The sequence below is a fragment of the Momordica charantia genome (assembly GCF_013281855.1).
Source record: "Momordica charantia cultivar OHB3-1 chromosome 9 unlocalized genomic scaffold, Mcharantia_2.0 BLBB01000009.1, whole genome shotgun sequence".
Lineage (NCBI taxonomy): Eukaryota > Viridiplantae > Streptophyta > Magnoliopsida > Cucurbitales > Cucurbitaceae > Momordica > Momordica charantia.
In genome coordinates, this window is record NW_028275167.1 from 472,819 (window position 1) to 543,440 (window position 70,622).

Genomic DNA, 70,622 nt, shown 5'->3' on the forward strand with positions numbered 1-70,622 from the left:
AAGTTATATAACTTATATATCCAAAATGAAGTATATACATATATACTTAATATATCAGTTAGAAGTGGTTAACCTAAAATCTTATATCGAAAGAAGTTTTAGTGATTTATATATATCATTCATATATTTAGTACGACTTATATATTTTCATATTAGACGATATATTAGTTATATTAATCACTATAATTGATACACCTAATATTAAATATATATATATATATATATATTACTAATATACTTGATATAAAAATAAGAAATATCATGTTTACTTCAAATAAAATTTTCAACTCGAGGAAGATTTATCAATGACGATATACCTAACATGAAGTATATCAATTATCTATTTAGTGTGATTAATATACTTGATGTTAGATATATCAGTTATACAGTCATACATTTCTACTCACTCTATATTAATTATATAATTGATATATCTAATATCAAGTATATCGGTGATGTACTTCATATTTGATACATGTGACCTCTAGAGGTAATGATGGCAAAATTGAAATATAAAAAAATAATTAAAAAAATTTGAATTTAAAGATTTTGCCATATCTGCAAAACCAAAACAATTGTTGCTATATTTGCAAATATGGCAAATTTAAGCCTAAATAATTTAGGTCAATCTCAACTCATAGATCAACTCATGTGATTTTTTGTGAGTTAGAGGTTCGCTTATGAACTAAACAAAATTAAGGATAAAATATCAACTCAAAAAGGTTGCTTTAAATATGTTGAACTAAGAAAACACTTAAACTTTAAAAAATGGCAAACTTTATGTAAGAATATATAGGTTAGTTCTTTTGACATACTATAATAACTCTATATTAAAGTTATTTATTGAGTCAATGAATACATATATAATATATACTGAAGAAACAGCAAATAATTTACACATCTCAAAATAATGGTCAATTTGAAGTTATTGTAAATAATTTTAATATTTGTATAATTTAAATGTCAGATATCATTATTTCATGCAAGTCATTTACTACACAACAATTCGCAGTACAAACTCAAGTAATTATAATGTACAGAAATAATAATTAATAATAGTAATAGTAATAGTAATTAATAATTGAGAGGGAGAGAAACGTATATTTTGTTAAGAAAAATGTATTATATATGTTTGATGTGTAAGGTTGTGTTTTGGAGTAATAGTAGAATAGTTATTTTGAAAAAAGAAATTTAAATTTAATTGATTTTCAAAAATTAATATACAAGTGATACCTAAAAATCAATTTAAGATGATTTTAAACGATAAAATTTAGCTGGTGAGAATTATCAATTTTACACCATTCCTCTAGAATAAAAAAGATTAATTTTAGAAGGATTACACAAAATCCGAAAAATATAAAGATTACACACTAATGTAATATACATATGCTTAAATCAGATCTAATTGTGTGAAGCTTAACTAAGAGTTGGATTTTTCAGCGTAGTATTTTTCCTCTATTTAAGGAAGACTTAAGGTCACTAGAATATATTCTTCATATGAATTTCAAATGAGAGGAATTCAAATTTTTAGAGCGTAATTTCAAATTCTTAGATAAAGGTAATTCAAATTAGAGAAACTATAATTTTTTCCTACTTATGAGAGTGGCCTCATTCTCAAGGTAGAAGATAATGAAGTTAAAAGAAATGGCTGACTTTTGTATTTAAAGTATTTGATGTAAATTCGTTGTTTGGGTTATCTTAAAAAATGTGTTGTTTTGCGTCGCTGCGAGGGTTTAACTTTCTCACATCATAGGTCGGAGAAACGAAGAATTTCTAGTTTGACAAGAAAAAAAAGCCCAGAAATGCAGCTTAAATAGGGGAAGAAAGTTGACTGATCATTTCTGGTTTGGTCATTTCCCTGCCATGGCTTGTCGGCCATTTCTGGTTGACCATTCTTAGACGACCATTTTTGGTCCATTATTTCTAGTTGGCCATTCGTGTGGCTTAAACACATTTTCGATTCTGCCGCTTTTAAATCTTTAGTTGGCTTGATTAAGTCAATTGGGTTCGTTAATCAATTCGACTTTTTTTTTTTTGTCTACTTTCAATTTTTAATACCCTTAAAAGTTTTTTAATCGGTACGATGGGCTTTTAATGAAGTCTCTTGGGTTTATTAACGAGTTTGTTCGGATTGTTTACCTACTTTCAATTTTAATATCTTTGGATTTATTAACTTGGCTCAGCTTGTTTGCCTGCTTTCAATCTTACCCTCTTGAGTAATTTCTTGAATTAGCCTGGATAAATTAATTGCTACTTACCTAACCCCTGGAGGTTTTTAAACTGCAAAATGGAAAAAATTCATTCAAATCAAACAAAATATCATAGCTAGTAGAACAAAAGCTTACCTAGCTGAAAATAAAATAACATGCTTTAAATGAAATCTACCTAAAATAATAAGTGACATGCTTAAATTTTGAAAAACTAGTTTCTAACTTAGTTTTTTTGGTTGCAGGCTAATCACATGCATTGGTTTAATCTCTTTTGAGGCAGTGTAGTAACATTCCCTTAGAAACTCTTTGTTCTTCTTCCTCGGTATGATTTTCTGTTTCCTTTTGTGTGAATGAACAAAATATGGGCTACTTTCCGAATAGTTGTAAATGTTTCAGCTCATTGTGAATGTGAACCACAAGTGATTGCTTACAAACATTTGTGAGATGCAATGCACACAGAGCTTCATGTCATGGAATCCAACAAGACTTTATTCCATCGTTCTACTTCCAAAAGGACAACACTCCCTTAGATGCAAATGGATATACAAAGTAAAAAATAAGTCTAATCGTCACATCGTTACAAAGCTCACCTAGTTGCTTTGGGTTACGCTCAACAAGAAGGCCTAGATTTCATTGTGACCTTTTCCTTAGTCACTAAGCTCGTTACGAAAAAAGGTCTTACTTATTATTGCTATTTCTAAAGTCCAGCGTCTGGTGCAACTGAGATGTTAATATTTTCCTAGATGGTGACTTATTTGAGGAGGTATACATGGATTTACCTTTAGGTTATCTGTTTCTTGTGCAGGAAAGCGTTTAGTTCATTACCTACACCTATGGGTCTATGGTTGAAACAAGCTTCTTGCAAATAGTTTACAAAGTTTTCCCAATCTCTTTTATCCTTTGGATTGTCATTTTGTTGGAGACAATAATGTCATCGAAGGATTTGTGAGACTTCTGTCCATTTGGTCACATCTCTATAACTTGTCGACATTTTTATCAAAGCACTACATGTTGTCGGTCTAATTATATTATCGTCGAACATGAGTGAATTAGAGATTAAAAGAAAAAATCAACTCTATATTATCTTAATCACAATTTCAGATAATATATATTAACTAATCTCATATTAGATGTTGGTTCCAATTATTGTGTAGTTTAAATCAATTGGAACTTATAGGTTAAGAGAATAGATAAAACCAACCTAAAACTTCTAAGAAACAAGAAGGGTAATAAAATTAAGGAAAGAGAAAATTGACACCAAATTTATATTCGTTTATTTAATGTGAAATTTATACTAGTTCACCTAAGGTGGCTACGTCGGTTCTATGTTATTATTGTTGCAAGTTCCACTAAAATGTCGAGGGTATTCCAAGAGTTTACAATCACTCTACCATGATTTCTCTCAATTTTCTTTCACACAAAACTCGCACCAAAAACATGTTGGGTTTGTAAAGTGATTGCAAACAAAGTCTCACATTGGCTACAGAAGGAAATGATCATGGGTATATAATAGAAGACAATTATCTTCATTGGTATGAGGCATTTTGGGTGGAACCAAAAGCAAAATCGTGAGGGTTATGCCCAAAGCAGATAATATCATACCATTGTAGAGATACTCGAGGTAGCGCTATGCTCAAAGCGGATAATATCGGGTAGTTAGGATACCATGGTCCTGAACAAAACACTTCTCAACAAGAATTTCACACGACTCACACACAAAATCGAGAAAACTCACATTTTATTGACAAAAAATAAAAAAAGCCGAATGCTTGAAATGATGGTTAAGGAACATATAGGTTTTTTGGGCCCAAAACTTTTGGCCCAAAGATACCCAAAGATTTATTAAACAATTTTCATAATATCCTCTTCTATATCACCTTTTCAGTTAGTTTATATATATATATATATAATATATATATGAAATAAATACAAGGAAACAACACAAATAAACACAAGGAAACAGCACAAAGCATATGAAATAAACACAAGAGAAACCGGACAAATAAACACAAGGAAACAGCACAAAGCGAGCGGAGCTTATCGGTAAGTAGTATATATCCCCAACTATTGTGAAGACGTTACACAACAAAATAATTATCGTGGGGTCCTTGGGTTCTTCAAGGACCCACGATATGTAGCTCCTTTACGTGACAAAAACCATTTTACTTTTTTCATTAGTTAGAAAAGTACAGTTCAATATTTTTTATTTAAACTATATTTTATATTTTATAGAATATTTATTGTTTAAACTATCGATTTCCATTGTTTATTAGGATAAAAATAAGCTAGTTAGGTGTTGTTTACCATTATTTTACACTCAGAAATCGTGTTTTTAGCTTTCTTTAGTGTCCAGAATTGAGTTATCCTGCATTTTTATGGTTATTCTTCTTATTTTTCATGCTCTCCGTAAGAAATTAATCTTTAATCCATTTTCTTTCACCAAATTGAAGTTCATTTCGACCAGTATTTTAGATACATTTTGTTTTGGTTTGAAAATAACTATTGTCTATATATCATTGAAGTAGTGATTTAGTCTCTAAACTGTATATAATGGTTCAAATTCATATAATTTAACACTCAATCATAGAAAAAAATCGAGCATAGACACGAACTAAATGAGCCTTTCATCTTCATCTCTGTGTTCTTAAGTGTCATAGATAACAACTTAGAAAGAATTACCCGCTGAATATTGTGAAAAATGAAATCATAACAAATTTTCAAAGAAAATTGCATTTTCATTTGTGTCCAAAGGACAAGGCCACCAGTAAGGTAATGTATAATGAAAAGAAAAAGAAAACTGTGTGAATGGGAGAACAACAATAACGCGAAGAAACCTCCTAGATTCACAATAGTTGGGGATATATACTACTTACCGATAATTAGAAATGTTTCTAAGAAAAAAATAATTTAGAGAGAATAATTAGAAATGAGAATATCACCACAGGGATGTTTTGTTCGACTGATTTGAATTTAAATTTGACTTTTTGAAACTTATTGTTTTGAAATTTTACCGTATGAGTGATAACACACGATAAAGGTAAAAAAGTGCATCGGGATGGCGTTAGAGGTTCAAAGGTTGCTAAAAATAACATCTACAAAAGATGCAAAAACAAACAAACATCACTCATTCCCTTGGATGGGAGGTAAGAGGTAAAAAAAGTTAATACCTATAAAGATAGGTTTTGCCTTTTTGGTTTGGCATTTACTATCACCTAATTTGATGCGAAGACTATGGAATGAAAAGAAATACAAATTAAGAGAAAATTTGTGGAATAAATTGTTTAAAGGGTAACCCTTCTTGGTTGGTTATTTAGGATGACATGAATTATCTTGCTAAGCGTTTGGGAGATGATCGAATTATTCCTTGAGCCTAATCCATTATTTATGATGATTCATTCGATCTTATGGGAACGGGAGTGACGAAATATTTAAATTGGTACCTACGTTCAAGATATCAGAGTTGTAGTTTTTTCTCTCTCTATTTTAGGTGTGTTTGTAGAAAACTAGATGGAGTTGTTCTTGTTGCCAAAAGTCCATTAGATTGGATGTTCCCCTCCTTTACCTCTCTAACTTTCCTTCTTGGCTTTCACAGAAGGTGGAAGAAAATAACTCTGCTAATGTAGCCCAAGATGCCATTTTTTCATGATTTAACGAAGTTCTTGTTCCAAAAAAAATAAATAAATTTTCATAATATCCACATTTTCAATCTAGAATAAAATCTTCTATAATATGTGTACATATATATATATACTTTTTTATTTAATATAAAATTATAAACGTTTCTACTTTTTTTGTTATTTTAATATAAATACTAATTAAAATTTAATTTTAAGATCAAACCATTTGTGTGGGAGATGGAATTGTCTACCTTGGTATCTTATTCATTCAGCTATGATAAATTAAGTTATAAAGTTTTATTTTAAAAAAATAAAATTATTATGATAAATTAACAAATGTACAACCTAGATCTTCTTTTATAGGAGAAAGAACTATTACAAGAGGGAAAGAAAATTAAAGAATAAATATTGACAACTAATATTACATTATAGATATTAAAATTACTATATACAAAGTATGACCTGTATATTACCTTGAATAGTCATTCATTTGTCCAATACTTCTAATTGGTAACGAGAGTTCTCTCTTATCTATGGCTAGTAGCACACCCAGTAAGAGTGCAACCACGAAATCACATTATGGTGGCAGCTTGCTTTAATCTAAAGCTGCAACACATCCAACTAGAACACGAGCACGGATCACACGTTATAAAACTTAGTGTCAACCATAAGTGCACCTTCAATTTCCTCTCGTCGAACAAAGAAACCTTCTTCCTAATATCAATCTACCCAGCCGACCTGATAGGGCTATCCTTTCTTTATATCAGTCTACTCAACTTGATAAAGCATGTCTTTCTGGCTACCTCGAACAGTTTTTGTTCGATCAAGGAATTCAACTATAATTTCGTAATGACTATGAAGCTCATCAATCATTTTTTATTTGATCTTTGATGATTCCACTCACACAATTAGGTTTTTAGACGATGGCTCGGATACCATCTTAATTCTAAGAAAAAATAAATTATATTATGATATATTAAAAAAATGTGAAACCTAGGCGGAGAGAGACTTGCAACAATAAGGAAAGAAAATAAGAGAAATACCTACTACAAAATAATTAGGACTCAAAAATATTGACACTAATATTTATATAAATATTTAGTAAATATTAAAAATTCCAACATAAGTTATAGAGGGTAAATTGGGAAAATTTTAATGGATGCTAATTCACGTTGATATATTTGCAAATATGGCAATAAGATTATGATTTTGCAAATGTCCAAGTTGTTAGTAGTGCAAACAAATTCTTACATTAGCTATGAAAAGAAGAGATTCATGGTATACAGATGAGGGACAATTATCTCCGTTGATTTGGACATTTTGAATGAAACCAAATGTAAAGTCACGAGGAGGAAATCATAATATTGGATTCGAATACAGTACCACCCGTTCTGATACCATATTAGATCCGAGAATATATAACTGGCTCAACTTCTTATTAATAAAAGAGTCGTATATAGGCAAAATTACAATAGAAGCCATAACAACTAAACTACTCAAATAACTCATTAACTAACTAATACTGAATGATCTCTAATAGAGTCCCTTAGTTAGTAAGCAACTTACACTATCATTGAAAGATAGGGTATTACACATGCATCAATTTCGCTTTAAGAATATGTTTGTCAACTTTAACATGTTTTATTTTATCATGTGAAACTTTTTTAACGACAACTAAACCCTACGTATCTACACAATTGTATTATATTGTCTATTTTGGGTATTATTCCCTATGACTTTACTTTTGATTTTACCCAAAAGATCTCTTACTAATGAGATAAATGTCTACCCCTATTATATCATGGATTTACATCTTTCCTGGCTAATTTGAGACTTTGTTTACACTACTAAACAATTCTCCTATCGAACAAAGTATCATCTATATATTACCTCGAATAGTCATTCATTCATCTAGTACTCTCGACTGGTGAAGTGAGCTCTCACTTATCTATGGCTAGTAGCACACCTAGTAAGGGTGCAACCATGAAATCACATTATGGTGGCAGCTTGCTTTTATCTAAAGTTGCAACATATCAAGATAGAACATGAGCACGACCTTCTTCCTAATATTAGTCTACCCAACCGACTTTATAAGGCTATCCTTTTTTTATATCAATCTACCCGCATGTCTTTAATTTCTTGCTACCTCGAGTAGTTTTTGCCCGATCAAGGGATTCATCTACAATTTCATAATGACTATATATAAGGCTCATCAATCATTTTTTATTTGGTCTTTGATGATTTCACTCGCACACAACTAGGTTTTTAGACTATGACTTTGATACCATCTTAATTTTTTTAAAATAAATTATTATGGTATATTAAAAAAATGTGAAACCTAGGTAGAGAAAGACTTACAACAATAAGGAAATAAAAATAGGAAAAATACCTACTACAAAATAAATAATAAGGACTAAATATTTACGACTAATATTTACATAAATATTTAGAAAATATTAAAATTTCAACATAAGTTATAGAGTATAAATTGGGGAAATTTTAATGGATGCTAATTTACATGGCTATATTTGCAAATATAGCAATAAGATTATGATTTTGCAAATGTCCACGTTGTTAGTGGTGGTGGAAATAAAGTCTCATAGTTAGGAAAGGGAGAGATTTCTAGTATAGGTGAGAGACAATTCTCTCTAATGATATGTGACATTTTGAATGAAACCAAATGTAAAGTTACGATGATTATGTTAAAAGTAGACAATATCATAACGTAGATACGTGGATTTTTTTGTCCTGGGTACCGAAATCTTAGATTCCCACATAAAAAACGATAAATCCTAAAGGATAAGATTGAGCAACCTCTCTACAAAAGGAATTCAAACAGTGTCCAGAGAGGAGAGAGAAATATTAATTGGGGTCAATTATTTGAGGAAAATTAGGACAAAGATATGGGCAACCTCGCTACAAATGGAATCAATGTTAGGTTTTTTTTTTTTTTTTTTTTTTTGAGAAGAATCAATGTTAGGTTATACGAAGAAAGAGAGGATGGTAAATCATAATTATATATGGAACATAATTCATGGAAAGAATCAAAGATTGCAACCTCACCATCGGATCCGGGAATCTTTTTTTAGAATCAATGTCATGTGGTTTATGACGTAGATTCTTATAATCAGAACTCGTTGTCTGGACTTGAACAACACAATGACCAGTATAGTACTTGAACCTAAAACCTCATCATAACTGATACCAAATTTAGGCAGATACTACTAAGGAGAGTTGCTCCATGGCTTATTTTCAATCACCAAAAGAGAGAGAAGCCATGGCATCTACAAACCATTCTTCATTCCTCCTATGCATCCTCTCTATTGCTTTCCTTCTGATTGCAGGTAATCCTCCTTTCCTCTCTCCCACGATAGTGGAAAATACTCGGCTTCACTTTCCTTCACATGCATATACATATATCGAGGGCATGCTCGATTTTGTAACGTTTTTATTTTTCATTTCGTATTTATTATCTCCGTGTCATTTGAGAAATAACAAAAGCAAGATCGTTTTTTCAATTCTCAAACAATAAAAGTGTATTCATCTGCCATTCTTTGTTGTTTTTAAAATTATTTTCTTAAGTTTCATTTGGAAAAAATAAATATTCAAAGTCTTATGATATGACCATATCGAAAAAAAAAAGAAGAAGAAGAAATCAAAGCTTTGTATTTCCAAAACTTTTATTCTATTTTGATAATGTGTTGAAAAATTATAAACAAGATACTATATATCAAAGTCAAACATTACCTAACATATGGTGAAACTCCTATTTCCAATTTTTCCTTGTTTAAAATATTTATATCTGATGATACTATGAAAATATGCGACATCAATCCTTTAAACATATAGAAATGTTGATCGAAATGTGAAAATGTCCGAGTGAAATTGCAGGGCTAGGGCCAGGAGGTGCACTGAATGTACCAGTGGCGTGTTTGGGAACATGCTCAAGTTTTCCAAACTGCCATCAAAGTTGCATCTCTGCAGGTCATGTGAAGGGCGGCGCGTGTATGGGTGTCTCCTTCGACTCCTTTCTTGCTGCTGCAACATAACCTGATCTTCTTCTTTAATTTCAATTCCTCACACAGTGAACTGCTGATCATGTTTTGGATTTTATAATAATGTTGTTCAATGCCCATTTCTATGCCTTTGTGAATTGCCTGTTTGGAAAATCATATTACTACGTTTTCAAAATAATTTCGTGTACTAGCAAGGTATTAAATTTCAGCCAATATTTTTACTCTGTATATATGCGTGCGTTCGACATCGACGCAAATGAGACAACAAAATGTACATAATTTGATATTTTTATTGACATTTCCATAAATTGAGACCTCGACATTTTCATCGACATTGTCGTTTAAAATCTTGATACTAAGTAGGAAAATAGGAAGTGCGAGAAAAAACCAATAATGGAAATGGTGTTTTACGGGCATTTTTACGGTTTCGAACTTATTTTCACTTGATCAAAGATAGATATTAATTACCACTAGACAGGTTATTACCACTTTTTTTCTTATTTTTGATAACCGCTACTACTACATTAATTAGAAATTTATTACAAAACTTTATTAAAAAAATATTCAGGTAGGAAATTTTCACTCAATTAAATCTTTTTAATGATTTCACAGAAAAATATTATATATCATGTTAGACTAAAGATTGTCTTTTTAAACAACCTTATGTTAAAAGTCTAGTACTAGAATGTGATTGTTCCATCTGGTAACGATGAAAGCAAAATATTTAAAAAACAATCAAAATAGGAATATCTATTCAAAGGAAGAAAACTAAAATGGATGGATTTGGATTCTAATTCAAATAAGTCAGAGGTTCCTTGTATAGAGTTCCTATTTGGCCTTCCATTATCCGAATAGGGCCTTTTCAATTAGGCCCAAAAAAAGTAGTCTGCTGATTGATACTATGTGTTTTTTTCCTAGAGATAATGTCTTCGACAAGCTATTTTGCAAATTTATTTTTACAAATGGTCCAATATTTATAAATTTTACCGTCTTAGATTTCTGGATTTAAAACTTTTTTCAAATGTCAAATTTACCCTTATTTATAGTATTTATATTTATTATAATTTATCTTTTATTTAAATCTAAAAGATTAATATTCCAAATTTTATTTTGTAAACATTAAATTATTGTGGGACCTAAATCAATCATTCTCATAATTCCTTAATTTACTCTTTAATATATCCTACTAAAGAATGAAATTTATTACAAAATATTCCATTATTATTATAATCTTCAAATTTACTCCTTAATATATGAAATTTATTACAAATATTTTTTCATTTATTACTTTTTTTTCTTACCAAATTTTAATAATATAACCATTATAACATACACTTATATAGAAATATATATATATATAGACATATAAACTATATCTGACTACCTTTTCAGTTATATGGAAATTTAAACTATATCCGGCTATAAACTCAAGCAACATACACTTAACAATGGTGATATAAACTATAGTCATTATAACATACACTTATATGGAGATATAACCTATATCTGGCTATAAAGTATATACGACTATATCCATCTACAATTAACAAACAAAGCAAATAACCTACAAACCTTCCGGTCGGCGACTAGACAATGGTTGGGATAAGCGGAGGACTGGAATGATCGACGGGTGGCCGACGACAAAAAAGAAACCTCGGGATAAACAGACGGAAACAATGGACGGGCGGCCGGAAACGAAGCAGAAGCTAGACGGATTGTTCCAGCGACAAAGAAGAATGGAGACGGCGGCCGGAGACGAAGGAATGGACGAAAACAGAACGATAGAAGAAGAAGAAAAGTCGGAGGAATGAGGTTTTCGAATTTTTTCAACAATGGAGGATTTTGGGGAGTTGATATTTTTCAGTTTTGGAAAGTCTAATTAGGCAAAATTTGAGGGATTTAAAATGTAACCTCCCAAGTAGCCAATCTTGGATTTTTAAAATTAATTAACATTGAGGTGAGATACAAAAGGATATATTAGTAAATTGGGTGATAGGTATCATCCTAAATGAGATTGTTTTATGACAAAAGTATAAATTTTATACAATTCAATCCTTTCATGTAATTATAGTCTCTAAATAGCCTATCAATGTACTAATCCCTTTTTTCAAGACAGGCGAACATTCTTACTCACGACTTTTTAATAATTACATTAATTAGTTGAGCTAGGTTCAAGTTAATTACTGAATGATACTACGTTATTGATAAAACATATGACCTTTTCATATTTTTCTATGATGGTATGGTATTGTCTATTTCGAGCCTAAACTTTCTATTTCAAAAAAAAAAAAAAAAAAGAAATATCAAATTAATGGAAATTTTGTCCCTACTTATATTCGATTCCACATTTGTATGATATTGTCCACTTTGAACAAAAGCCGTCATGGCTTTACTTTTGATTACACCCGAAGGCCAAAAGATGAATTTGATCATCTTCTCTTTATCTAGCTAATGTGAGAATTTGATCGGATTCCCAATAGTCAGCACATTAATCTCTATTAGGTACGCACCCTTTTATTTGCATGACCTGACCAACTAAAATAAAGTGAATATTAAATATGAAATCAAATTTCCTTTTCATGCGAGATGTTCGCGGACTAGTATTTAGTGAATTCTTTTTAATAATTATAGGAGGTTGTTAAAATTCGAAAAGTTCTCTGGTCGAGATATATGTCTTAACTAGTTAAATTATGTTTAAGTTGGCTAGAATTATAGTTTTTTTTTATCTGGTTAGAGAATTTTTAATATTTATATATAAAAAAAACACAAAACAAAACAAAATTCATCTATATATATGATATAACAAACAAAAATAAAATATCAAATTAAAAGAAGAAAGTAAAAGGATAAAACAATCTAAAACTAATAAATAATATTGTCTACAAATTAAAAAATTCAATATTCATGCAACAAACACACAGAAGGAATTTAAGTTAAACAGGGTAGAATCCTTAAATCCTCTCCCCCGACGTGGCTTCAACTAGTCTGGGATCTCCTCAAAATAATTTTTTTAATTTCACATTTTTACACACTTTAGGGATACATTGAAAATCATAAAAATGAAATATGTTCCAACTTATGAAATTAAAAAAAAAAGTCTATATTATTTATTTGAAATAATAAATAAATGAGTTCATGCATGTCTTTTAGTCAACAAGTCAGATCCACAAGAATGTACATGACTCGTGTTTTCGGAAATGATATAATAAGTAAGGATTGATGTATTGTTCAAGAGTTGGTCGATTTCGTCGAAGAAGATTAAGCTAGGTGTAGGATTGAGAGATTCATCTGCCATCAAAGAAAAAGGAAAAAAGATGCAAGAATTACACCAAAACAAATGGCGTGTATAAAATAAAACCGCCAAATAGTCTGTAAAAGTAGGGAAAAAAATTAAAAATCATTTAGTAAACCCTCGAACACTCGGCAAAAGAAGGAAAAATAATTTTGAACTCTAAAAAAAATACATGCCAAGACCTAGACGTAGACATAGGGAGTAAATAGACTTTCGTCGTATAAATATGGTAGAAATAATTTCTGATTCTCCGTGTGATTGTATTAGTTTGCAATTTATGTTATTTTTATTTTAGATATAATTTTATATGTAGTAAATAAATATTTCCTTAGTGCTATTTTTATAATTTACTAAAAAACACTAGGGGAGGGAGGGACTTGCCCTACCTCCGCCAGTAATTTAAAAGTGGGGAATTATTTGACATTTTTTTAGAATTAAATATGAAATAAGTACAAATTCAAAATAATTAAGATGTAGTTTGACAATTTTATTTTTAGTTTTTAATTTTTTAAAAATAGTACTTATTTTTTAGGTTTTCATTTAGTACATCTTTCCACCCCTCTTTAAAATATAATTTAAATTTTTAGACCAATTTCAAATTTAAAAGACTCCTTAAAATAGAATTTATTGATATGACTAGAAATTATCAATTCTAGAAATATCAAAATTATTTCATAGATTAATCAAAACATAGTTCAACTGGCTAAAGCATCTATGACTAAAAAGTCAGTGAGTTTGAATTCTCATCCTACATATTATATTTTAAATAATTGATCAATTAAAGTTTTTTCTCCTCATTTTAATTTTTGTTTCATTTTAAATGTTCTAAGTTGTGTTAATTGTTTTTCAATGTACAGAAATTATCCAAAAATTGAATTTGGTATCGGCTAATTAACCTCCCCAACATCCATTGCTAGGCATAGTTTTAGATATATACTAATCGATACTAATGACCCGAGCTTATCAAAATTAAAAGCGAAAATTGAGGAACAAAATCGACAGACTTCATTAAATAAATATAACAAACAAATTGAGAGAATAAAATTTGTTAGGGATGAAATTACCGTATTAAGTTTACCTAAAGTGATAGACAAAGAATCAACCCTGGCCAAACCACCACCTAGGATCGTCAAGCCAACCTGACCTTAATCTTATCCAATCGAGATGGTCTATCTAAGCCTATCCAAAGAAACGCACTCTATAAATAAGACGAGAGGCATCATGCACGAGAGATATTTTACACAACCCCTATTTTTTTGCTAGATGCTCAACTAAAATTCACTTTCTAACCCATTTGCAAAACCTTTGCAAGCTCTCCTCTTTTCTTTTGTTTTTAGACTATGATAACATATCAATATTATTCTTTGAGATAGTATTTATTCATGGGATTTGTCTCCAAGAGATAGTTTGGGTAGCTCGGGGCCTCAAGGAATATCCTTGAGATCTTGGGCTGAGGGACAAAAAGGTCAAAGGGTCATCGACTTATAGGTTTCATATTGTTCATGGGATTTCATTTCAAAATTAATTGACAATGAGAAGAATATCCTACCTATATTATAAATTCTTATTAAGTCTTTTATCTTTTCACCGTGGGATCCTAAACCGTAAACCAACTCATTTTGAATTGATTAATTTTGGAGACACAACCAAGTTTCACTTACATTTGGATTAACTAGATCAAGTATATGCACTTTGAATCTGGACGTTTAGATTCATAGTAAGTGATTTAGCATGGTATGTGTTACGTGGATGATCCAACGACGTTGAAAGTTGAAAATAAAAAATAGACAAGTTTGTCTTGGGAATAAAGACGATAAGCCATGTAGGGAGTGGAGTGGTATGCCCACTGTTTTGTTATTTGTTATGTTGTCCTTATATATTATTGTAAGTGAATAAATTCGATCAATAATATATAGTATTTAATGAAACCACTCGATCCAATAACCAAAATAATATATAGCTGCATGGGAACAAAGCTAGCTAATAGATATAGGAAGAATATAAATTTGGCAATTAAGGCCATGCAGAGAAACTACCCCAAACTATAAACACACCATTTATCGTACGTTATCGTGATTAATTGATAGTTAATTGGGACGGTTAAGGAAAATCAAGGATGTCTTATTAACTAAGTCATGTTTGCTAAGGATTCCAGATAAGCGACATAATTGTTCGAAAATTAATGGTCCTCTATAATTTTTCCTTCCACAAAAAAATCCAAACACAACAAAAAATATGAAAATAAAGAAGAAAACTGTAAAGAAAAAGAAAACAACACAACAAAATAATACTGGTTCACCACTAAAGGTTACGTCCAGTCTTCCACTCAGATGTGGGTTAAGGATTGGATACAAAACTAGGTCCCAACAAAAGCTCCCTAACTTCTAAGTATTTTACACAATTAATACTTAGGTATAGGAATGAAAAACACAGTAGATCAAGTTACAATTACCCCAATAAAGACGATCTTGATCTCTTCCAATGTCTTTACCAATATCCGAGCCGCTGCCACAAAAACTATTGCCAAAAACCCCAATTCGACTACACCTAAAATTCTGACGACTACTCCCCCACAAAACATTAAATTTATATATATATATATATATATATATATATATATGAGTATGTGAAACCTAAAAATAAAGGTTTGGGCTTTTTGCCCATTATTTGTTTTCACTCCTTCATTTTATTTATTTATTTTATTTTGTATCCAAAATCCAACAATAATAAAAGTTTATAATATGCGTGCATGGACTACTTCCTCTCATTTTTCATTGGTCTTTTTGAGATGGAATCTCTCATAAATATTGTTATGGTATCAAAGTTCAGAAAGCTCAAACGAGCATCCGACTACAAAGAGCCTAACAAGGTTTATAAGATACATGAGCTACTTCTCTCATTGTCAATTAGTTTTGAGATAGATCCTTATGAATGTTGATAATTTTGACCTAACATGCATTATAATCAGGATATTAAATGTCGGTCGACATTTCTATAGTATTGCAAAAAAATTAACAAAATATTAAAAATATTACCAATATATAGACATAATATTAATATCAATCATTTTTAACTTATTTAGAAATGTTTGAATGCGTATTTGATAATTTAAATATTTTTTACGATTATTTTTATTTTTATAACTTTTCTAAAATATCCATCGGTATCGATATTTCTATTGCCATCTAGATTAAAAATTTTGATGGTAACACGCACAAAGTATCATTTACAATAATGTTAGATCTTGAGTTTGTCAGGCTAATCAGATAAGTAAAATTTATTTGTTGTTTTTCTTTTTCAAATTTAATAACTACGTGTCTTATTTACTGAATTGTGTTCGGATTACCACAGGACTTAACGATGGAGGGGAGATAAAAGAATATTTCGAAGCTACACAAAGGGTTTGGAGCAAAAACAACTAATTGAGTTTGTAACCAGACACGTGGCGACTGATAAAGCAATACATCAGAAATGATTTTTTGTTTGGATTTTAAAAAAGAAAAGAGAGTGAAGGATGGGCCACATCCACGTGCGAACGCAGGCATTGAAAAATATAATAAAAACAAAGTCAAAAATTTACATCCAGACGCAAGTTGAGCGAGTGAGAGATCCAATTTTTCTGAATTTGACCATAACCCGCAGTCGTTAGTGGTGACGGGAACTGCAACACGTGGCAGTTGGTCACGTGTCGGTGACGTAGCTGCCTCGCCAAGCCGGTGAGTTAATCAGCTACGTCACGGGGGAGACTGAAGCATGCTGATTGGCTGGACTTGCATGTCGCCGGGACACGTGGCGCAAAACTAACAACGGTGAAGCTCCACCCACGAATCACACAAACGGACGTGTGTTTCCGAATTTCTCACTCTAGAATTAACAGAAAAAAAGTGAAGAGAGAGAGAGAGAGAGAGAGAGAGTGTGTACCAGCTGTACGGCCTCTAGTTATGATGCAACTGTATCGTATGGCAAACTTTGTAACGTTACCATGGATGGATGGTCTCGAGCCCTATTCTTTTATATTTTTCTTAAAACAGCGTTCAATTACAAGTTGCAGTCGAATCAAAATACGAATTTTTTATTATTTGTTTTTTAAATTCTATATAAAACTCAGTCATATCATTCTCATTCACGTATTTTATTCTTTATTTCTGTAGCGTTGATGTTGGATTCTATCGAATTTTAAAGATTGGTTTTTTATGATCTTGGACAAACAAAAGTTCTTCAAAGGAACGAACTCTTCCAAGCTCAAATCAATAAGCATTCGAGTTCATTAAATTAACTTTAAGTCATAATAGCACATCTAAATTGGAGGAATGAGATCTTTTTTATAAGTGGTATGGGAGGACAAGTCTATTATGACCGTTCCGACATTTGACTATTATGTTCTTATAATTTGACTATTGTATTCTTATACTTTTGTATGATATTGTATTAATAATAATGTAATATTTTAATATAAAATAATAATGTCACATGAAAAATATAATAATTTAATCAAATCAACTTAATAAATTAAAATTTTCAATAAAATTATATGAAAAAAAACAAAAAGGGTAAACATTTCTTCGAATATATATTTCCAAATCTAAACAAAAATGATCAATATATTTATAACTAAAAAAATTTAAATGGTAAACCAACTTTCCCTCGTATTTTCTATTTATTCATGCTCCTGCTTCCTCATTTATTAAATAAAAAAAACTAATGAACATAAAAAAATTTATGCCTAAACACACTAACATGCAAAATGAACTTAAAAAACAATACTTCAACTAATAAAAATATATATAAAAATAAAGATAGTTCAAAAAAATGAATGAGTATCAAATTACCTATTTCTTTGCAAATCCATCCTATTGGGAACATAAATTTTTTTTACCTAAATTAGTGTTATAAAATTTAAATGAAAATAAAATAAAACTGACCGAGAAGCACCAAGTAAAATAGAAAATCATCAACTTGAATTTCGATTGAATGGTGATCCCAAAAGATATATGTAGAAGGTAAAAGGGAAAACAATCGTAGTATGCTTGAAAATTTGAGTAAAGAAAATTAAAAAAATTATATCGGTGTAAGGTGAGTGATATGAATAAATTAAAAAAAATATATAAGATCTATTTTTTTCATATAAAATAAAGTAAGTTTGAAACTTGTTGAAAAAATTTTGGACAGAAAAGGAGATTTCAAATGACTTTTAATTTGTCAGAGTAAACATAACCCAGCGGTAATTGGTGTGATGTAATTTTATTTTGATTAATAATTATTTGTTAATATTAATAAATTTTTAAAATGAAAAATATTCCTATAAATAGTAATAAAATAAATTAAAGTTTATCATGCCTTAGTTAAAAATAATTTCAACGTACTATTTAGTTAATGTATTTGTAATTAGCTACAAATAAAAAAATATATCCTAATTATAATTATTTGTAAGCTAATCATTGGTTCATTGGTCCAAAAAGACTAGAATAGAATAAGAAGGAATGAGTTCAAATTTCATTATGCCACCTATCTTAAGAAATAATTTCATTTAGAGTAACCGAAGAAATATGATTTGTAATTGTCTGGCACGTGCCAAACTTTTGGTTTAGTTATTGTTTATAGAATTTTCTATATTATTATTAAAATATATATATAAACTTTTTTCTATTTAAAGAGAATAATTTAAACTTTTATATTTTATAAATTTACTATATTTCTTTCAAAATAATTAAGTATTTCTAAGGTTAAAGTTCTTGATCAACTACTAAATGAAGTTGTTATGCAACAATTCATAATGTGAAATTCTTACTCTCATTAGGTGTCTTGACCACATGAGCTATGCTGATCTTTTTTCTCATTTTTGCTCTCTTTTATGTCTCGCTTTTTTTTTAATCTCATTCAAAATACTAGGAAAATTAGTTTTCTTTCTCCTTCTTCTGGTTAGATCTTCATCAATTAAGAAATTTTAAAATAAAATATATGGTTAAATTAAATTTAAATTTTAAGACTTTTGAAAAACATTAGATCTTCACTCCATCTCTAGATTTTTTATTTTTCAAAAGGACCCACTCTTAATAAAAATATATACACTTTAGTTGAAAAGAATCATAACAATATTATCCTAACTTCCTCCTAGCGAACAAATTTTATACTGAAACAAATAAAAATATAATATATCTTAAAAATATAATCCTAAAAATTTAGAAGGAAAAAAGAATAAAACTAGAGTTTGAATAAAGTTTTTTTTTTTTAAAATTTGGTGTTTTTTTCGACAAAGTGGTACTATTTCATTAAGAGGTATGTGAGAAACATACATACAAAAAGGAAGAGCCTAAAAAAGGCTGTCCAATTACAAGAAATAGTAACTATAGAGTAATTACAAAAAAGATTTGATTTAGAGGACCAAGATGAGGCATTTATATTGATGTCCTCCCAAAGCGAAGCCTTAGATCTAATAATCTCTGATAAAATGCGGTTGTTATGTTCCAATCATAGGTTCCACATAAGAGATCCAATGGCGTTACTCCAAAGGATATCGCGCTGGCTTTTGAGAGGCTTTGACAAAAGCTCGGTAATAAATTTGTCAATAGTTCTGGGGAAAGTAATTTGTATCTGGAAAATATTTAGGATGTGCAGCCAAAGAGCAGTTGTGAATGGACAATGAAGAAATAAGTGATCTAAGGATTCGTCATTTTGATAGCATAGAACACACCGATTTGGAAAGCTTACCCTTGATGGAAACCGAACTTGTATTTTATCTGCTGTATTGAGACCTCTGTGGAGAAGGCACCAAAGAAATAATTTGCATTTTTTCGGAATGAGGAGGCTCCAAAAGTTGTCAAAGAAAACTGATTGATTGATCAGTTTGTGATGGTCCTGATAGGAGGGATTTCACATCCTGTACAGAAAATGCTCTAATGGAAATAGCTCCCCAGATGATTTTATCAGGACCTTTAGAATGAAAGGGTTGTTGGAAAGAGGATGTAAAAATGGCCCAATTGTCCAGCTCCCTGTCAAGCATAGGACGGTAAGGGAGGAAATTCCAACAGCCAAATTGCCAAGCTTCAAAAACAGAGAGAGTTTTTTTTGTCAGAGAGAGCATAAAATCTGGGTTTAACTAGGTACAGGGGCCCGTTGCCGGTCCAATTATGATACCAGAAATACAAATCTCTGTCATTGCCAACTTCCCATGTAGTCGTTCTGTGGAAGATGTCCGTCATTTTAATAATGTGGGACCAAGGAGCTTTTGAGCTACTGAATTTGCAAGTGGTGGGAAGAATCTCTAGAGGATGTTGTACATATTTAGCAGAAATCAAAGAAACCCATAGACTGTTATTTTCATCGAAGAAGCGCCGCAACCACTTTGTAAGTAGAGCCTTGTTTGTGATGCTAATACTTTTAATGTCAAGACCCCCTTGTGATTTTGGGAGAGTGGCAATGTTCCATCTAACAAGATGAGATCCTCCTTCATCGCCGGTACCTTTCCAAAGGAAGTCCCTCATAAGCTTCTCAAGTGCTTTAGTAACTTGAGTGGGGCTTTGAAGATCGATAGGTAATAAGTTGGCAAACTGCTCATAACCGATTGAATGAGAGTTAGGCGACCACCTTTTGATATGATATGTAAGAATATTTCCAACTTTCAAGCTTCCCGTGAACTCGCTCGCTCAATGATCGGATCCCAAAAAGATGAAGCCTTTGGATTACCTCCCAGTGGCACCCCCTAGATAATTAATCGAAAAAATATTTTTTTTAATTTGGTCTTGAAAATAAAGTTTCCCAATTATGAACAAATTTGAATTCGACAATGGCATCAAAGATTGGAAGCATATATTAAAACTGTAAATTTTTCTATTTTTTAAAATGTATACTTTTATACTTCCGTAGAAGAATTTATTTATTATCACATTTCGTACCATTCCAAACTCAATTTTTTTCATATGAAATTTTTTTTAGTATAACAATTCAACTTTTTTCATATGAAATTATTTTTTTTAATATAACAATTTGGGGATATGTAGGATCAAACCTCCAATTATTGAGATATTATGCTCGTGTTGGTTGAAATTATTAATTTTGGGAAGTTCCGATGCTACGCATATGAGCATTCATTTGATCTGAAAGATAAAGATGAAAGGATGCATATATGTAACAACGAACTTCTTACAAAGCATTAGGATAAAATTTTTTTTTATTTTTTTACAAAACCTTGATTTCGGTTTGATTAATTAGTATAATTCATTAGACTGACTTATCAGTCCCATTTAGGACCTAGATTTTTGCTCTTTCTAGACCAATATTAATTCATAAATTACTTATAATTTATTTGATAATGACGTTTGCGTCCGGTAATTTTCCATTTTAATACTAGATCTCCGCAAATTTACTTGATTTCTTTCTTTTTTTTTAATTCCTATTTACAGCTTATGAAAACTTATCATAAAAATAAGATCATCTAAATTACTTCTTTTTGTAACTATGATATTTCTATCCTTTCACTCCATCGAAGAAAACTCATTATCTAAAATTTAAAAAGTTAAATTGTTAGTTAAAATGAAAGTTCTTTCCATTAGAATTTTTTCTTTTTTTAAATGAATTATTATTTACTTGTTGTTATTAATGGAGCCAAACATGCAGATGGAGAATCTTTTGGGAGTCTCCAAATGGAGCGATAGAGATAGAAACACCAAATGAAATTGAATTAAATTTTTTCTTTTTAATCATCATTATTATTATTACGAGAAAAGAGAAACTGTAAAAAAAGGAGATTGGAGGGCAAAATGGAATATTAAAAGTGAGTAACAAATAAGAAAATTTCTCTCTCTCTCATAAAATCAAAGCCTGAGGGCACCGTTTGGAGCCACCATTGAGGATCAAAATCTGTCTGTTTTCCTTTTCTTTTTTCTTCTTTTGTTTTTCATAAACAAAAAAAAGGTCTGAAGTCCACCGTTGGAATGCTCCATTGAAGAGGAAACGTATGGAATAGTGGCACAAAATCCGGAATCTGCTTCAGAAACTAGCGCCACCTTCTTTTGTTATTTTCTTCCTCTCTTTAAATTCAAAAAAAAAAAAAAAAAACCCGATTTGAACTTATCTCCAAAATTAAAAAATTCTAAAAGTTATTGAAACTTGCTGCTGGAACAAACAAGAACCACTGCTACAACTCGCACATGGGGAAGCTTCAAAATGTCCAGAATTGATTTATTACCATGTGGGTATCTTCTACTTCTTCAGTAATTTCCCTTTTTCTTAGTAATATTAATTAATCTTTTCTTTTTGTGTATTTATGGAATTGAGTTCGCCCCAGATGGTTTATGTTGCTTTCTTTTTGCTTCCTTAATCACAAACAATATCCACTTCCCTCTCTCTCTCTCTCTTCTTTCACAATTATCCATCTTCAGTTTTTCTTCTTCTTTTTTTTGTTTGAGAATATGGAAGGGGTTGTTGGGGGTTTTGATGGGCAAGATCTGCATGCAGGATTTGGAAATGGAAATATTGATAATAATGGTGGGAGATTGATGGAAGAAACCGCCGGCGGTGGCGGTTTGAGAATGGATGAGATCTGGCCCGTTGATCAGAATAATAATGGGGAGCTTCCACAGCCGCACGATCATAATCATCATCATCATCATCATCTTGATGATGCTTTGATGTTCTACAACGATTTCCCTCCGCTGCCGGATTTTCCATGCATGTCGTCTTCTTCCTCTTCATCCTCCAATCCGGCGCCGCCGGTGAAGCCCGCCGCCTGCTCCTCCTCCGCTTCCTCCTCTTCCTCCGCCACGTCCTGGGCCGTTCTGAGAGCCGATGCGGCCGTGGCGGCGGATGACTGTATCAACAACAATAACAACGACAATAACAACGCGGAGGCGGCGGCGATGTCGTCGACCGCCTCCATGGAGATCCCCCAGCCGGCGGGGAACGAATTCAACGGCGGGGGCGGGGGCGGGGGCGAGATGATGATGGAGACATTCGGGTACATGGATTTGCTTGATCAGGAGAGCAACGAGTTCTTTGACCCGGCGTGTATTTTTCAAAGCGATCCATTGGAAGAACATCATCAACAGCAGCCTTTGCAACTCGAGGATTTGCAACTGGACGGCTTTCAGGAGGCGGAGATGGAGAATTTGATGATGATGCACCAAGGAGGAGGGGATGCAAACAATAATAATGATAATAGCAACACCAACGGCGGCGGCGGCGGTGGCGGAGGCGGAGAATTGGTATTATTAGAAGACGAGGAGGAGCGGCGGCGGCGAGAGGACGTGGCCGTGCAGGAGGACATGGCGAAGGTGTTTCTGGAGTGGCTGAAGATCAACAGGGAGACGGTTTCTGCTGATGATTTGAGGAATGTGAGGATTAAGAAGGCCACCATTGAGAGCGCCGCCCAGCGCCTAGGCGGCGGCAAGGAGGGCATGAAGCAGCTCCTGAAGCTCATTCTAGAGTGGGTTCAAACCAATCATCTCCAGAAGAGGAAAATAAAAAACGCCGAAGCCGCGGCTGCCAACAATTATATGGGGGGTTCCTTTCAAAACCCTAATTCCAACCTCCAGTGGATGCAAGCTCCGCCGCCGCAGCAGTCTGTCTATCCTCCGACCGGGCTGGGGTACGTCCCGGGCGCGGGCGCGGGCGGAGTAAGCGATGCATTCGCTTACGCCGACCAGTATGGCCAGCTGGTCGACTCCTCAGCTAATCAGTATGGTCTACCGGCTCAGTTCAACTCGTTTCCGGACGGGAATTTTGCTCCGCCGCAACCGTCCCCCGGTTTCGTAGGCGCAGCCGGGTACCAGTACCCGGCCGGGTACGGGCAGTATGCCCAAGGTGGCGGGGAGAATGGTTTGGTTAGGTTGGATTCATCGGCGACGAGGGAAGCTCGGAAGAAGCGGATGGCGAGGCAGCGCCGCTTCTCATCCCACCGCCACCATCACCACCACCACGGCGGCCACCACAATCATCATAATGCTAATATGAACAATGCTTCGGATCACCTCCAGCATTGCGCCATGGCGGCTGCTCAGCACAATCCTGCAAACTGGGTGTATTGGCCATCTGCGGCTGGGGTCGGGGTCGGGGTCGGTGCCGGTGCGTCGTCTGTCGGCCCTCCTCCCGGCTTTATGGCGGAGTCGCCGCCGCCTCCTAATCATTCATCCATGCACAATCAGAACTATCAGCCGCGAATGTCGTCGGACCGGCGACAGGTTGGGGTTTGGATTTGATGATCAGTATATTAAACTGAAAATAATTGGATTGAATTTGTTTGTTTAGAAATTAAATTATGATTTTCATTTCCATTTCCATTGATTGTTTAATGTTTTTACGCTTTATTTGTGGTGTAGGGATGGAAACCTGAGAAGAATTTGAGGTTTCTTCTGCAGAAGGTTTTGAAGCAAAGTGATGTGGGCAATCTGGGCAGAATCGTCCTCCCAAAGGTGAAAAATCAAAAACATTATTTTATCTTTTTTTTTTCTTCATTCTGATATAAGTTATAAAATGCATTATAATTATTAAAAATTAAATGTAACGCAATGATTTTATTTTATTATTATTATTTTGTGGGTTTGATTTCAGAAGGAAGCAGAAACCCACCTCCCAGAATTGGATGCGAGAGATGGCATCTCTATTGCCATGGAAGACATTGGAACTTCTCGAGTTTGGAATATGCGATACAGGTATTGGAATTTGATAATAATAATTTCCTTTTGGGTTAAAAAAACATTTTTTTGTCAGTCTCTATATTTTCTGATTTGAAAGTTCATATGATTTTTAACCTAATTTTTTCTTACTATATTTTTATAAAAGAAAAGAAACCCTTCTGATATTTAATATTATGATTAATGGTTAATTATAGGTATTGGCCAAACAACAAAAGCAGAATGTATCTCCTTGAAAACACAGGTAATTAAGTACTAGCCCCATTTGATTAAATGATTAGATGATTTGTTATATTTTTTATGAGTATTTATTTATTAATAAATATTTTTGTACCTTAAGAAGAGGTTTTTATTCATTAACTTGTGTGTTTCGATGGGATTTTCAGGGGACTTTGTGAGAGCCAATGGACTTCAAGAAGGAGACTTCATTGTCATCTACTCAGACGTCAAGTGTGGGAAATATGTAAATATCAATTCCTTTCTTTCTTCGATATAAACGTTGGATAGTTAGTAACATGCCATGTAAGATTATCATCTATGTAACAGATGATACGAGGAGTGAAGGTTCGGCAACCAGTGCCGAAACCCGAGAGCAAAAGGCCAGCAAAATCGCAGAAAAGCGTCCAGCCGACTGCCACCGCGAATGCCAATGGCTCGTCCCGCCATCCCGAGGAGGAGGAAACGAAGAACTAGGAGAGAGAAAACCCATCTCTCTCTCTCTCTAAAGAGAATAAGAGGTGAATTGGAACAGATGGAGGGTGGGATCTAGTTAATCTGGGATGGTAGGGTTTTTAATTCCATCAGCTGCTTTGTTTTTTCTGGTAATGTTAAGATTTTTCAGAGGACGGGCATTGGGCATGCAGTGCATGAAGGAAGAGGCATAAAAAGGAAGAACACGTATATATACTTATATAGTATGAATAATAATATAAATATAACTATATAATAAAAATAAAAAATAATAATAATAATAATATATGATGTGAAATATGGAAGGAAGAGAGGTTTTTGCGTTGGGGAGTAATGAATTTAATGAGCGTTATGGGAAACGCTTTTTGCTCTCTTTATATGCTCAGCTCAGCAAATTACAGATCAGAAGATATGAGTGGTGAGGGACTATTACTTGGGATATGTATTTTGGTGTTGGTTTTTTTTTTCCCACTACTTTAGTACTGTTTATGTTGTTAATTAAGCTCCTTAATTTCCACTTTGTATCATAAGCAATATTATTATTATTATTATTATGTTGCCTTTCTATTCTATACTCTATGTCTTGTATATGAACGAGAAAAGCAAAAAGAAATGAGTTAAAATTTAGTGAGTTAAGCATCGAAAAAAGAAAGAAATAAAATGAAAAAAATTAGATAAAAATGGAAATAAAATGATCAAAATGGTTAGTTATTAAAAGAATAAACAAGTAAATTTTATTCTTATTGTAAGCATTATTTATTAAAAAGTAATGTTAGCAAAAGTTACTCTGAGATTTGAGACTCTTCCAAAGAGAAGGGTAAAATGTTGTATGCTCATATTTGGAAAAACCTTGATAAAACAATATATGAGAAAGAGATTTTAAGTACTGTTTTCTAAGGAGGATGCCAAAATTAAAGATTAATGTTATTAGTTCTTAGTTTTGGAGTGTAGGGATGGGAGGATTCATCTATGTTGGTGGATTTGAGATGCAATCAGCGAATTAATTATTTATTTTTTGGTCAATATGAATTTACAATATGTTTTAAAAAATCTAATCAACCCGTTTTCAAAATGAAAAAAAAAATATATATATATATATATATAATCAACTGATGGATTTGACCAATCAACCCAAGATCTGAATCTTATAACTTGTTGAGATTGGTTGATTGTTTAGAGAAAATTATAAAAATAGTTATATAAAAATATATATATACATACATATATAATACAGTATTTTTAGTACAAGAACACATGTAGTCAAAACGAGCATAGCTCAGTAGTAATTGTGTTCAAATCAATCAACGAAATTGTGTTCGAGAGTGAAAGTAGAATTAGTGATTTTGAAAAAAGAGATTTAAGTATAATTGATTTTAATCAGCATCTAAATGATACCTTAAAAATCAATCTAAAGTGATTTTAAGCTTTCCTAAAATTAATTTTTATTTGTCAAACATGATAGTAAGAGAAGTGATTTTGACAATGACAAAAGTGATTTTGACCAGCCAAAATCACTCCCAAACACGACCAAAATGATATTTATTTATTTTTGAAAATCACCCTAAATGATGTTGCAAGTACTATAAAAAAACAAGAAAATAAATTAAATGATAGTTAGTCCACTATTTTAATATCACAAATTTTCTCATATATATAGTAAGCGAGGCTAATTTGGTCCATATTTTAGTTCTCTTATGCTTTGAAAGCGTGTTCAAATTTATCTGTGAAACCATTGAGGTTAAAGTTAACTAACTTGAGCAAAGATTTTGTTCTGATCTTTAAGCTCTCTACCTGCTCACTCTCCCCCGTCCCCCTTGGCAACATCCTTCCTTCATTTGAGAAGTTAGCATTTGTTTTATTGTTTGATGTAAACTCTTTTGTTAGGGTAAAATGTACCCAAGTTTACTTGAAAGGGTGCTAAAGAAGCAATGTGAGCCAAACTACCCAAATCAAGTCGTTGCCCTCCGACCTAATTTGACTCGGTTGAACTAGTCCACTCGAGCCAACACAAGGAGACTCCCTCTATAAATAAGAGTACAAGGCTTTAGGTGGTACATGTTATTATCAATTGAACATTTTGCCTGACTTAAGTATTAGAGTGTGTTGGACTTAGCGCCACATTGGTGTGTAGGTGTTCGTTGGACCTACTTGGTGTTGCATCTTTAATCGGCCAATTCCTACATCAACATCATTTGATACCATCGTGGGAAACAAGATAACCAATGTTGAACCCATTCTTCACACTCACCAACATTGGACATGGGCAAGAGTGTAGAGAATCCCATCCGATCAATCCTTGAATAAGAAGGGTCAAATTATGAATAGCATCAAAGAGGGTGTGAACTCGGGGGCCCAAACACCTGGTGTCTTGAGGCGCTTCCTCTGATGAGATGAATCAACTTGTCTCAAAATGTGGTAAGGTCAGACAAGTTCACCGTGCTAGAAGAGAAGGTGAAAGAAATGAACCGAAGCTTGATTCTACTGGTGGAGATCATGAATTGTGAGATCTAGCAAGAAGGTAACTAAGGGCGACCTCTCAGCGAGATCTACCGCAATTGTAATATTCTAATATTAGTTGAATCAGTGACTTTTTTTTGTTCATTTTCTTTAAATACAACAAATATGAACATAAAAGATTGAACTTCTAATCTCAGGAAGAATAAGACGCCTTAATTTGAGGTATACTCACGTTGACAAGCAAAAAGAGTTGTATTAATTAATTTGGAGGATGAAATTAGATTGCAATCCAAATCTTTTTCCCATCTCTCACAATCAATAAATTATTAGTGTGAAACCTCAATGTCATAGCTAAGACCTTCTTTTTTTGAATAGTCCACAAATTGAGATCATTAAATCCCTTTATTATACCATGCATGTAACTGTCATAAGACTTCCATCACAGTATGATTTTTGTTATTTAATACAACCGTTTTATAAATAAAATAATATGCTATCAAAACATTTTTTTTTATTACCCATTGCGTAAGTATCTACAACCCAAATTTGATATTTTCTTTTAATTTTGGAAGGATGAACAGTATTTTATCCTAAATCCTCCGTGATATCATTTAGAATGTTCTTTAATTCTTTTTACAACTTACAAGCACTTCAAATTTCTATCTTCATCTTCATTTGAACAAGAAAGCCATCAGAAGAATTGTTTTGAACCATTTAAAAGTTCAAGTTAAAAATAAGACTTTTCAAACTATGAGAATATAATTGGAGATATTGACATAGACAGTCTAGTAAAGTTTTCACTCTACTCATATAACCTACGTATTGAAAATTCTTTTTTCTAACCTAAATCAATATTTTATGTAATTAACGACCATGACGCCTAGTAGAGATATATTGAATTGAGATTAAATTAATATGTATATAAACCATTAAATTCTCGTGCAGGAAAATTTCATGAAAATTCGGGCAAGTTCGGGGTGAGGTATCAACGAACTCACCCGAGTTTTGGCTGAGATTTTTTGTTTTAGAGTCAACTTTTTCATCATATTAAGGATGGTTTCGTACTTTCACTCTCACTGGCACGTCAGAAAAAGTTGATTTTGGTTATAAAAAATAATTTTGAATTGATAGGTCATTTGAGCAAATCATAGACATTTTTGGGTCAATGCAGTCAATATCCCATATAATTGAAACATATTTCAAAGTTTTAAGAGTACAATTGAACTTGCTTTTAGACAATTTTCGGAGAACTATCAAATACCATTGAATTGAAATTCACAACCAAGCCAAGCCACTTAATCCTCCCTCTCCATTGGTTGCTGATCATCTCTGTTTCTGCAATCTGCTCATTGCTCAGCCCAAAACCCAAAGCCAGTTTTTCAAACCTTCCCACCCATGAATTCCACATTTTACAACCCAAATGCCGGGACCCTCAATTTTTCAGCTCAACCGCCATCAATCTTCCCAAAAGCAGTAGCAGAATGCAAAAATGCCAGAGATTTGAAGCAACTCCACGCCATTTTGATCAAAACCGGTCAAATCCATGACCCCCTCACGGCCGCTGAAGTGATCAGATTCTGCGCACTTTCACCTCACCGCGATATTGGTTATGCCCGTGCGGTTCTCCGCCAGATTCCGGAGCCCAATTGCTTCTGTTGGAACACCATTTTGAGAGTTCTGGCTGAGTCCAACGACGAACATCTGCAATCGGAGGCGTTGCTGCTCTTTCGCGGAATGTTGTGTGATGGGCGTGTGAAACCCAACAGATTCACTTTCCCTTCCGTGTTGAAAGCCTGCGCTAGAACTTCGAGGCTTCGAGAGGGGAAGCAGGTTCATGGGATGATTCTGAAGTTTGGTTTTGACGGGGATGAGTTTGTGATTAGTAATCTCGTTCGGATGTATGTGATGTGTGCGCTCATGGAAGATGCGTATTCTCTGTTTTCTAAGAATGCAGTTAATTCTGATGGGCCTTATCAAATGGCTGTAGATAAGAGGAGAGAAGAAGGGAATGTGGTTTTGTGGAATATAATGATTGATGGGCATGTGAGACTTGGGGATTTAAAGAATGCGAAGTACTTGTTCGACGAAATGCCTCAAAGAAGTGTAGTGTCATGGAATGTCATGATATCGGGGTATGCACAAAATGGGCATTTCATGGAGGCCATAAACATGTTTCAACAAATGCAAATTGCCAATGTTTCTCCAAACTATGTGACTTTGGTGAGTGTCTTGCCAGCCATTTCACGAATTGGCGCACTAGAATTGGGGAAATGGGTCCACTTATACGCAAGAAAGAATGAGATTGAGATCGATGATGTGCTTGGTTCTGCTCTGGTGGACATGTATTCCAAATGTGGGAGCATTGAGAAGGCACTTCAGGTCTTTGAGAGGCTGCCTAAAAGGAATGCCATTACTTGGAGTGCCATAATCGGTGGATTTGCAATGCATGGTCGCGCAGAGGATGCAATCAAGTACTTTAACTCGATGGAAGAAGCTGGCGTGACTCCCAACGATGTTGCTTTTATTGGAATTTTAAGTGCCTGCAGCCATTCAGGGCTAGTGAATGAGGGTAGATCATTTTTCAACCACATGGTTAAGATGGTTGGGCTAGAACCAAGAATTGAACACTATGGATGCATGGTTGATTTACTCGGCCGTGCTGGGCATCTGGAAGAGGCTGAGGAACTTATCAAAAACATGCCAATCAAGCCAGATGATGTGATATGGAAAGCTTTGCTTGGTGCTTGTAAAATGCACAAGAATATAGAGATGGGTGAGCGTGTGGCTGAGACGTTAATGGAGTTGGCTCCTCATGACAGTGGATCCTATGTTGCTCTCTCAAATATTTATGCTTCTTTGGGAAATTGGGAGGCAGTTTCAGGGGTGAGGTTGATGATGAGAGGGATGGATATCAGAAAAGACCCTGGATGTAGTTGGATTGAGATCCATGGAATAATCCATGAGTTTCTTGTAGAAGATGATGCCCATCCTAGAGCTAAAGAAATCCAGGCCATGTTGGGAGAAATTTCCATGAAGTTAAGGTCGAAAGGCTACAGACCAAATACCTTAGAAGTGTTTCTCAACGTGGTTGAAGAAGAAAAGGCAAGAGCCTTGCAATATCACAGTGAGAAGATTGCAGTTGCGTTTGGATTAATCAGTATAGCCCCACAATATCCACTTAGGATTGTTAAGAATCTACGTATATGTGAAGATTGTCATGCTTCTATAAAGCTTATCTCCTTGATTTATAAGCGTCAAATCATTGTGCGGGACCGGAAGCGATTCCATCATTTTGACCATGGCTCATGTTCATGTATGGATTATTGGTAATTTTTCAGAGGCAAATGGCTGTTGCCTTTTGTACAGAACTGTAGAAGATTGGAGTATTCATAATGAAGACCCTAAGGAAAGTCAGTCCATTCTTGCTCGGTCATCTGCCTCGGTGAATTATTTATTTATATACTCAAGGCAGTCCGGAATTTGCTCCACAACTAAAAATATTTTGATCAAAACCATACACCGACTTGCATCAGTGATTACTTAAAACTTCTCTATAACTGGGTGTGCCCTCTAGCATTATTCTAATGGCTCACCTCCAACTAATCCTCGAAGAAAATGTCCAGTGTTTACATGATACTGCACTATCTCTGCAGGAAATTGAGTGGCTGAAGCCATATTTTCGAGGCTGAAAACCGAGGCAAAAAAAGTCCCCAAGGGGGTTAGGAGGGAAATTGCTGCTTAGTCAGTCCCTATCTGCGTTTGCCCACCCCAACGTGAGCTCTGCGAAACTAGGGGGATTTCTTTAAATATTCTAAGCCCTTACCACCAGGCTACCCTAGGAGTTTGGTGATTACTTTACAATCCACATATACTCAGAATCTAGATAGGGTTGAAATATCTTTCTAGGATGTCTCAAGAAGAATGGTTTCGTTACCTTCAATTTTTTTCCTGCAGTTAGTCCACTTCTTCCCAACTGTTGCAGTCTGATGTTTGCTAGAAAATATAACTTTGAAAAGTTAATCTGTTGTGATTTGCTTGTTCTTGCCTCATGTTGTTGATCGTAGCTGTATGAGTTCCTGCGCATGTTTTTCCTTTACACTTTTTTTATTTTTTTGAGTAGTACACTTTTCTTTGAGTACTGATAATGCTGCATCAGTTTCAATCTCATCAAATAGGTAATGAGGATGCTTCAACCATGCTGAACAAAATCCATCAAAAGCAAAATTGTGTTTGCTGATTTCTGAATTGAAGAGATACACAAAAAGCCTGTGGAACCACTTTTTAGCCCAAGGGAAAGCAACAAGCATGAGGTTTTGACATGATTGTTCAGGTTAGAAAACTTGTTTCTGAATTGAGACATGTTAATTATTGTATACCTTGTCTTCTTTATAATTTAGTACTGATTTTTGGTTGGCTGGACAGTTTTTGCTTGGTTTGAATTTTAAGCTGAGACACAAAAACAGGATAGCCTATTTGAAACGATCAAAGAATTATCCTTGCTTCTTTGCTCACTAAGATGATTCTTACATGAAAAAGGCATATCATAATTGAAACCCCTTTTGTTTATACTTTTTTGGGCCAGTCAAATTATGGATGCTACACAGAAAAGGTGATGGTCACTCACTTTGAATTCAAAATCCACTACTTGAACAGCCTCTTTCTTTCTTTTCTTCTCTTTTTTTTTAGATATTGTTTATTCAAATAACATTTTTAAAAATCAGGTACCTTTTTGTTTTTCTATGATATTTCAAAGAGTGTGGTACATTTTGTTAACAAAATTATCTAGTTAAGAGATGATTTTGAAGGAAAAAAAAAACACGAAATATCGTTTCATCTTCATCTTCTTGTTGTGAAGTAACTTGTTAATATTTGCCTCTATCAGCTTTTGTTTAGAAAGTACACCACATTTACAACTTTATTGTAAAGTTAAAGCAAGCAAGTGTGATGAGTGGTAAAAGATAATAATGAAAGTAAGATTGCTTTTGAAAGATCACATAACACATATAGTGCTTCTCCTTTTATCTCCCCATAACTTAAAAGATACATAATTCTTTGTTTTTAGGAAATGAATTATTCATTGCCAAACATTGGCGTGAGTTTGAATAGGAACAAGATTTGGTTGCACATCAAGGTAAACAATAAACTTCTAAAATCAATTTATTTATTATCCCTTTTTTTTCCCTTTTAATGCAGAGTCAAGAATACAAAATATATGTACTTCTAAAAAAACCATTTAATTTGTCATTTGTTATACTTTTTCTAAAATTAAAATTGTAATTTCCAATAGTGTGGTTGTTTGGGACATAGCATGGGTGGGGCCCACAGCCGAAAGAAGAATCACAACTGTGTGTAAACTCCATCAACCGAACTCTAATCTCTCACACACCCACCGTTGATCTTCATTACCAAAGATCATAGGACACGTGTCGATTGATAAGAGCTGGTTCAGAATAGGCCACACGCAGCTCCCCTGCAACTATCCGTTAAAAAGGACGAAACTTGGTGGGCTGTTCCATGGAAAATCTTTCTTTCCTCTTTCTCGACACCAACTTTGAAAACCCCAAAAAGAAAACGAACCGCAAAAATGAAAGAAAAGAAATATATTAATACAAATTTCAAGGGCGAGCGTGGAGAACAAAAGATGAAAAAATACAGAAAAACGCAGTAAATAATTCAAACAATACCCTATTCAGGTTTGTGATTCCAAGATGTTTTTAATCTGTCTGACGTTTGTCTTTGTACAGATCGGACGGTGGAGAATTTGGGAGGAAGCGTAATTGGACTATCAGTTCACTCATAGTCAACAGTCTGTCAGCTTTTCCAGGAAGAAAAAGAAGCTCTATTGACGATTCTATAAAACCATACCTTTACTAACTTTCCCATTTCTCTCCTGTTTCTCCACACTCAGTCATGGCGATTCTGAAGCTTTTTGCTCTCTGCATTTCCTTCTTCTTATTGATTACAGCCCCCCCAGTACAAGGTGATTCCTTATATTCTCCTTCTCTTCTTCTTCTTCTTCTTCTTCTTCTTCTTCTTCTTTTTCTACTGATGTTCAGCTGCTTTTGGGAAAAATCAGAGCTTCACTTGAAGGTGACACTCAAAACTTGCTTTTGTCTTCATGGAACTATTCGTTGCCTGTGTGTCAATGGAGGGGACTCAAATGGGTCTTCTCCACTGGAACTCCTCTGCTCTGCAGCGATTCTTCTTCTCCACAATGGTCTAATCTCACTCTGTTTAAAGACCCTTCTCTTCACGTTCTCTCTCTGCAGCTTCCTTCTGCTAATCTCACTGGTTCACTTCCAAAGGAGCTTGGTGAGTTCACTATGCTCCAAAGCCTCTACCTTAGCATAAACTCCTTGACTGGAACCATTCCCCTTGAACTTGGTTACAGCTCCTCTCTTTCTGACATTGATTTGAGTACCAATCTGTTGGCCGGAGCTCTTCCGCCGTCGATCTGGAATCTGTGTGAAAAACTTGCTTCTGTCAGACTTCACGGAAATTCATTATCTGGGTCTCTGCCGGAGCCTGCGTTGCCAAATTCGACCTGTAAGAATCTGGAGGCTTTGGATTTGGGCGACAACCAGATTTCAGGTACTTTCCCGGAGTTCATAACTAGATTTCAGGGTCTGAAAGTGCTTGATCTCGGGAAAAATATGTTGTCTGGACAAATCCCACAGAGTTTAGGCCAGTTAGAACTCGAGAAGTTAAACCTCTCAAACAATAACTTCAGTGGAATGTTGCCTGTTTTTGGTAACTCAAAGTTTGGCGTGGAGGCTTTCGAAGGCAACAGTCCCGGGCTTTGTGGGGTGCCTTTGAGAAGCTGTGCTGTGACTTCTCGGTTGAGTTCGGGCGCCATTGCAGGCCTTGTTATCGGCTTGATGACTGGGACGGTGGTTTTGGCTTCATTGCTGATTGGGTATATGCAAAACAAGAAGAAGAAGAGTACGAGTGAGAGTGAAGATGAGATTGAGGAAGGAGAAGATGAAGAAAATGGTGGCGGCATCGGTGGCACGGGTGGTGAGGGCAAGCTCGTTTTGTTTCAGGGTGGCGAGCATTTGACATTGGATGATGTCTTGAATGCTACAGGGCAGGTTATGGAGAAAACAAGCTATGGCACTATATATAAGGCAAAACTTGCCGACGGAGGTACCATTGCTCTAAGACTGCTGAGGGAAGGGAGCTGCAAAGACAGAAATTCTTGTTTGTCTGTGATTAAACAGTTGGGAAAGATTCGCCATGAGAACTTGATTCCATTGAGAGCTTTCTATCAGGGAAAGAGAGGAGAGAAGCTCCTCATTTATGACTATCTGCCTATCAGAACTTTATATCATTTTCTTCACGGTATGCACTGCACATTCTCTCATGTTTCTTTTGCTATATTCTCTTTTTCCCCTTTCCTCCTTTCAAATTAACCATTTGATTATTGAGATAGTTGCGTCTAAAGTCGTGTATTTGAAACGTGATAGCCACCTATTGGGACTACTAGTATCATAAGAAGTCCGCAACAAAAATGTAGTAGGATCACGAGTTATCTTGTAGGAGATTAGTAGCACTTATGCTCAGGTTATAAGAAAAGAAAAATGAGAAGTAATTCGAAGTATCAACTAAATATGGCTTTCACATGAAGAACTTACATCCATTACTTGATGAAAACATCTTACTCTTCTGCATTTTGTTGGAAGTGGCCACTTCAGTAAGGATCTTATATTCAAAGTCTTACCTTAATTCTGAACCATGGTTGTACTACATTTGAGAAATGTGGCCCATTGTAGCCGATAGAACATAAAAACTGCCTGAAAAGACTGTTGTGTATTGAATGGTTCTGTTCCACATACTCTTCCAAGACAACAACTTAAAATATCAAGCAAAATCTTCTGTCATTGTGTCCCATACAATTACAAGGCCCTCTGGTTGATTTCCAGGTCCTCGTCCAACTATAAATCAAGTTGTCCTAAGCATTAAAATGGCGATAAAATGGCGAACGGTCGAATTTCGTTTAGATGTGTGGCTATTTATGTTAAATATGTTTCTAGACTACCACTAAACGAAGATTTGTTTGCTTTCTGATCGAATGCAGAATCTAGAGCAGGAAAACCGGTGCTGAACTGGGCTCGGAGGCACAAGATTGCATTATGCATCGCCCGGGGACTAGCCCATCTGCACACAGGGTTTGAGGTTCCCATTACACATGGTAACGTGAGATCAAAAAACGTGCTTGTGGATGACTTCTTTGCAGCGAGGCTGACGGAGTTCGGGCTGGACAAGCTGATGATCCCATCGGTCGCAGACGAGATCGTGTCGGTAGCAAAGGCGGACGGGTACAAGGCGCCGGAGCTGCAGAGGATGAAGAAATGCAATTCGAGAACAGATGTGTATGCATTTGGAATCCTGTTGCTGGAGATACTGATAGGGAAGAAGCCAGGGAAGAGTGGGAGGAGTGGAGATCATGAGTTTGTGGATCTGCCATCAATGGTGAAAGTGGCAGTTTTGGAGGAGACAACAATGGAGGTTTTTGATGTGGAGGTTTTGAAAGGGATAAGAAGTCCAATGGAAGATGGAGTGGTTCAGGCATTGAAGCTGGCAATGGGATGCTGTGCTCCTGTGGCTTCAGTCAGACCCTCCATGGATGAAGTTGTGAAGCAGTTGGAAGAGAACAGACCAAGAAACAGATCTGCTCTCTACAGCCCAACAGAAACAAGAAGTGAAATAGGTACCCCATTTTGATCCCCTTTTTCTCTCTCTCTCTCTCTCATTTCATTATATTTTATTTTAACATGAACTTAATTGTAATACATGCTGATAGTGTTCATTCATATGCTAGTAAGAGGAAATTATATAAGTTCTTCTGGGTTATTTCTTCTTTCTTTCTTTTGCTGATTCAAAGGGTTAAAACACCGCCTAAAATCATGAATACTTCAATTTAGATAACGCGTCTATGCCAACACGTACCAGACACTTGTTAGCCCAATAGATGTGTGTCACAGAGTAGTTGTATTAAGTGAATATGAATCCAATATTTACGTGACACATTAATTATATTATTTAAAGATAGAGTATGTAGAGAGGTTATTTTAGATAGGTTCAAGTGTTTGGTGGCTCAATATTACCGACTAAGTTGATTAACGGCTTATCATACAAAAATTGAAAAATTGGGCCTATTAGAATATTTGTAAAGTATAACACAATTGTAAAAAGTTTAGAGAGAGACTTTTTTTTTTTTAAATTAAAAAAAAAACAATAAGTTGTTTTAGTATTATGAAGAAAATAATCCTGAGCATAGCTTATTAGCTTGATAATTAAGAAGCCATCGCAATTAATGTACTAAAGTCTTTTTCAAAGTTCGATCTCCATCATTAAAAAGAAAAAAACTTACTTAATTGTTACAAAATTTTTGGTTGATGGCTAGAACAATGTCACAGACAGCCATGAGTTGTGGTTAAAATGGAGAAACTTTCCAATAAAATATTTATTAATTACATGACTTAATATTAGTAGATTAGAACCAAATATTTTTCCGTTGAAAGGTCAACAAGCAAGCCACGTCAGCTTCCACATCGTCATCGTCATCTCATCACTGCATCTAAAAATTATTTTTCATTCTATTTTTAATAAAAAAAAGTTTAAATAATATTTTGATTCACTTCCATTAACTTTTATTTAGTTTCGGTATTTATATTTTTTAAAATTGAATATTTTAGTCTCTATTCGCAATTATAACGCAAACTTTTTAATACAAATTTATGATTATATTTTAAAGAATTTAGTAAGTGAAGTAAAGCGTCAGGTTAAATTTATAATCGAAATAAATAAGATATAAATGAAAATGAAGTTGAGACTAAACTTGTTTAGTACATGGATCAAAACAAACATTCAAATACTAAAATGAACCATAGTTGAAAGTATAGAAATCAAAACGAACATTTTGAAAATACGAAGGACAAAAAAATGAACTCAGAGAAATATCGAGACCAAAATAGTAATTAAACAGAAAAAGAAAAACTTATATTTCATTATTGCCAAAATTAGAGAATTCAAATGAAAGGTTGGTGGGAAATTAAAGATGAGATGCAGCTTTAGGTGGGAAAATGAGTTGCTATGCCCAATGCCATTAGTTTTCCCATATAATTGAAAGAAAACGCAAGGGACAAAGTGTTGAATGCATTAATTGTCCTCTCTTTATTGAGTATATACACAAAAGTATTTCATTTGGTGGAAGTGAGCTGCCTATATGTTAAAAAAGAAATTATTTTAAAAAATATATGTTAAATAAAATAATGGGGTTAGCGATTAGTTTTAAACTTTTTTTTTCTTTGGGCGGTGCCTATTTAGTCCTTATACTTTAGTCATCTTAAGTTTGACTTAATTGGTTAAAGCACCCAACTAAAAGATCGTGAGTTCAAATCTTCGTCCTCATATAATATTATACTAAAAAAAAGTTCATGTACTATAAAAAGTTACTAATAGGTTCCTAAAATATTTTCAAGATTGTGCAAGAAACACATATTGTTGCACTAAAAAAAAGTTCATCAACTTTAAAAAGTTGCCAAGAGGAAGGATTCTTGACAACTTGTTAACCAATATAAAAATATATATTATCCAATAATAATAATAATAAATAAATAAATAAATAAATTCCAACCCTCTTGGGACCGTACGTAAATCAATCTCTGAATAGAAGGGTAGTAATCTTGATGGTGAGAATTTGCATATATATATATATATATATATATATATATTTTGTAGATTGAACTTGAATCAATATGGCATATATAAATAAATTCTAACCCTCGAGGGCCTTACGTAAATTAGCCTCTGAATAGAAGGGTAGTAATCTCGAGGGTGAGAGTTTGCATATATATATATATATATTTAACTTGAATCAATATGACATTATAAAAAAAAAAGAGTAATACTAATTTTGATAGATGCCATATAGAAGTAAGTTTAGAAAAATTACTCGCAGATCTTAGTCTAAAAACAAAAAATTCTAATTACAATTATAATATTCAAGGCCAAGTTCATAGAGCATATTTACAAAAATATCCTTATTAGCTTCTAGAGTCTTGAATCATATTTTTCTATTTTATAAATTTGGACCAAAGTTAAAACAATTTAATCCAAATTAGTTTAATGAACATTAGTTCATTTATAAACCTATGAATATTTTAAATTTTTTTTATCATAGATTATTCTACGAGGTTTATATGTATCGTGTCTTCTTGTTTATCGTTAAGCCTGGCTCAAATAAATAACACACATATTACTATTCCTAAAGTTAACGATTTGATGCTCCACCGCATAGTCATAGAACTCAAAAGAAAAGAAAAAGAAAAATCTTTGTTATTCTCCTAACTTCTACAAACCTATGCCTTCCATGTATGAATTCTACATTCGTAAGATTTTACTCCCACAAACATATTCCTCTTGAAAAAATTGTTCTCCTTTGTGCAAGAAAATGTGTATATGTCTTTCTTAAACAACACAAAACCTTATTTAACAACAAAAGATTAATATGCATTTTACAAAATTCAAAAATCAAGGTAGAAAATTTTAATGAACAATGACGTCAACATTTATTCCACTACACAATCACAACTCTTAAAAACTACTATACAGAACAATCTGTGAAACAACACTTAACTGTCTAACCTCAACTTTTACAACAATTACACATAATGCTTGATCAAATTTTACAACAAATATTTCTGTCTCTCTCTATTCTTGTCATCTCATGTATAAATCCTCATTCTTTACAACAACATCAGCAAAAGAGTATGTGCAAAGCAATTTGAGAACCACCACCATAAAAGGTTCAGGAGCAACCAAAACATCTTCTTATTGACATAAGACTTGACTGTCGAGGTTCAGGCTCTGGCTCGAGTTTCTTCCGTGCAAGTTGCTTGAAGAACGCTCTCACAGCTCCTTCGACTCCGTCCTCGATCTCAAGAACCTTTGCAAGCTCAACAGCTCGCTCCTTCACCTGTAATGTCTCTTTCTTGAGTCTTTGATAGATTCTACCATCAACCAAATTATCACATGTTCTTTTGAAACAAAGTATTAAGATTTACGAAGTGTCCATGAAAAGGTAGCAAATAAACTTTAGATCTAAAAGGAATCAAATTCCACCTGTAAGCTAAAAGAACAAAATCCACTTCTTCTGTACCCTCCATTATTCAAAACCCAAACAATTTTCCCTCAAATTCCTTCCCGATTTAGAGCAGTTCAATTGTAATTTTTATCTCAATTGAGTATAATAAAGTTAAATGTAGTAAAATTGCATTGATCTTATTTTCACTACTCTTACGTTTTGATCTTAGTTTCAATTAAGGGGACTTGTCAAATTCTACGTGATTGAAATTCTTAAAATGAATAAATCACCAATGAACCCAAAAGCTTAAGCTAATAAGTTGGGTAAATTTAATTCATATATAGATATCTCAACTCCCCACTTGTGGGCTTGGAAATTTGCACAAATACCCAATAACTAGAAATGAATATAAATGGAGAGAAAATAACAACACAAGAGTCTGAACACAAGATCTCCTATTTTGATTCTATCTTGAACATGAATAAATCACCAATGAACCTAAAAGCTTAAGCTCGTGAGTTAAAGGTAAATTTAATTCATATATAGATATCTCAACAGAGATAAAATATCACGTTAGAGCTCATCTACCATATCCGTCATCTAAGCACGGATACGGACACGTTGGGGACATGTTAACTTAAATAAAATGAAATAAATAATATATGTGTATATAATGAGGTAGTAATATTTCCAAGTAAAAAAAAAAAAAAAAAAAAAATTCTCAAATCTAGTTAGAGGGCAATCGAGGGTGGAGTGAGGCAAAGCAAAGGTAGAGAGAGACAAAGAGCAATCAGGCAAGGAGAGGAGAAACTCTCCTTCGTTATTGTTTGGGTTTTTTTTTTTAAGTTGTAACTTTTTATTTATTTTTTTATTCGTAGTGGGTTTTTAAGTACTTAATGCGCTAGATTTTTGTTTTTCATTTGATTTTAGGTTTCTTTTGAACTCAAAAGAAAAAAGATTCTTTTAAGTGGGCGTATCCACTGCGTGTCCCCATGTGTCCGCTATTAAAAAAACAGACACGATATTTTGCATGTCAGAAACGTGTCCGAGCATGTCCGTGTCCAACACATGTCTGACACGAACACTTTGTCACTTCCTAGCCTGTGGTCCACAAATATCTTGTCATATTAAAAATTTATTACCTTTAAGAGACATTTGGCAAGTTTTGATCTAAAGATAGGCACCTTAATGCTTAATGAAACTTCTACATATATAGGAACCATAACGATGATAAAAAAGTAGGTTAAATTACAAATTAGTTGCTATGATTTTAGCTAAATTTCAACTTAGTTCCTGTGATTTTAAAAGTTTTAATTTAATTCTATAATTAGAGATTAGTCTCACTTTGATCCCTGTAATTCAGTCAAACCTCACCAATCGTCCTTAGATAGTTTTTTACCCACATGAAAATCCACCCATTTCTCCTGTTTTTCACTCGGTCTAAAACCGTAATGCATTCAGCTAATGCAAATAGAAAATATGCTACGTAAATAGAAAATGACATGAATTCAATAAAGTAATTGTAACAAGGACCGTTTGTGAAGTTTGATCAAATTATATGGACTAAATTGAAACTTTTAAATTTATAGGGGCCAAAATGAAACTAGGCCCAAACAATAGAGATGTATTGAAACTTTTAAAACTATGGAGACTAAATTAAAATTTTTAAAGGGACCAAATCGAAACTTAGTCCAAACCTTTGGGATTAATGGAGTTAATTATATATTTTAAATGATGAATTCTATCAATCAAATTATTCTATGTTGTCTTGGTTTAACTGATTAAAAAATTAAACTCAGTTAACAAAATCAGTATAAACTGGACTCCATGGATCAAATTGGGATTATTGCTTAACAGAGAACATGAGAGTAGCTAATTAAAGAGAATACTATAGAAACCAGAATCTCAATCTAACCTTGGGATCAAGCATGTAGTTTATGGCATTCAATAATCTTGGAAGTGAGAACTCATCTATCGGGATGGGCGGAGGACCGACTCCTCGAGCATGTACTCGCTCCCCCCAGAAAGGTTGGTCACCAAAGAAAGGAACAACTGTAGTTGGGCACTATAGAATTCAATGAAAGTCAGAACACCAAACCAAATTGAAGAAGAAACACAAAACGATATTGACAGAAGTTCATACTGCAGCTTTTAGACCAGCAGCTGTTGTTCCAGCACCTCCATGATGCACCTGAGGAAAAAGCAGCAATCAAGTGAGGCTATAATTTTAACAAAGTGCTTTTAGATAGTTAAAAACACTTCCTAATTCCGGTGGCTACAACTTAGAAGCACTTAGAAGTGTTTTTCGAAGAAGAAATTGATAGTTAGTTTAAAGTTAAACATTTCATTCTCAATCTTACAACATACATTTTTTTCCTAATTACACTCTTCACGTACTTTCTTGCACTATCTTCTCTTTACACAAAATTTTTCTCACTAATCTATCCCTAGACATATTTTCTCTCACTAATTTCTTGTTACACACATTTCTTACACCAATTTCTCTACACAATTTATGCTTCTCTCAACGTATATACTTCCCTTACTCTCAATAATCTCTCTTCTACACACTAATTCACATTAGTCTCTCCATACACATGCTCTCTCCCACTTCATCCTTTTGTAATTCTAATGGTTTTCACTTCAATAAGTTTTTTGATAATTTGAATTATTTCTAGTTTAATGATTTGTCAATTCTCGAAATATAAGTAAATATTGATTCCTCAAAAAATATTTCTAATCAGATAAAAAAACTTTTGAAGTATTAAAACCATACAAAATATACGTTTAATAAGAAGCACTTTTTAATGATAATAGAATTGCTTTCCACCCGCAAAAAATGAGAACGTGTGCACAATCATCTGTAAGAGCTCCCTTCCAAGTTCCAGTTTAACCTTCAGAGATTTGAGTAGTCTCAATCCTAAAAAATTCTCAAGACTTAGGAGTTGTCATAATCCAAGTTGCTGCTTCAGAATAGTACTGTTGTCATTTGGTTTCTCTAGCCCACTAATAAATAGTTGCTCTTTATGCTTATTTGACTGTTTGTCATTACACGTAAAATTAAAAACAAGATATAGGCTGTTTCATCAAAACCCAAAAGAAGGCCATTGTTTTAGTCCACAACAGAGGAAAGAGGATTCAAGAACTTGATGAGCTCAACTGCCACTCGACCAACAATGAAATGAAAGAAAGAAAGATTATGTGCTTAAAGAAGACAAGATCTAGCCTGCAAATTGTATTCAAAGCAACAAAGAAAAAACCATTAAGCCTCACCACAGCCTTGCACTTGAAAAACAGCCAATCATGAGGGCAATTGTCCAACAAATATATGAAGTCCTTTGGTTCTGCAGCTGGGAAGGTATAAACTCAGTCATGTAAGCCACATTGCTTATTAAGCACGGCACTCGAGTCAGGAACCTATCCATAAAGAATGTGCATTGAACTGAAACTAAACACTTACACTTCCCAAGGCCACCCCACCCTTCGTTAATGATACCCCGCTGTCCGGTTCTTTCCAATGCTTGCATGATAATCTGTGTCATCTTTTCTGGCTCTTGTACAGGCTGAAAAACAAATGGAGAAAGAGAGCTTATATTTTAATTAAACCATCAACCTGATTTTCCAACTCCATGCTAGATACTTTTTTAGTGAGGTATTTACATAAATACCATAAATGTGTTTTTAAATTGAGCAGAAAGTTCAAAATTTTACAAAATTGGCATAATTCAAATCAAATTCAAACCAAATGTAAATTGTAAAACACTAAGAAAAGTCAAACTTATAAAAAGTTTATATAAAGTTTTTGTTATGGAGTGAAAATAATCTTCCTTATTTCTACTTCCCCAAAGTTTAACTTGCCTATCATTATTTAAACAGTGTCCCCATTATCTTGGTGTCTTATATTTCATAGTTTCATGAGTGCTTTAACCTTTTAGAATTACTATTTTAGTAACTATCAAACACTATAATATTAATTTATGTATGTTAACTTTTATTTCTCGATCTAATTACTAATTATTGTTGTTGGTCCAATGCCACCAACAAGTAAAGGACAAAGTGCACATTTTTTCTTTTAATATTCATGAGTGTCCAGACTTGTTGCACCCCCTTCAACTAATCTATCGAAACAACTATGACTACATTTTAGACATTTTATTACTAAGAAAACTCGTAGGATTTTTAAATCCTAGATAGGTGACCACTATGGTTTGACCGATTCCCTTTAAACCTTTAAACCCCGATTGACCACTAGGCCAACTCAGGGTGTTTAGAACAAAGTGCACTATTTTACATTGGAAAACCTTTTTTAGTTTTGCATAATCAGACAATAAAAGTTTTAAATTAATAAGTTTTCAACTAGAGGGTTTGAACCTACCATGACACCTCTTGGGTACTTTTATATGCTTGGATGAACTTAGGCAATATCATGTATAACAATATAAACTTTTATGTACTTGAATAAACTTTTAAATTAGGCAAAATCACGTATAAAAATGTAAGCAGTTCATGTAATAGCATAACCACATCCAATCACATGACAATATCCATACTTGTGCACATTATATATGAAAATTATTAGGAAGAAGCAACAAACTTACAAGGCTGCCAAAACCAATATAAATAGGCTTGTCTCCAGCTTCAAGCCATTTCACAAGTGACTCAGGAGGTTCATAATTTGATGCAAGGTCAAGGAAGCAGTATCCAACAACATCAATCTTGGGCCCCCAATCTACAAATTAGGGGAAAAAAATTGAAAATCAACATCTAAAAAATAGCATTCTTAAGTAACAGACTTAGTTGCTCAAAATCTTTTTTTCTTCTCTCTTCTTTGAAGATACAAAATTTTACAAGGAAAGATGGTAGGGTAAAAAACAAGGAAGTGAGGTGAAATTAAAAGGATTACAATCAATAGCACGATAACCAACCCTCTGAAGATTTAGAAACAAATAAATTTTTGGAATTCCTTTTAACATAGGAACCCTTTTTGTCCATACTCTACACATCATCATGGTTCCTACTGTTCCTTTCCTTCCCAATGCTCCAAATGATGGTAAAAATCATGGTTGCACAACTGGTTAGCCATGGGGAGTAATAAACAGTAAGATAGTTAGCCCATTAGATAGTTGAAAGTTAGGAGCAAAGACAGTAACTCTATATGTAGCTGGAAGAAACTGTGGGCAGGGAAGTCATTTACATAGGAGAATTCCTAGCCTATTAAATGCTTGGAGAATAGTAACTCAATGCCACAATTGAACAAGAGTCAGTACACTCAGTTCCTTACTGAGATCTTCAAAGTTCACATCCAAAAAGAATTATCATCCTTCTATCTCTTTTCCGTTTTTTTTTAACGATTTCTCATTGATAGATAAAGAGATAGAAAAATGTTCAAGCAAGCTACATAAACTGCATCATGATTCTAAACAATGGAAAATATCAACTCGAAAACTTTGTAAAAGGTCAAAAACTCGAAGCATTTTGCCTAGCAACTTTAAACAAGATCTCTCTTCCCATATTCATGTCTCAACCAAACACACTTCCGATTTATGATGGACCAACCAAAAGCACTCCAACCCATACAACTTTTCAAGTACTGCGTAAACATCTCAAGGAGCAAAAGACATTAAAGTGAGCAATGAACAAATTTTTGGTTCCCATCTATCAATCCTTATGATCGAAGGATACCCTGAAAAATTGCACTTTTGGGAGGAGATACGGTAACAAACTTGGGAAATGATAAAGACTTTAACAAACCAATGGATCCTGATTGATGCTTTAGGGCTTAATTTCAACTAAAGAAATGCCAATATCCTCAAGGCTCAAAGTATTTAAACAGAGCCAATCCAACAAAGTTTTCCTTCATACCAATTCAATATTAGAAAATAATTTAAATGAAGTTCACGGCAGAAAGAAATTTGTCTTGATTCATTTTGTCAAGGGATAAAATTTACACTGAACTTGAGGAGGTGAGTATTTCTTGTCAAACAACAACGAAAAACAACTCAAATGAGAGCTAAAAAACTGAAGATCAGTGTAAACCAAGGGAGGAAACATGTAATTTACCCAAAAAAAAATCCAGAAATGAAAAATGAAAACCTGTTCCTAATTCTAAAACAGTATAAAGCAAAGAAAAAGCGCAGTATGCTGTTGAAATATAAAGTCACCACCTCTTGGTTTAGGAACAAGGTACGGACTCCACAAATAAGCATGAGGCACATCAGATTCAGAGAATCGTGAACCACTTAAATACGTTACTGGCCGTATCTTCAGCTTCTTCTTCCTAAAATCATTAATAATATCCCGCACTCCGAGCCAAATCAAGGAGTCAACAATTTGATACGAAAGCTGAAGATAGAAGAGAACCAATATTTAATTCTCAGATATTACTTTTTCTGTATCTTGAAACACATATCTATAACGACCAAACAAAACCCGATCCATACTGGCCGTTAAAATATAGAATGAGCAGGTAGAATATTCAATTCTCTATCCTTGAGATTGTTGATACTATTTCAACTTAATAATTTATTCTTAAAGATGGGGGTTTCTTGATGAAAATAATTCAAAAGCAACCAACAGACTCACCCTATATCCTGCCTGTTGCTTGATACGGGATAATGGATGGGGAAATTCATTAGTTGGCCTGGAGGAGAATAGAACATAGGCAGTTCAATCACGTGGTACATAAAGGAATGCATACAACCATAAACATTAGAACAAGTCAAGCAGGTCAATGGTTCAGCCACAGTCCATTACCGAGACAAGACTTACGTCCATGGCATTGTAAAAAATATATGAAGTGGTAGCTTAAGTCCCTCTGCCACATGAGTGTGCCCTATAATAAAAGTTTAATATGTAGAGTAATGGTTAGGAATAAGCAGCAGATAAAAATTTTCAAATACAACATACTAAGTTGGAATATAAAGCCACTGTCACACCCCAAGAGGTAGCCTAACGATAAATGATAAAGGCTAGGACATTTGGTGATACCCTCTGAGGTCCATGATTCAAGCTTAAAGTCACTATCACATCATACCCAAAAGGGTGCCCCATGATAAAAGCAAGGGATTTTTGGAGCTACCCTCAAAGGTCCATGATTCAAGTTCCTATGTCAAAAACAACTTTAAAATGCTATTATCCCCCGAAGCTACCTTAGGTGGACAACCCAGGGTGAACCATGAGCATAATGCAAGGAGTGAGGTCTTTGATATCCCACTTAAAGAAACAAAAACAAAAACCAAAGCATAACATAAAGTCACTATCTTGACACCTACAACTGCCCATGTCTGACTAAATGAGAAAAGACCATTTTAGTTTCAAAAAGTATTGAGGAAGAGTACATTAATTATTTAACAACCACAGTTCCCATACATCAAGTGTTTTCCAAATGGAAAAGCACTTTGATACAGGTAAACAAAAAAGTAATAGCACATCCAGGTTTTCAGAGCTATCATAAACAGTGCTTTAGGATCAGTTCCTAAAAACCCGCCCTTGCTACAACTTAGATATCGGATATATTGGAACCAATAAACTGATAGAATCATGGTCACAAAATCTAACCATATGCTGTGCGGTTGGCAATAATTGCATCTGCTTTGAAGGGAATACCATTATCCATATCAGGTTCTTTGCAAGCTGGAAGCAAAGAGTAAATAATATCCTTCATTTGACTTCTTTGAATGGGTATCTCAGAAGGCCCAGAAGGCAAGAAGCCTTTATTTCTTACCATATCTATTTCACAAGAAGGAAGCGTTTAGAAAAAAACTGCATAAACAGCAAAATCTTAAATCTAAATTTTAATACTATACTTTTGGTTTTAATTTTATAATTGGCAGGTCTTTTGGAGCCATTCATGGATTTCTAGTACCTTTCAGAATAAACACTTTATAAGAAAATTTTACAATTTTTAAAGCACAGGGACTAAATTGTTGCATATTGAAGTTCAAATGTGTTTTTTAACCCTCAATGGGTATTCTACGTTGTACTAAAAAAAATGAAAAAATGTCACAAGTCCATGTTAGGGCAATCCATGATTTACAGCTCAAAGTTCCATTTATACCATTTACATCAACGTTAAGGTCAACATAAATGTTAAGGATATTATATTATCAACTTAAACTTTTAAACTTTTTCGGTTTAGTGGTGATCTAACATGCCAACGTGGTATTGAAACAAGAAGTCATGTGCTCGAACTTTGACAATGTCATTTCCATCTTAATTAATATTGATAGTCACCTTGTTGAGCCTCGTGTTAATTTCTCAACCCACAAGTGAGGAGTGTTGAGAATATTAAAAATATATTAAATATACCATAACCTATCCACTTAATTTTTTTTAGTTTAGTGACGATTTAATATGGTATTACTGTCAGATATTATGCGTTCAAACTTTGGCATTATCATCTCCATCTAAAATAATATTGATAGTCATTTGTTGGACCTCGTACTCATTTCTAAGCCCATGGGTGAGGAGTGTTAAGAATATTGATAAAATATTAAATATAATGTAACCTACCAATTGCGTTTAGTGGTGATTTAACAATTTAAGTTTTAAAATCGAATAAATAAATTTAAAAAAAATCAAGAAATATTTAAATGAAATTGTTGAATTACTCAAATATCTTACCATTTTCAGATCGGCCAAACAATCACAAATCGAAACTACGATAGATTTGAGAAAGCAAATTATAAATAGAAATTCATGTGAGTTACACCAAATGAGTGGGCATACAACAAAGCAAATGGTGAGTCAAGTACGTACAAGCTGCAAGCAGTTTTGGATCTCCTCCTAAAGGATAAAATTCCAACCCGGCTGTCAAGACGAAGTCCTTGAAATTTGAATGAGTAGCCAATCTTACACGATGACCATAGTCCTGTATATATTGAAGTCAATGAGGAAACGATGATCATTTTAATTTAGCAGATACTGGAAAATTCTTATTATTATATTGTTTCATCATTTATAGTTCATACATCATAGTGTTCCTCTACAGCTTACCAGAGATCTAATGCTTCAAAATATACTGTCATTCTAATAGCTCAGACTTGAAACCTAACAGTTGTTGCCATAAAAAATTGGTGGTGGAACGTTTGAGAAAGCTATTGTGGATTTCATTTCCTAACTGTTTAATCGTATTCTAGTTCTAAGCAAGCAAAGGGACGTTTATTGCAAGGCAGAACTTTCACTATTGCATGCAAGGAGCAATTCCATTTCTCAAAGCAGAGATAACATCCTTCACTGCCACACGATGAGACATTAATTTGTAGAAGAAGGGTAAAAACATTTACACCAACCAAGAGCCTTTACAAAAATTGATTCTATGAAGGAATCATAAGAGAGGTGTTTGTTGTTGAAGAGTCTATTGTTCATTTTCATCCATATTGTCCATAGGAAGGCTTTGACGATATGAGCCCAGAGGATGCTCTTCTTTCTGAACGGGTGGCCATCAAGAAAGGCATGGAGGAGAAAGATCAGATTCTCGTGAATAGGGGTCTGCCAGCCAAAAGAGTGAAGAATCGTGGTCCAAAATCTGGTAGCAAGCTGCAGGAGATGAAAAGATGATTCTGGTTTTGTGCTTCCTTCATGCACATAAAACAGCAGCTTCGAGAGATGGCTAGATTGGGGAGTCCTTTTTGAAGGATATCCTGGGCATTGATGGAAGCATGACTAAGTTCCCAGCAAAAGAATTTGATTTTTTTTTGGTTTTTTTTTTCCAAATTATTTTGTAGAGGGTTTCCTCTTGATGATTTGGAGAAGACAAATCTATCACCAATGATTTGACAAAAAAGTTCTTTGAAGGATCACATCTCCAAAACCATTTGTCTTCTGTCAGTGTGGGCTAGGCTGGAAATTGAAGAGGAAAGGGCTCTCCATTCCTCAAAGTCTTGTTACAGAGGGAAGCCATTCCCTTTTTCGTTTGCGATACAATATATTAGTCATAGTTAGTGTTTAATTAGTTAGTTGGCCAAGTGGCAGGTCCTATAGAAAAGGTGCTGTGCTTTTGTAAACACCTTGTTCTTCTATTAAATAATTTGTTGCTATTATTAGAGCCAGCCTAGAGGATTCCAATTCCTCCAATTCCAATTCTAATCTTCTTCAATAGGAAATGAAGATGGAAGATATGCATAAATGAAAAAACTAGTACTCAGAATACCTACTATTAAGTATTAATAATATCAATCACAACAAAAGGCAATCTGAGACATCTAAAGAAAATGAAATGCATAGGAATTAAACATTGCAAAAAGTATGATTACCTGCAATCGTTTTCCAAATGGAATAAACGGCTGCACATCTCCACGGGTTCCAACAATAAGTATTACTATTTGCATAGGCCGTATATAGTGAAAATCGGCTAAATCAAGGGGTTCATCATCAGCATTACTGAAAATTTCTTCAGATTCAGCACTAATAGATTGAGATTCAATATGTCCTGGAACTTCAAACTCGACAGTTCCATCATCTTTCACGGTAGTTACTCTGTGCAGCAATTTCAACTGCAAAATTCATTTAAAAAGAAGGTACATCCTAGATTCAATATCATGAGGGGGGAAAAGTAACTTGCATCCGATTTCTAATCTAAAACAATTAGTCCACCATTTTTCAGACAGAACCACTCAAATAGTTTCAGTATTAGAATGTTCCAACAATATAAAAGTCAATTGCAATAAGAAAACATGCACCCTCAAATTTATTTCAGGGAAAAAAAGTTAGAATTAAAATAAAAAAGAGAGAGAGAGAGGACAGAGAAGTTGACAGAGACCGGAAAGATAAAATGGGAGACTAACTCTAGTTAGGTCTCCCTTTTGATTTATCAATAAAAAGTTCGTAAATTGTAAACAAAAATTATATTATAAGAAAACTCTAATTAAGTCTCTTTCGAGTGGTATGGTATTCCATCGTATTTCTTATCTATTTCCAAAGTTCCTAGTTCTGTGAGCAAGAATTTAGAAAAGATTACGAGAAACTTTTGGTGGGAATGGACTGAGGAGGGTGGAAGGTCACGTTAAACTAATTGAAACTTTGTGTCAAAGCCTTGCGAAGAGGGACTTTGGAGATTGCAAATTTGATCCTAAAAAATGTTGCTCTTAATCTAAAAGGTAATGACAGTTTCCCTTGAAGCATAGACCTCTGCGGCCCTCATTGACGGCAATAATGAGATTTACTCTAATGGTTGTAGTCTAATCATCTAATACACTCAGTTCAAATGCAACTTTAAGCCCAAATTGATGCCGAGACAAGCCTAAGAGTTGAATTTTGTGATAGGCAGCAGGCTGCGGGGCGCATGGGAGGTTGGTGTCACTAGCAAAGACATGATATAGAGCCAAGACCTAAGAAGATAAATGTGCTTCTATGTAAAATATATGTTGGGATACAAATGAAAATTCCACTGTAAGGACTAAATTAGTCTGTGCCAAGTTGAGGGAGCTTTGACTAGAGAAAATAGAAGAATGTTTGATCATGCCCGTAGGAATTTTTCCAGTCCAAGAAGACTAATTTTTAGGTGTTCTTTGTAAAAAGAGTTCAGTGGCTATTTTCCTTTTTGGATGCATACCAATTGAGGAGCCTTTTATGTAATATTCTTTGATTATAGTGAGGGAGCCTCATCTTCTTCTTTTTTGTACTTTTTTTATTTGTTCCCTTTATTTTCTCTTCTTTTTTTATTTTATTTTATTTTTTGACATCTCTTTATTATCTCTTATTAAAACATATCAACGGAATTGTATGCTCTCGAATACCTTCTGATCAATAGAAATTTCATTATCAAATATTTGAGCTGCATCTGCAGCAAGTATGCTTTCATGCCTCTGCTTCTCAGTTATTGATCTTTTAAGCTGGTGCTGACATGAGACCGGGTCCAAGGTGTCTGAATTTATCTCCACCGGGAGATTGAAAGCTTTCATAAAAGTCCGACCAGAAACACCTGAAAAGAACGAACCAGTAATTAATTGACCAAAAAGGAAGCAAGTTTGCAAAATTAAGTTCCAATTCTTATCGGGCCGTGGACATAAAAAGAAAAAAAAAACAGAATCAACAAATTTAACAGCATAACAACTAGATAATAAGAATTGTGGTCTAAACACTATGCCTAGCATTTCAACAAATCTAAAATAATTTCATATGACTTAGAACACAAGGACACAGTTGTACAACTTTAGAACAGATCCTGTTCATCAAGTAAGATAAGATAGGAATTGGTCCAGTAGTGATAGGAATGAATTCAAACTCTATAGCAACTTACTCCCACAAGTTTCTTCCCCAACGAAATGTTTGTAAGATAAGATTAGTCAACCAAACAATATAATTATCGATATGAATGAGGAGATTAATAAACAAACTCGAGGAAGATAGAGCCTAGACTACCCAAAAACACTGATTAAAAAGGAAAAACCGCAACTCAGCAGAAAAGCAAAGTCAAAACTCTTCGTATGGAAAAAACAATGGAAGTAATTTCCTTCAACTGCAAGTTTCTATTTTTATACAATCATGCAGGAGACCGATTTAGAAAGTGGGTGATATGATATATCCGAAAAACCTGGAGGGTTGGTTTTATGATCATCTTGGGAAGAAAACCCGCGAGCGATGTCCCTTCCGGTCGCCATTTTCTTGCGTGTCGCTGTCTCCGAAGTCCAAATGATGATGATTAAAGGTGGGATAGAAAGTTGTAGGCAATAAGAAATTTGGGATCATTTTGATTTTGGCGAATGGGAGACGCAATAGATATATTCGATTCCAACGCGGTTGCGGTTGCGGTTGGTTTATGGCGCAAGCACAAATTTACCAAACAGAGCCTCTTTGAAATTTGAACAAAATGGTTCTCAAAATCACAGCAAATTGACGATAATTTAATTTTTCCATTTTGTCGTTTTCAAATTTATTAAAAAACTTAACAGACACGTTTCATAACCATTTTGGTTTTTGGTGTTTTTTATTTTTTATTTTGGTTTTCTGTTTTTAAAAAACAAAAAATCAAAACCATTTTTAGTTTTTTGTTTTTAAAAAGTTAGAAAATTCAAAATATTTATTAGAGAGAGAAAATTTTATATAGAGTAGTGATGGTGTGGGTGCAAATGAGGATGCTCTCCCCAGCTCGTGAAAATTTTTAGTCTCCATCTCCACCTCGTTCTTGGGTCCGAGAGTAAAAATGGAATTATTTTTAATCATTTTATAATTTAAATATAAACAAGGGTAATAAATATATATTAATTATTTGAAAAATGGAATGGGGCACGTCGAACGTGCATTTTTTATTTTTGGGACCCAACTCTGCGGAAATCTTTGTCTTCCCCTGATGTAGAAACATGAAAATAGAGATGTAAATAAACTTTTGAAAGATAAATTTTAGTGAGATAAATAAAAATATTTAGAAAAAAATAGGTTGAGAAAAATTAAAGACAAAAACAGAAAAATTTGGAGAAAAAAATAAAGTCGAGAGGAAAAAATATGTTAAAGAAAGAAAAAGAAATTATAAAGAAAGAGAAAAATTATACTGGAAGAGATAAAAACAATATTCAAAATATAATTTTATATAAAAAAAACAAATTGAACGAGAAAATAAAATATAATTTTTAGAAAAAAATTAGATTACGAAGAGACAGAAAAGTTATAAAATATAAAATTTTCGAGATAAAAAGGTTAAGAAGAATATTAATTTTTTAGTGAGAGAAATGAAACTAGTCTGTTAGAAAAAAATACAGAAAATGTTGGAGAGAGACAAATAACAATAAATATTCAAAATATGAAAATTTTAAAGAAAAAAAATAGAGAGAAATTTAGAAATAATTTTAGTGAAAAATAAATTTTTTAGGGATAAATACCAGAAAAAAAAAATTTGAGTATTAAAAAAAGAAATGAGCTTTTGAAAACAAAAACCTGTTACTACTACTTTTTTTTTTAAGTTACATAGAATTTCAAAATGGTTTTTGAAAAACAAAAAATAGTTATCAAACAATTATGTTTTTAGTCTAAAAACAAAAAACGAAATGGTTATCCAATTGACCAAATTTTTTTTGTTTTCATATTTTTTTTAGAACCATTCCTAAATTTGTATTAAAATTTAGAAAACAATCCAATCAAATTTTCTTATTATCTTTTTTAATTTGTACCAAAATATAAATGTGTAAACTGAAAAATGATGTATAGATGGAGATATGCAATTTTAAAAAAAAAATTTATTAAAAAGAAGAAACAATAAACAATAAACGACCAGAACATTATCAAGCCAGCTGTCTGCTACTTGTTTCTTGTTCCTATTTTTTTAATATCAAGTTCGCATTCGATTAAGGTTAGTTTTAAATTAAATTTCAAAAAGATTTTTAATTAGAGCTAGATTTTGATTTTTGAATTAACTATTAAACTTTCGAATGAAATTTCCTAAAGTCGATAGGATTTTTTTAGCTCTATATAAAAGTTCACACCAATGGAGCGGGTGGAGAAATTTTTCTCACTTTCCCTCTCCTCTCCCTCCTCCAGCCGCCGACTTCTTCCTCTTCATCTCCTTCCCTCTCTAAGGTCGGTCTTTCTTTCCCTTCTTCTCTTTCTTGGCTCTCCGGCGACTGCAGAATCCGGCGGCGGCTCGACTAGGTAACCCACGAGCTGATAATTATTTTTGGATGTGAATTTTGAAGATCTCAGTAAGGAACTGATTCTGTTCAATTGTGGCATTGCGTTACTATTCTCCAAGCATTTACTAATCTCTTCCAGCTACATATAGACTTCCTACTAACTAATGGACTAACCATCTTACTGTGTATTGAATCCTATGGCTAACTAGCTGTGCAACTATGATTTTTACTATCATTTGGAGTATTGGGAAGGGAAGCAATAATATAAACTATGATGATGGGTAGAGTATGGACAAAAGGGGTTGCTATGTTAAAAGGAATTCCAAAAATTACTTTGTTTTTGTATCTTTCAGAGGGTTGGTTATCATGCTATTGATTGTAATCCTTTTAATTTCACCTCTCGTTTTTGTTTTTTTCCCTACCATTTTTCCTTGTAATTTTGTATCTTCAAAGAAGAAGAGAGAGTAAAAAGAAGATTTTGAGCAACTAAGTCTGTTAGTTAAGAATGCCATTTTTAGATGTTGATTTTCAATTCTTTTCCCCTAATTTGTAGATTGGGGGCCCAAGATTGATGTTGTTGGATATTTATTCCTTGACCTTGCATCAAATTACGAACCTCCTGAGTCACTTGTGAATGGCTTGAAGCTGGGGACAAGCCTATTTTATTGGTTTTGGTTGGCAGCCTTGTAAGTTTGTTGCCTCTTCCTAATAATTTTTGTATATAATGTGCACAAGTATGGATATTGTCATGTGATTGGATGTGGTTATGCTATTACATGAACTGCTTACATTTATATACATGATATTGCCTAAGTTAAAAGTTTATCCAAGTATATAAAATTTTATATTGTTATACATGATATTGCCTAAGTTTATCCAAGCATATAAAAGTACCCAAAAGGTGGCATGGTAGGTTCAAATCTTCAAGTAGAAGACTTACTAATTTAAACTTTTAAGTCTCATTATGAAAAATTGAAAAATGTGTTCCAATGTATAATAGTGCACTTTGTTCTAAACACCCTGAGTTGGCCTATTAGTCAATCGGGACAAGTGAAAAAGTAAAAGGGTTAAAGGGAATGGCTCAAACCTAGTGGTCACCTACCCTAAGATTTATAATCCCACGAGCTTTCTTGGCCACCAAATATAGTAGGGACAAACAGTTGGTTCGTGAGATTAGTTAGGAATGCACTCACCCTACACACTCATGAACATTAAAAGAAAAAAATATGTGTACGTTGTCCTTCCACTTGTTGGGGGCATTGAACCAACAAGGCAACAACAATAATTAGTAATTAGATCAATAACTAAAAGTAATCAACGTAAATAAATTAACAGTGTTTGATAGTCTACTAATTACTAAAGCACTCATGAAACTATGAAATATAAGATATCAAGATAATATTATTACATAATGGTATGCAAATTAAACTCCAGTGGAACTAGAAATAAGTAAGAGTAATTTCACTCCATAACATAAAATTAACACGACACTACTGTCAATAAACAGGATGTGTATACTGTAATTGAGATCCTTCTATTTTTGGTGCAGAGAGTGAATCTAAAACCCTAACAAGACGCTCAGAGGTTACGTGCCAGTTTTACATAATCTGTTCAGTTTTGTTCACTGCCACAAATATTCAAACGAAACTGAAACTTAAACCTTATCTCTAGCGAGAATGGTGCTAGTGGTCGCTTCGTCCTCTATTGATTCTGGAATTGGTTGCTGGGACCTCCACACGGGTGCGGAACAACTAAGATACAAGTCTTGTGCTTCTCCTTCTCATGGTCTTATATGTGTTGGTCAACAGTTTCTCGCATGCTCTCAGCTCCGTGATCCCGCTGCCACAGCAGGCTCCATTCTCTACTGGTCTTGGTTTAAGGTACTTGTTATTGCAAGTGTAATAAGATAAATTCTCTTTGCCAATCGTGTGCTTGATTAATTTTCCTCTGCAGCCTCAAGTAGAAGTTAAGAGCTTTCCGGCTGAAGCAATAATGCCATTAGCTGCCAACAATGAGGGTACCTATATAGTTGGTGGTGGTTTCTCTGGAGATATTTACTTGTGGGAGGTATAGTTTGATTTATTTTTAAAAAATTTAAAATATTATATACTTTGGTATTGAATTCTAAAATTCATCAACTATGTAAAACTCTACTAGTCTTCCCATTATTTGAGTTCCACATTCTTCTCTGTGTTTCTATTTGGCATGCTCATTGCTCTGCAGGTTTTGAGCGGTAGACTGCTTAAGAAATGGCATGGTCATTATAGGGCAGTTACTTGCGTAGTATTCTCTGAAGACGATTCCCTATTAATTTCCGGTTCTGAAGATGGCTGTGTTAGAGTTTGGTCCCTTCTAACGTAAAAAATTTCATCCTTCACTTTGTTTAGAGTTTATTGTCATTAATTGGAATTATTCTTACGACCGTGTGTATAACAGGGTATTTGATGATGGGTGGCAAAGGGAAGCAAAACATTTATATGAACATAGTTTCACTGGGCACAATCTACCTATTACTGATATTGTTGTAGGTTATGGAGGATCCAACTCTATTATAATCTCTTCCTCCGTTGACCGGACTTGTAAGGTTTGGCACTCTAAAGAATTTCTATGTTCATAAATATAATTTTATGAGGATATGGCTGTGTAATTGGCTATTGAAACCGTAGTTGAGGGTGTTTTAGGACGCAGTTAAGTTTCAATTCTAAATATTCAAGGAATGTTTTGAATTGTTTATCTTTTATCACTAACGAGTGATGACTACTTTCCTGCCCATATTTTTGTTATTTATAATTTCGTTTCGGTAAACCATATATGTTTAGTATTCTATGTTATATGTTAACTTGGATTTTCTAGGTGTGGAGCTTATCTAAGGGAAAATTGTTAAGAAATATCATATTTCCTTCAATCGTCGATGCAATTGCTCTGGATCCTGGCGAACATGTATTCTATGGTGGTGGTAGAGATGGGAAGATATACACTGCTGCGCTCAATGCTAAAAGCCCATCTAGTAGTGATTATGGATTGCACATTCTCGGCTCATTATCAAATCAGAGGTCTGTATCTGTGAAAAGCTTTTTATTGTGTAAACCATTATCTTGTCAAGTTTCATTATTATATCTCACACTTGTCGAGAAGGTTAAGCCGTCCTCAAAATTTTGAGCACTTTCCAATTTTTAGAATATTATTTGTGCTCTGTGCAATTCAAAATTCAATGGGTTTCCTTACTTTAGATAAAACCGAACATGTATAATATGTTTTCCAGTGTGTACAGCAGGATATTATTTGTATTTTTTGTTTTGTCCGGCCTCTAACTTGTTCTACTTGTGTATTTTGAGTAGCAAGTCTGTTACTTCTTTGGCTTACTGTGCAAGTGGAAATTTGTTGATATCTGGATCTGAGGATGGAGCAATTAAAGTTTGGGATACCAGGACCAACAATATCATTCGTGTTCTTAAACATTCAAAAGGTTCCAACTTCCAACTCATCCAAATGTTCATTTCATGCATAAATATCTATTTTGTGGCACTATAAATCAATCCTGTATTAGCTTTTGCTTGATATTGTGCAGGTCCTGTAAATAATATAATTATCGTACGACAACGGGTCATCCCTAAACCGCTGATAAATTCTAGTTCCCAAGGTTCATTGAGAAAGCATCGTTCACTAGTACCTCCTCCCCTTGCAAAATTCGAAAATTCGAAGGACGAGGATGAAGACACTGGCATTGTCATTGGTGTATCGGGAGAATTTATGGGGTTTTCTTCCCCCCTTACTTGTGACGTGATGGAGAACCAAATCGCACAACTTCAGGTGCTTGGCCTCCCTCGGGACTCCATTTTTTGTGGCTAACGAAACTTCATCTCTAAAACTTGTATTGACATGCTGTTTTGTTTGTGAACCTACTTCAGAAACAGGGTTGTGCTGCGACAGGAATGGAGTTGGAACGAGTGAAGCGTGACTATGGAAGATCCATGCAAATGCTACAGCAGTGGAGAAAAATGTACGACAATTTACATGAATTTTGTGTAAATGAGCTTGTGGATGGCGATCAAAATACACGGGGAGGCGAGGTTTAAGTTTTTGCCCGTGTTAGTTTTTTAGATAATTGGTAGTCGGAGTTCTGTTCCCCTATAAGGTTCGGACTTGGAAGACATGAGAGTTTTTGATATTAAGCTTATCGGAAGGTTTGAACTTGAGATTTTTAAGTTGGTATGATCAAGAGACTCCAAATCCTTGTCAATCAAACTGCTTTTTGGGACGTTTTTGCATGTGTTATTCTATTTTATTTTTTTAGGAATTTTGTTTTGTCTCATCTTGGGTCAGGCTAGAAATTGTAAACTTATACGGACCATGTCACCAAGTCGGAAGTGACAGTGTAGGGGATGTGTATATATAATTTTATTTTCTTTCTTTTTTGGCCCAAAGCTGGCTTTTGACTGCCTTACACTTATTACGGATTTTTATGTCTGGAAAAAATTGAAAACAAGAAATAATAAACTTGGTTTTATTTTTAAATCACAAAAATGACGTATTTCAACTCATCAAATGAATTCACAAAATATGTCAAAAACAATGGTATTTAAATCACTTTTACAAAATCGGATGTAGTTAATTTTTAGTTATTTATTATTTTTCAAAATCATTCCTCCTACCGTCACTCTCAAACGTATCTTAAGAATTTATAGATATATTAAATAAGGATATGTTTGAGGGGATTAACTACTCAGATATTATATTCATACTAACTTATTAAAATTATAATTCAACTAACATAAATAGATGTAAACGACTAAAATAAAATTAAGCTAAAATTGTGTAAAATTTTATCATGGATTGTAAATAAACTTTTATTTCAATAAATCTAACCCATTTTTTTATCAATTACAATATAAATTTTTTTTTGCGACTCAAGTATAATTTCTTTCTAGAATTGAAAAAAGAAAGTAAAAGAAGATATGGATCTCTAGAAATACTATTATTCTACAATTTAAAAATAAATAATTAAAAGAATTCAAACTAACTCAAACAAAATATATACATACCACTTGAAATTGGTCAAATTTACCCCTAAAAATAATTTAAATAGAATGAAATGTTGGTGGCGGTGTGTCCCACTCCATCCATTAATGCTTCATAACATTAGTTAATTACCAGAATAATTTTTAAATAATAGTACAAATATTTGGTAAAAATTCGCCCTAGGATATTTATTACCATTTCCGACCCTACAATTCTTGAACTTAAACAAAAAAAAAAAAAAAAAGGAAAAGTAAAGACTATTGAGCAAAACATGTGAAGTTATAAGTAATATTTTGCCAAAATATATCAAATTGTCTCTAATATTTTAAGTAATTCTCAATTGAATCCTTAATTTTTTTAAAATTATACTCTTAATGTATTAAAAATTCTCAATAAAATTCTCAAGAATATTTGTCTTTCATTAAAAAAACGCTTAGGTATAATTTTATTATTTTAGTTATATATTTGGACACGTGGAATGCCATTTGAACATGTCACTTGAAGAAATAAATTTTTATTGATAAGTGAGTTGAATTTATTAATTTATTTATCATTATTATTATTGATGAGAATTGGATTTCATGTGACGGGTAGCATAAAGGTTATATGTCTACACGTTCAAATATGTTAATAAAGTAATAATTCAATAATACATCATCAAAGATAAAATTGAGAATTTTAGAAGATGAAGGATAAAATGGTGAGATTTAGGTACATAACTATTATCTGTTATCATTTAATATAATTTAACATGATTTCTTTAAGCGAACATAGCTAAATGATAATTGTCATATATGTCCAACCAGTGGGTCATCCTTCTCCTTCTAATAGCAGGTACCATCTCAACGTCACTTTAAAAAATTTGAGAGACGATCTCATTCAAACGTAATGTCACTTTCATTTCCACCTATTAAAACAAAATAAATTATCTTTTAAAAATATAATTATTTAATAACCGATTAATTATCTTTTGTAGTTTTTAGATTTTGAAAAATGTTTTTAAAATTGTAAGTTTTAAAAAAACAGTTTTTTCATCAATAATATTTATTTCCGGACATATGAGATTCCAGGTTAAGATCGTGATGAACTCTGATACCATATTAATATTCGTGGGGCTCATCTCAAAACCAATTGGTAATGAGAGAAATAGTCCACTTACATTATAAACCATTATTAGGTCTCTTATTTTTTCAATGTGGGATCCTTAACATGAGAATAAAGTCTTAGCATCAACTTGTTCCTCAAAATTCAATCTTTTTTTAATTATAATATATCTACGGCCATTTCGATAAACTGGAGCGCTTTTCTATAATTTTGATGTAGTCTCCTTCTTTTGTATGTTCCTCACGTAACTTCTGAATGAAATGGTTTTTCTTTAAAAAAAAAATTCTTCTAGCAGAAAAAAAAGTGAAGGAAGATAGGAATCTAAAAATACTATTATTCTACAATTTAAAACTAAATAATTCAAGAATTCAAAATATATTATATGATAAGTCTATTACATACCAGTTGAAATTGGTCAAATTTACCCCAAAAATAATTTAAATAAAATGAAATGTTTGTTAACGTCTCACTCCATCCATTAATGTTTCATGACATTATTTATAAGAATAATTTAAAAATAATAGTTCAAATATTTAGTAAGAATTCGCTCGCGTAGTTGATTTATTGAATAAGATACTTATTATTATTCTTCTTTCCCACGTAATTCGGAAAAAATAAAGAAAAAGTAAGGATTGTTAAGATTTTAATCACGACTTATTTAGAACTATTTTTTTCCCTTTCCGTACAACTATTTAGATCTATCCTATATGCTATATTATGGAAAAAAGAAAAAAAAAAGTGCATGTGACATATATATATATATATATATATATATATATATATTTTGTTGGATTGCAATTAATTAGGAAGGGTTTTCTATGAAAGAGACTTAAATTTAACAATAACCTAAATTAAATTTATTTATAGTTGCTCACGTTTCTTTTGGACTTTAGTGATCTTAATTATGTTGCTCAAACTCATGAAAAAATAATTTTAAAAAAATTATACAAACAAGGTTATATTTTATTAAAAAGAAAAAAAATTTGAACTCAATTTCTAAATCATTCCACAAAACTCTTAACTTTAAACCAAATATAAGTAGGATTAAATTTCAAATTTACTTCTTTATGTTACATAATTATTTTTAACCCGATCCCTTAAATTTTTTATTCTCGTTTATATATTTTTTTTATGAAAATTTATTTTGCCCCTATTGCTTGTGTAAATTATTGTATAGCAATCGTTGTAGCCTAGTAATTTTTGTTTTAATAAATTTCGTTCACTTTCTCATTAATTGATCATTCGTCGTCTACTTAACTCAACATGTGAAGTTATTAGTAATATTTTGACAAAATATACCAAATTGTCTCTCATCTTTAAATTTCTCAAGAATATTTGTTATTTGTTAATAAGAAGCTCAGGTGTGATTTTATTGTTTATTAATATATTTAGACACGTGGAATACCACTTGAAGAAATGAATTTTATTGATAAATGGTAGAATATATTTATTTATTTTTTATGAGAATTAAATTTCATGTGTCGAGTAGCATATGAGTTTATACGTCTACGTGTTCAAATATGTTAATAAAGTATAATTCAATAATACATCTTAAGAAAGGTTAACATTTTTTTTAAACAGAAGAACTTAATTGACAATTTTCAACACATTAAAGATAAAATAAAAAATTGTGAGATTTAAGTAGGTAACTGTTACCATTTAATATAATTTAACCTGATTTCTTTTATAAGAAATTTAAATTAGGCTTTATTTTTTTTCGGAAAGAGTTATTTAAATTATTTGATTGAATGTTTGTTGTAGATGTAGTTGGATTGCAATTAATTAGAAATTGGGCCTTACATGAAACTCTAAAACGTGCTGAAATTACTTAATAGCAGTTGAACTCAAAAAAGAAAGAAAGCAAACCTTTAAAATAAAAGCTTGGAAATTAGAAGAGAATATATATTTATTTAGTTTTTACTTTTAGGTTAATTTTTTTTAATAATTTATTAGACCAAGTAAAGACAATAATGAACTCAACTAACTCAACTATAAAGTCAAATTGATAGAAAAATGTAATTCAATTAGTAACAAGTACTGGCTTATATAACTCCTCTCGTCTTAATTAGGATCATTTCTCTTGTATTATTATTTTTTAAAGTTCTCTCCTTCCTACCTACTTTCTATAGCCTCTTTTAATTTGGGACTCTCTATATTTAAGGTTATTTAATTATGGGTCATCTTTAGATACCGACAACGGCGATCAATTTTGTTTCTGCCTATTAAATTTTTTTTTTATCTTTTTAAAAATATGATTATTTGATAACTAATTAATTACCTTTTGTAGTTTTTAGATTTTGAAAAATGTTTTTGAAATTGTAAGTTTTAAAAATAAAAAAGCTAATTTTTAAAAACAGTTTTTGCAATTCAAAATCTCACATGAACTCACATCTCATCTCCTCTCTAATTAATATATCTTGCCTTTCTAAAGGACAATAACCCTTCTTTGCCCATTATAGATTAAAAAAATATAAAAGATAAGATTTAAAAAAAAAAAAATTCTCTAACTTATCCACTCAAATTCAAAAATTTTAGATTATATATAGAAAAAGATAATATAAAAATTTTGCCCCTTGAAGCTCTTTTAACCGAGCCTTCCTCTCAAATTTATCATCCTCTCACTAATATGTTATCTTTCTCTTATTTCTCACTCTAAATTTTGTTATATGTATGACTTCTATCTTCTCCCTCATTTATATTTTCTTCTCTAACTTTCATTCTGGAAAAAATTATTTCTTTAAAATTTATCTCTCTCCCCCCATATATATCTAGTCCTTCATAGGCCATTATCGATTTAACCGACCTAGTACAGTTGGCCGAGTTTAATAGGTCTGCCACCAAGTGTAATTTCTTACTTTTTCCATTTTTCAAAACCAAAAACAAAGAATTTCATTCATTAAAACCAAGTGGGTGGAAAGGACCAAAATAACCCCAACATCTCTGATCTCTAGCGACATTTTCATCCACGCATGCACATAAAATTATTGAATGCACCCTCACAACGTGATTACTTCCTAACAATCATTGGATGCAAATAAAAAAACCTTCATACTCCTCGATAAATCTACCAATGTAAAACTATCAGCTACATCGTGGCAACGAAGAATTACCGCAAAGGGCTAGCGTAGCTCCGTTGCCTCTATAAAAGGGGAACCCATACATCCAATTTCCTTCACACAAAAAGTTGTCAACCAGCTTAGGTCTTGTTGAATGTTGTTTCATTTTTTTGGTGGGATTGCATTACAAAAAATGGGTTCCAAAGAAATCCAATTTGCCAGTGATTACCTGATACTGAAGCCGGAGGAAGCAACTCTGCTGGATCTGTTTCTCTTCGTACTTCCTTTTGGTTTCAAAAATCTGAGGAAGTTGGTGGATTGTCCCCCCGAAAAAGAAGAGTCTTACAACTCCTTTGGAAACCGATGGATTATCTTCTTCTCCATTTTGTGGCAGAAAATCCTTCTCGCATTCTTAAATCAGCACAAAGGTATATTTTCATAACGAGGGTCGGGATAAAATTTTATGGAAAATACTTGGCTCCTTAATCTTTTCCTCACCATCTTTGACAACTATTTGACAACTAAGGGATAGAAATGAAAAAAATAGACTTAAAAGAAAAAAAAAAAACGAGTCTTTCTATGGTGGTGAAGACAAGATTTGATTCTTACTGATAAGGAGCCAAGTATTTTTCGAATTTTATTATACCCCTTTGGTAACATTAAAAAAACCTAAACATTTTGCAGTTAATTATATTTTTCTTATTTCTCATTTTTCGAAAACATCTTTAAAATTGTGTAGAAATTTTGAGAACGATCGGGCTCGTTTGGTAAGATTATCATTTCTTGTTTCTCGTTTTCAATTTTCTTAAAAAATCTAAACATTTTGCAACTAACTTTTTGTATAGAAATTTTGGAAACAACACAAACAAATTTTTTCTTTCTTGCTCTCATTTCTAAATTTGTTCATAAACATAAATAGAAAGGAAACATATTTTACCAAACAGACTCTAAGTTTCTTGTTTCTTGTTTTCGTCTTCAATTTGTTATAAAACATACATAATCATCTTTGAATTCATGAGTGTTGTGGCCTACAATTCTATTTTTATTGGTTAAAAATGAAGAAACAGAAATTAAAAAACGAAAACAGGTGTTTTAAGGACTGAGTTTTAGTTTTTAGTTAATTGAGTTTTGTTACGTGGGCATGCAGAAAAGCCAAAAACTGAGGATCCACCGACAGTGAACTGTAAAGATTGGAGTCTAAGTGGTCGGGATAAGAACATAAAATTAGACGACCCTTTCCAATATTATGCCATCCTCTCAGTCAGAGCTTCGGCTTTGGCGACCGAAGACTTTTCACCTCATCCTTCTGTGGTCGAGACCGTCGTCAATTCCTGCTGGAATGTAAATACAATATAATCCTTACCTCTCTCTCTTCATTTTTAATGATTTGGGTTACTAAAAAGATTCCTATAGATCGGTTAAGAGGTAAGAATTGTTAAGGTTTATGTGTTATTTAGCCGATTGATTATAATAACTAGGGGTATAAGCCTTTGGCTCGACTTAGTTTGGGAGTCAAATCGAAGCCGAACTGATAATAAACAACGTATTAACAAAAAAAATGAGTCGAATCGATAGTGATCAATATAAGATCGAGTCACGCTGAACTAACAAACCCGTCGGTTTATTGGTTTGGTCAGGCGGTTTGATTTCCACATGTCCTTGGATTTTAGGGTAGCAAACCTATTGCGTCGTACTACTTGGATCTACGGTTGGTTAGAAGAGATGGAGTGAATGGGAGGGAGGGAGGTGGGAGAGAGTCGGGAGGGATGGTTAGGAGAAAGATTCCTATTGATCGGTAAAGAAGCAAGTATAATAAGTTAATAACTCACTAGATAAAGACAGTTATTACTCCTCTTATTTCTTAATTGTTTAAAGAAAAATAAAATTGAGCTATATATGTTCGTACTAATATATCAGATTATTGTTATAAAGTAGTATAACAGATATAACTTCAATTATTATCCTCGTTGAATACTTGGGAATAGTGATGAGAACTAATGATCATGACGTTTTATTCTTTTCAATGCAGATGAAACTACTTGGATGCTACGATCTTTGGAATGGTAAGACTTTGGACTGTCACAGTCATAATAAATTTAATTAATTAATGGTCTTAAATTGATTTAACATAAATGAATGATTAATATTCTAAACATCCAATAACTTATTTTAAAATGAAATACCAATTAACTGTGACCATAATGAATCCATATTGCAAAAGACTGCCTATTAGTGGAGATGATTGTATGATTTGTGTAAGATACATAGTTTTTTTCTTTCCTTTTCTTTTATGCAACAAGTGAGGTGCGAAAAATGACAGGTCACGGTGACAATTATCGATAAACTAAGTTCATGTTTGTTGTTTTAAATTTGAACACGATGGTTTTCAGACTTCCAAGACATGGGTTCGACTCAAGTGTTTATGTTTCAGAATACTGCCACAGATCCAAACGTAACAGTGGTGGCATTTAGAGGCACCACTGACGTTTATGATATGAAGGTAGATTTGGACTTTTCCTGGTACGAGATTGCAAATGTGGGCAAAATCCACAGAGGGTTCATGGAAGCCCTTGGCCTGCAGAAGCAGCTAGGTTGGCCTAAGGAACTCGTAAAACCCGAGCACGATTATGCATATTACTTCCTCCGTCAACAACTCAGAGACATTGCCAAATCCAACGACAAGGCAAGGTTCATCATCACTGGCCATAGCTTGGGCGCAGCCCTCGCCACCCTGTTCGTCACCATCCTCGCCTTCCACGAGGAACTCGATTTGTTAGAGAAGTTAAAGGCTGTTTACACCTTTGGCCAACCCAGAGTCGGCGATGTCCAGTTTGTTCAGTTTATGGAAAACGTTAATTCAAAAGTACATAAATTCCCATATTACAGGTACGTTTACTCTATGGACGTGGTTCCCAGAATTCCTTTCGATGTCGAAGGTGATCAATGGTACAAACACTTTGGCGGATGTCTTTACTACGACTGCAACTACACTGGGGAGGTAATTATGAACCTTCGGCTGCAACCGCTCTTTTTCTCTCTTAATTAAATTATTATCCGAAGAGTATATTGGATTTGTAAAAAGAGTACAAACAAAGTTCTACATTGGTCAGGAGAGGGGACGTGGTCATGATATATAACAGAGGATAATTATCTTCATAGACATTTTAGGTGAAACCAAAAGTAAAATCGTAAGAATTATGCCCAAAGCAGACAATATCAATTAGTTTTTCAATAGAGGATGAGACGACTATTTTGTTACAATCATATTGAATAACTTCTCTTTTTTAGCTTTTTCGGGAGAGTAAACTAATGTTTTGGGTGCAATATACGCAGTTTCTGGAGGAGGAGCCAAACAAGAACTACTTGTCAATACCTTGGCTAATACCCAAATACTTGTACGCTTGGTGGGAGTTGCTAAGAAGTCTACTGCTCCCAGTAATCATGTGTAATCCGGATTACTTTGAGACTTCTCAGATTTTCTATGCCAGGGTTTTTGGGCTGTTTATTCCAGGAGCATCAGCTCACAACGTTGTGAACTATATTTACTCGGCCCGTTGGGGAAAAATAGTATGCAGAGACACCCAGAAAAAAGTAATTCCTGCAGACTATCTTGAACGCTGCTGATCGGTGCCCGAATATGAAGAAGAAGATAGAAGATATCATATATAATGAAAATACTTGGTCCCTCAACAGTAAGTAGCAATCTTGTCCTACCATATAAGAAAAAGAATACAAAAATTGAATGTCAATATTTTAATGGTGGTGAAGACAAGATTTTATCCTTGCCGTCTTAGGAACCAAGTATTTTAATTTCCTAATATGTTTGTAATGTGACTTTGCCTAAAATAAGTGTGTTTGTTTGTTAGTGTATTAAGTTTGTACGTATTTCTAAAAACTGCTCCTTTGGGTTTGGGTTTGTAGCTCATGAAATAAATAAACTCATGTGCCAATTCTACATGGCTCAGCTTTCTTAATCTTAATTAGTTTATGCAAATCTAACATACAAATCAATTCTATGGCTGTGATTTGATGTGTGAGTACTTTATGTCCTAAATAATTAAGTTCTGTTCTAATATATTGTTTTAATATTGCTACCTTTTAAACTAATTGAGGATTTTATTTTTGGGTACAAACTTTTTTAGATATGACACTGCTTGAACGAAAATAATTAATTTTTTTTTTTTGAAAAAAATTGAGGAAATGTTATTGGAAAGATATTACTAAGAGAGAGTGTTATGTATACCTAAAATTGAAACATATAACAGAAATTACCGTACCTAAAAAGAGATATTATGTAACTTGAATCATAGCTCATTGGGTTAAACCACCTATCTGCGACTATCGAATCTCTATCCTACTTATTATACTAAAAAAAGAAGAAAATATATATGAAAAGAAAACTAGCAAGAGGATTTGCATACATAATAGTAAATTATATATAGTGATAAGTTAGTAAAGTAGAGTGCGTATGAACACCTTGGATATAAGTGAGTCTAATCTTTGTGTCTTTTTCGAATCAAAACAAGGTTTAAGAACTTATCTTTCAAGCAATACGTCGTGTCATTAATAATAATAATAGAAAAATCTCGTATTATAGAATGTATTTGTCACAATATTAAAAAAGATTACCCCCATTAAATATATATTATCTATAAGTACTCTTGTTAAGGTATTTTTAATTAGTTCTAACTAACAACGAAATATTATTAATCTTTATATTCGTGAGTGTCTTGTCAACTCACGCGCACCTTGACTAATCTCACGAGACAACCACTTAATTCTATTACATTTTGTTTTTAAAAAACGTTGAGAGAAGTTGTCCCTCCCTCTTCTCCAAAGATGGTGCTCTTCCTTCGTTTTCACAAGGGCACCCCATGTATGTTAGTTATAGATCGAGGATAGTCGATAAGTTTGTAGGGAGTGCATAAGATCTATGTTACCTTTGTCATCCCAAAGGTAGAGTTTTCAATCCTCTTGTTCTGAAAACATTTTTTTTATATATATATTAAAAGTAGGCAATGGAAATTAACCTACTATAGTTTCCTACAGCGCAAGCTTCCACTACGCCTGGAAGGTAGATCCACTCCGATTTCTAACATTGCGTTGTTCATTCTATTAGAGTGTAATTGGGAAATATTTTTTCTTTGAACATTCTATTCCTACGAGTATAGGCGGTAACAAAATAACTTTAATAGAATTAACTTATTTGTCAACAACACTAAAGTTAAGCTTCTCGGTCCTTTAATCTCTCGTAGGCGTCAACACTAACTTAGTTAGTTTGCTCTTTCTTTAATTGCCTATCCATCTAAATATTTTAGGGATATAATGACAATCGTAAGTTTGTTTCACTATAAAGGGTTCAAGAAGTATTCTTTCGAGCATTCATTTATATATATAATTCATTCCCATTTATACATTTCCTTCCCTCACATTGTAACTAATTAATAATAAGATATTTCTAAGTTTGTGGTACATATTATTGCATGAAGAAGAAGAAAAAGACTCATGGTCTCTTGGTGGCGAGCAGTTGAGAATGCCGCCAATGGCCATTAGTTTTGCACCCATCATGCCAGGAAGATCAACAGTCATGAAGTTTTCAGTTCTTATTGAAATTGTCTCAATAGAACCTTGTTTAATGAACATGGTTCTCGAAGTTGCGATGATTGTACGAGGATAAGAGACGACGAGCAAAAAGAATATGAAGCAATATAGAGGACGTTGTGAAAGAGCCATTGATGAGGAAGGAAGTTGCAGAAATACGATCAATAATGTTGAAGCTATGTTTTAGAGGTCTTTGGTGTTGGAAGAATGATGTTTTGCAAATAGTTAAGGGTGGGAGTCTTAAATATGGTGGAAGAGAGAGACCATGCAATTGAGATGGTCCGATATTAAGGAAGTATTAACTCCATTGCCCTAACTTAAAATGTGTTTTATAACTCTATCCTTAAATTCTTTCACCATCTAACAAATTTTCAAACAAAATTGATATGAAATTACACAAATAACAATGTTTTTTTTTTTACATTTTCTAGAACAAATACACCACATTTTCTAGAACAAATAACAATTTTTGCACGTAAATTGTCGGTTTCTACAGCATCAGTTTTCGGCATCGGAATCAGCCAAAAACGATCCCGACCGACCAATACTCTGCCCTAATAATTGTGTGTAAAATTGGTAATACGTTGAATGAAGTTACTAAATGTGGTCAATTTGTTATAGAAAATGTAAAATTTGTTACCAAAAGGCTCTGTTTCTTCTTCTTCATGCAATGGTGGACTCTAAACTTAGAAATATTGATCAAAAACCTTGCTTGCTATTAAATACTGAGCAAAGGAGAAGTTTGCGAGGGAAAGAAAGTGTGTATATGGGAATGAATCATATAAATGAAATGCTCCAAAGAATGCTTCTTAAATACTTTATATTGAAACAAATGTATGATTGTTATCATACTTCAAAAATATTTAATTTTGATCGTGGTGTTGTTGTTCAAAAATAAATGAATTCAATTAAATAAAGTGATTTTGTTCTCACCTAAACTTCTAGGAATTGGATGTTCAAAGAAAAATATTTCCTTGTTACATTTTAATGAAATGAACAAGGTGCTAGAAATTTGAGTCAGTCTAGCCTTCTAGCACAGTCGAGCGCTCAGTTAAACGCTTATTTATTGCCTAGTTTTAATATGAAATGAATGTTTTCGAAAACTTAGAGATGCACCCTACAGGAACTTCTTGACTATTCTCGATCTACAAACACCAAACGTGTGGGTGCCCCTTGGAAAAATAAAGAAAGAACACCTTCTTTGTTTAATTGGCGAGCAACTTGGGAGGGGAGCGAGAGAGTTATTACTTTACTATTATATATCTTATGCAAATTCTCTCGGTA

At 33.3% G+C, this 70,622-nt stretch overlaps 6 protein-coding genes and 1 long non-coding RNA gene across 18 annotated transcripts; 6 read left to right on the forward strand and 1 right to left on the reverse strand.

The window, feature by feature from the left end:
- The first annotated feature begins 8,890 nt into the window (after positions 1-8,890).
- LOC111019861 (uncharacterized) lies at positions 8,891-9,980 on the forward strand. The gene is made up of 2 exons (XR_002602586.2): positions 8,891-9,171; positions 9,719-9,980. It is a non-coding gene; the product is annotated as an uncharacterized LOC111019861 (long non-coding RNA).
- A 12,188-nt stretch (positions 9,981-22,168) lies between these two features.
- Positions 22,169-26,006, forward strand: ABI3 (AP2/B3-like transcriptional factor family protein). Of its 3 annotated transcripts, XM_088117627.1 has the most exons (7): positions 22,169-22,322; positions 22,589-24,309; positions 24,448-24,540; positions 24,680-24,780; positions 24,960-25,006; positions 25,149-25,225; positions 25,309-26,006. In XM_088117627.1, exons 2-7 carry the CDS (start codon positions 22,630-22,632, stop codon positions 25,453-25,455), a joined length of 2,145 nt encoding a protein of 714 aa, XP_087973753.1. In that variant the 5' UTR covers positions 22,169-22,322; positions 22,589-22,629; the 3' UTR covers positions 25,456-26,006. The 3 variants fall into 3 exon arrangements, with proteins under 3 accessions (XP_087973753.1, XP_087973752.1, XP_022152048.2); XM_088117626.1 differs by lacking the exon at positions 22,169-22,322 and having other exon boundaries at positions 22,353-24,309; positions 24,683-24,780; XM_022296356.2 differs by lacking the exon at positions 22,169-22,322 and having other exon boundaries at positions 22,355-24,309.
- A 3,109-nt stretch (positions 26,007-29,115) lies between these two features.
- On the forward strand, positions 29,116-31,951 carry LPA66 (Pentatricopeptide repeat (PPR) superfamily protein). Its single transcript, XM_022296345.2, has one exon. It carries the CDS (start codon positions 29,305-29,307, stop codon positions 31,237-31,239), a length of 1,935 nt encoding a protein of 644 aa, XP_022152037.1. The 5' UTR covers positions 29,116-29,304; the 3' UTR covers positions 31,240-31,951.
- Positions 31,278-36,748, forward strand: TMKL1 (transmembrane kinase-like 1). Of its 4 annotated transcripts, none has more exons than XM_088117628.1 (4): positions 31,278-32,239; positions 33,654-33,871; positions 33,904-35,250; positions 35,987-36,748. In XM_088117628.1, the coding sequence occupies exons 2-4, from the start codon at positions 33,820-33,822 to the stop codon at positions 36,631-36,633; spliced, it is 2,046 nt and encodes a 681-aa protein (XP_087973754.1). In that variant the 5' UTR covers positions 31,278-32,239; positions 33,654-33,819; the 3' UTR covers positions 36,634-36,748. The 4 variants fall into 4 exon arrangements, with proteins under 4 accessions (XP_087973754.1, XP_022151993.2, XP_022152002.2 ...); XM_022296301.2 differs by adding an exon at positions 32,972-33,040 and having other exon boundaries at positions 31,285-32,239; positions 33,654-35,250; XM_022296310.2 differs by having other exon boundaries at positions 31,285-31,682; positions 32,066-32,239; positions 33,654-35,250.
- Positions 36,749-39,440: 2,692 nt separating this feature from the next.
- Positions 39,441-52,779, reverse strand: LOC111018111 (sterol 3-beta-glucosyltransferase UGT80A2). Of its 6 annotated transcripts, none has more exons than XM_022294099.2 (14): positions 52,530-52,775; positions 51,733-51,917; positions 50,251-50,490; positions 48,755-48,866; positions 47,555-47,629; positions 46,766-46,829; positions 46,580-46,637; positions 46,162-46,339; positions 44,596-44,726; positions 43,458-43,560; positions 43,271-43,347; positions 42,141-42,188; positions 41,913-42,062; positions 39,441-39,889 (listed from the first exon to the last, which is right to left on the reverse strand). In XM_022294099.2, the coding sequence occupies exons 1-14, from the start codon at positions 52,594-52,596 to the stop codon at positions 39,722-39,724; spliced, it is 1,656 nt and encodes a 551-aa protein (XP_022149791.1). In that variant the 5' UTR covers positions 52,597-52,775; the 3' UTR covers positions 39,441-39,721. The 6 variants fall into 6 exon arrangements, 5 of the variants coding, with proteins under 5 accessions (XP_022149791.1, XP_022149759.1, XP_022149768.1 ...); XM_022294067.2 differs by having other exon boundaries at positions 47,555-47,725; positions 52,530-52,774; XM_022294076.2 differs by lacking the exon at positions 52,530-52,775 and adding an exon at positions 52,392-52,523 and having other exon boundaries at positions 47,555-47,725.
- A 1,586-nt stretch (positions 52,780-54,365) lies between these two features.
- On the forward strand, positions 54,366-58,968 carry LOC111019080 (protein ROOT INITIATION DEFECTIVE 3). 2 transcript variants are annotated; one of them, XM_022295374.2, is made up of 10 exons: positions 54,366-54,505; positions 55,112-55,244; positions 56,108-56,438; positions 56,512-56,625; positions 56,782-56,915; positions 56,995-57,142; positions 57,412-57,611; positions 57,897-58,024; positions 58,127-58,368; positions 58,467-58,968. In XM_022295374.2, exons 3-10 carry the CDS (start codon positions 56,235-56,237, stop codon positions 58,632-58,634), a joined length of 1,338 nt encoding a protein of 445 aa, XP_022151066.1. In that variant the 5' UTR covers positions 54,366-54,505; positions 55,112-55,244; positions 56,108-56,234; the 3' UTR covers positions 58,635-58,968. The 2 variants fall into 2 exon arrangements, with proteins under 2 accessions (XP_022151066.1, XP_022151059.1); XM_022295367.2 differs by having other exon boundaries at positions 54,416-54,577.
- A 4,872-nt stretch (positions 58,969-63,840) lies between these two features.
- Positions 63,841-67,711, forward strand: LOC111020243 (triacylglycerol lipase OBL1). Its single transcript, XM_022296855.2, has 5 exons — positions 63,841-64,165; positions 64,885-65,078; positions 65,767-65,800; positions 66,128-66,735; positions 67,071-67,711. The coding sequence occupies exons 1-5, from the start codon at positions 63,892-63,894 to the stop codon at positions 67,359-67,361; spliced, it is 1,401 nt and encodes a 466-aa protein (XP_022152547.2). The 5' UTR covers positions 63,841-63,891; the 3' UTR covers positions 67,362-67,711.
- The last annotated feature ends 2,911 nt before the right edge of the window (positions 67,712-70,622 follow it).

What these genes read in the sequence shown, in the direction of transcription:
- LOC111018111 (XM_022294067.2), bottom strand. Translation starts at nt 52,596, where the DNA reads ATGGCGACCGGAAGGGACATCGCTCGCGGGTTTTCTTCCCAAGATGAT. An exon ending in TGCCAACCGCACAGCATATG is followed by an intron (nt 46,830 to 47,554) that starts GTTAGATTTTGT and finishes CTTTTATTATAG; the next exon opens with GGCACACTCATGTGGCAGAG. An exon ending in GTGGGGTGGCCTTGGGAAGT is followed by an intron (nt 43,348 to 43,457) that starts GTAAGTGTTTAG and finishes ATACCTTCCCAG; the next exon opens with CTGCAGAACCAAAGGACTTC.
- LPA66 (XM_022296345.2), top strand. Translation starts at nt 29,305, where the DNA reads ATGAATTCCACATTTTACAACCCAAATGCCGGGACCCTCAATTTTTCA.
- ABI3 (XM_022296356.2), top strand. Translation starts at nt 22,426, where the DNA reads ATGTTGCTTTCTTTTTGCTTCCTTAATCACAAACAATATCCACTTCCC. An exon ending in GTTTGGAATATGCGATACAG is followed by an intron (nt 24,781 to 24,959) that starts GTATTGGAATTT and finishes GGTTAATTATAG; the next exon opens with GTATTGGCCAAACAACAAAA. An exon ending in GTATCTCCTTGAAAACACAG is followed by an intron (nt 25,007 to 25,148) that starts GTAATTAAGTAC and finishes TGGGATTTTCAG; the next exon opens with GGGACTTTGTGAGAGCCAAT.
- LOC111020243 (XM_022296855.2), top strand. Translation starts at nt 63,892, where the DNA reads ATGTTGTTTCATTTTTTTGGTGGGATTGCATTACAAAAAATGGGTTCC. An exon ending in TCGTCAATTCCTGCTGGAAT is followed by an intron (nt 65,079 to 65,766) that starts GTAAATACAATA and finishes TTTTCAATGCAG; the next exon opens with ATGAAACTACTTGGATGCTA. An exon ending in ACTGCAACTACACTGGGGAG is followed by an intron (nt 66,736 to 67,070) that starts GTAATTATGAAC and finishes CAATATACGCAG; the next exon opens with TTTCTGGAGGAGGAGCCAAA.
- LOC111019080 (XM_022295374.2), top strand. Translation starts at nt 56,235, where the DNA reads ATGGTGCTAGTGGTCGCTTCGTCCTCTATTGATTCTGGAATTGGTTGC. An exon ending in TCTACTGGTCTTGGTTTAAG is followed by an intron (nt 56,439 to 56,511) that starts GTACTTGTTATT and finishes TTTCCTCTGCAG; the next exon opens with CCTCAAGTAGAAGTTAAGAG. An exon ending in ACCAAATCGCACAACTTCAG is followed by an intron (nt 58,369 to 58,466) that starts GTGCTTGGCCTC and finishes AACCTACTTCAG; the next exon opens with AAACAGGGTTGTGCTGCGAC.
- TMKL1 (XM_088117628.1), top strand. Translation starts at nt 33,820, where the DNA reads ATGGCGATTCTGAAGCTTTTTGCTCTCTGCATTTCCTTCTTCTTATTG. An exon ending in TTCCTTCTTCTTATTGATTA is followed by an intron (nt 33,872 to 33,903) that starts CAGCCCCCCCAG and finishes GATTCCTTATAT; the next exon opens with TCTCCTTCTCTTCTTCTTCT. An exon ending in TTTATATCATTTTCTTCACG is followed by an intron (nt 35,251 to 35,986) that starts GTATGCACTGCA and finishes GATCGAATGCAG; the next exon opens with AATCTAGAGCAGGAAAACCG.